The sequence below is a fragment of the Pezoporus flaviventris genome, unplaced genomic scaffold (assembly GCF_033815535.1).
Source record: "Pezoporus flaviventris isolate CSIRO_AGI_PZ_B2104156 unplaced genomic scaffold, CSIRO_AGI_Pfla_v1 ptg000029l, whole genome shotgun sequence".
NCBI lineage: Eukaryota > Metazoa > Chordata > Aves > Psittaciformes > Psittacidae > Pezoporus > Pezoporus flaviventris.
Window position 1 is genome coordinate 14310330 of NW_026892577.1, and position 72089 is coordinate 14382418.

Here is a 72089-nt window from a genome sequence, read left to right on the forward strand (position 1 = left end):
CAGTCATGAAGGAAAGTGTGTGTGCAAATATAGGTACCAGGATAACATGGCAAAGAAGACTCAGGAGAATAAAATTACTCTATGGAGAGGCTGGGCAGGCTTTCATTCTGTTTAATTTTCTTTCCTTAACTCCTGAACAGGAATAACTTGTATGAGATTGAAAGTAAAAGGTCCAAAAAATAAAACAACAAAACATTCATTAAAACACATAGTAGTATTTCCCACAAACCTGATATATTTAAGATAACCTGCTATAAAAGTGATCTCAAACATACTAGGCAAGTCCATTTCACATTGCATAAATGATAGAAAGAATGTGAAAAATGGACAAGGATCTCAGTGTATAATATATAGCAATTACAGGTGGTCAGAACCTAATCTGAAAGCAACTTCAAGGTTTGGTGGCCTACTAAGATAAGGCACATGATATGCCTTATGCTCACTGGAGCTGTAGAGGGTTATAAAAGTCACAATGCAGCTCTTTATGATGCCTCATAGCACCCATAGCCTTGAATTAGATGCCAAGATTTCTCCTATAGCCCATAGGAAGTCCTCATGGAAGGGATTTACATAATCCAACGTACCAATCAAGGAGCCATTCACAGTTTACAGTCAGCTAAGCACTGCCCTTCAGAGTCAGTTATGTATGTAACTCCAGGACAGGAGGAGATACCAGCTTTCACTTGAGATTCTTGGTTGTGAACCTTCTCCGACGGTTTGTTGTCTAAGCTATTACATTTCCTTCATGTGACCCTTTCTCCCCTGCTTTTCTTCACACCCCCCAAGCAATCAACTGGGGAGAGCTAGGGAGAGCTCGAAGCATGAAATGCTGCTGGAATTGGGAGTTCCATCTAAAAAAGCATCTCCCGCACCCATATTGGAGAAAGGACTCTGCCTTCCACCTCTTCTCAAGCAATCATTCGCTGTCTAAGCAGAAGTCTCTCCTTTTTAGGACTCATTGCACAGAAAGACAAATGAGTCATTACCAGCCTCTCTCTCCCCTGTTGAGTCCCACTGAATATCCTGGAATGGTCTGGGTTGGAAGGGACCTTTAAAGGTCATCTAGTCCAACCCCCTGCCATGAGCAGGAACAAATTTGGCTAGATCAGGCTGTTCAGAGTCATATCCAACCTGGCCTTGAACACTGCCAGGGATGGGGCATCAGCAACTCCTCTGGGCAACCTGTTTCAGTGTCTCACCACCCTCATTGTAAAAAATTTCTTCCTTATATCTAGTGTAAATCTATCTCTTTTAATTTAAAGCCATTACCCTTTGTCCTATCACAACAGGCCCTGACAAAAAGTCTGCTTCCATCTTTCTTATAAGGCCCCTTTAGGTACTGGAAGGCTGCAGTAAGGTTTCCCTGGAGCCTTCTCTTCTCCAGGCTGAAGAAGCCCAAGTTTTATACCTTTGATCATTTCTGTGGCCCTCCTCTAGACTCGCTCCAACAGACCCATGTCTTTCCTGTACTGAGGACTCGAGAGCTGAATGCAGTACAGCATGTCATGCCCAGTGTATAAACTGGAGGGAGGTGGCTGGGAGCTGCCAATTGCTGCTTAGGGACAGGCTGGGTATAGGTCAGCAGGTGATGAGCAATAGTACTGTGCATCACTGTAGTTTTGGGGTTGTTTTTTTTTCTGTTTGTTTGTTCTGTTTTTTTTTTAGTTTTATTCCACTTTGTTATTTCCCTTTTCACTATTGTTATTATCACCAGTACTATTATATTGCACTTTATTTCAGTTATTAAACTGTTCTTATCTCAACCCTCGGGTTTTAGCTTGTTTCAGGTTCTCCTCCCCATCCCACCGGGGGGAAGTGAGGAGTGGCTGCCCGGTAGTTTCCGGCTGGGGTTAACCACGACAGAAGCCTGGAGCAGATCCCACTGTCCCTCCCGGTCACTTCGTTAACAGACACATGCATCCCGGAGGGCACGTTTCAGCTCTGCTCTGCCCTGCCCGCAGCTCCCTGCCGACACCGCGTGTCCCCCGCGCCACTGGAGGGCGCTGTCCGCTGCGTTACAGCTGTGCTCCCGCAGGGTGCGAGCGGGCAGGGGAGCTGCGGTACCTGTTCGCACCGCTCGGTGCTGTAGGCACCCGCACCACAGCGGGGTGCGAGCGGGCAGGAGAGTGGCGGTACCTGTGCGCACCGCACAGTGCTGTAGGCACCCGCACCACAGCAGGGTGTGCGCGGGCAGGGGAGCTGCGGTACCTGTTCGCACCGCTCGGTGCTGTAGGCACCCGCACCACAGCGGGGTGCGAGCGGGCAGGAGAGTGGCGGTACCTGTGCGCACCGCACAGTGCTGTAGGCACCCGCACCACAGCAGGGTGTGCGCGGGCAGGGGAGCTGCGGTACCTGTAAGCACCGCTCAGTGCTGTGGGCACCCGCACCACAGCAGGGTGCGAGCGGGCAGAGGAGCTGCGGTACCTGTGTGCACGCTCGGTGCTGTACGGTCACTTGCGCTACAGCAGCCGCTGCTCAGGGCTGCGCGGGCGCGGAGCGGCTGTGCTAGGTGCTCCAACGCGGCTGCTAGCTGAGGGAGCGGGGGAGCGATAGAAACGCAGGGCTTGTCCTTGGGGTTAGAGAGAGGGCCAGAGCGGGCAGTAGTTTGAACTGATGTGCGAAGCAATCAGCACCCACGAAACTGAAGAGAATGCGGATTTTGAGAGCTCAATTCCCACTGGAACTGGTGTCTGATCTCCCACCCCCGAGGGTGCGGGAACGCAAAGATCACGTCTGCATTCTCCTGAAATTCCTGGCTTTTTTTTTTTTCCTTTCCCTATATAGACGCCTGTCTCCACCTTAACACAAAATAACCGTCCTAGAATAATCCGCACCAGCATCCTACTACCGAAAAGAAAAATCCTTTTCGTGATGTGATCTAACTCCAATTGCAAAAATAAAACAAATAAATGTATTCTCGTTCACCAGAACTTCCTTCGCAAGGCGGGAGGGTCACGCACAGTCGCCGCTGCCTGACTCAGTACCCACACCCCTCCCAAAGGCTCCACAGTCCCGGGATGGTTTTGCGGTACTGGCGTAGGGTTTCCTCGGACAAGAAGAGGATGTCCGTGTTCGAGGAACTTCCCGCGAGCCGGTGCCGTCGGGACACAGAGCCCGGGCCGGGGAGGGGCGTCGCCGGGGGCAGCCCCCCGTCATTGATAACCCCCGTGCCCGGCCCCTCCACCGCAGCCGGAGAGAGCCGACCGCCGCGCAGGGGTGTCCGCGGGCACCTGCACCCACACCGCAGCGCACTGTGAGCGCCCCAGGGACAGAGCGGAGAACACCGGGTGCGTTGGGGGGAAACACGGCTCAGGTGGGACACTGCGGGGCGTTAGGAGACCGGTCTGCTTGGAGCCGGGTCCGGCTGCCGAGCGGGCGCCTCTGGCTGCTTTGATGCCGCAGCCGGAGGGTGCGGGCTTTCGGCTCACGCTGTCCCGGGATTACGGCTTCCGGCTGGGGTGGTCCCGGGGACCCGTCGCCACCGGTGGCCCGTCAGCGGACCTGGGGGGAACAGGTGTGGAACAAGCTAAATGCCCTGGGATAACGACCCTGGAGGGACAAGCCCGTTCTGCGCTCCTCTGCCGAAACAACCTCCCTCGGGGGCTGCGCTCCGACGGGGCGCGAAGAGGGTTGGGAGCAGCAGGGACGCCGCCCGCCAGCGTCCGTCTCTCCGCAGGGTGCGGAACATGCGGAGGGCCGGCTGGCTCCGCGCAGGAGCGCTCCGTCCCTGAGGCACCGGAGGCGGCTCCCGCGGCCCCGAAGAGATGAGGCTGCCCCTGGCCCTGCTGGCCCTGGTCGCCCTCGGGGCCGCCGCCGGCGGGGCGGGCCGGGAGGTGGAGGAGGTGGTGCAGGCGGGGCGGTTCTCCACGCCGGAGCAGCACCGGTGCAGTTGGGAGCTGCTGTCCGCGGAGGGGGCCAGCGAGCTGCGCCTGAGCTGCCGGCCCGCGGGCGGCGGGGCCGCGCGGAGCTGCGCCTACCGCGGGGAGCCGAGGCGCTGCCCCGCATACGGCGCCCGCAGCCGGCAGTACTGGCGGCAGATCCTGGGCAGGCTGCGGCGGCGGCGGCACCCCTGCGCCCGGGGCAGCCCGCTCAGCGCCCGCCTCTGCGGACCGGGCCGGGCGCCGCCCGAGGCGCAGCTCCGCCTCATGCCGGGCCACGGCCACAGCCCCGCCACTACCCCGCCGGCCGTCACCGCAGAGCCCAGCCAGGACCCGGCGGAGACCTACTGCGCCGAGCGGTGGCACTCTCTGTGCAGCTTCTTCGTCGGCTTCTGGGAGGGCTGAGCCGCGCCCGAGCCCAGCGGTGGCATCCCCGCCCTGCCTGCCCTCCCCGTACCTCCACTTTGTCACCATTCCGCTTTCCCTCTCCAATAAAGTGGTAACTACTTTCTGCCAAGAAGCTCACGTACTTTTTTCTCTTCAAAGCCCTGCAGCCCCGTGACACTGCTGAACAGCACTTATGACATCTGTCAGCTGAGATGAGAGCATCTAGGGACAGTTCATGTAACTTGAGCATATTAGAGTTTTTCAAAGGGACAAACACTGGGAGACAGCTATTCCCCCCCCCCCCCCCCCCCCCAATCAATTTCTGTAAGCCTAAAGGTTTCACAGAAATTGCTCAGCTAGAAAGCCAGACATTTATACCGAAATAAAAAACAGAGAGTTCACTAAGCTCTAAATCCTAGAAGAAACTCTCTTGCTTACAAAGACTTCACAGATGTCTTCACAGCCATTCCAGTCCTGCTTCCACAGGGCAGAGGATCACTGACTGTCTTCAAACAGGAACACAAAGTTGGGTGAGAAACTAGCTATGAAAAGACTGAGAAACTCTGAAGCACTCAGTACCCACTTGCTGGGTTTGGGAGATTAATGGTGCTTCAGCTAGCTAACGAGCTAAGGCCAATACCAGTCACATTTAGAAGGACGGTGTTGAAGTAGGCAACTTGTTTTACCAAGGAGGAAGGTTTTCAGAGGTTTAACACTACCCACTCACTGAATCGCAGCTCTGTGGTACATTTTGGTAAGGGGAGCACAGGGTCTGTCTTGATTTCTAAGCGGAGCACAGGTTCTCAGCCTTGATTTCTCTCCTTTAGACATATCCCACTCAGCTTCTCAAAAAAGGACTGATTTCTACAGCCTGTGCTTGACTGCATGTCAGCAGCTTCTCTGCCCCCTGCCCAGCACAGCTATCATTTCACTGCCTAACCAGGTCTCTGCCTTGGGAAAATACACCTGTCAAAGCTCTAGCATTATAGGTGAGTGTTTAGCTGTGTCGTATATTCTTATGGCAGCATTATTTACCTTGCTGGATTACAGAATTTCGCCTTTTCATACAAGGAAAATGGGAACAATGTGTTATAAAAGTTTGAATTTCACAGCTAAACTGTTGACAGGCTTAGGACAAGGACTAAGCCTCACAGGTCCACACAGCAGCCCACAGACATGATGTGACTGAGCTAATCCAGAATTTTAACTATTTGAAAATGATCTTAACCTGGACAAGAGAGAAATAATTGCTGACTAATTTCTGAGCCTGAATGCTCAAAATCTGCTAGGACAACAAGTAGTGCTCACTTCCCTTAATGTAAGTTCATTACCCAATTGTTCAATTAGAGCTGTTTGAGACTGATGAAGTACTGCCCAGGGACGAATTCAGTGCCAGTTCTGAAATTGTTTTATAAACCTTGAACTACAGGGTATTTAGAAAGGTTATGTAATGAGAGCTGCTTATTGCTAGTCCTTATGCGGCCCCTTCAGAAATCCTCTAAATGCACCTAACCTACAACATAATGTGCTTGAAAAAAGCCACATGAAAATGGGAATGGTCAAAAGCAGAGCCAGAATTGTTGCTTATGTAGCCCTGTAAATGTGTGTGTAGCTTTGCAACTGCCCTTGCTGTTACAATTAACACCATTAATCCCCACATTTAATAGAGAAGGAGTACAGGATGTGAGCACCTAACTACCAGTCCCTGGACCTGGTTCATATATCAAGCTCCACAGACAGACCTGGGTATGGTCCCAATGCAGGGCAGGGATGGTGGAAGGGAAACCACAAGCATGCCCCACTCCACAAACCAGCTCCTCCCTGCTGCCCTATGCATGTTCAGGTGCCTGCCCATGACTGGGAGCACTTGCAGGTTCTATATGGTTTTAAGGATGGCTGTGAGGAGGCTATCAAGAAGCAGCAAGGATCTACCCAGTGGCTCTCAAGAGGATCTGGACTGTTGCATACAGCTGTTAGTGCTAAGGCATTTTCCTTTACCACAAGTAGTGTGGATAATCCTCAGCAGCACTATACAGATCTTGATAGTCAATGTATGTGACTTGCACAGTAGGTTTCTTTTATTGACAGCTCATTTTTCCTTCACCTGTGTGTCACAGCAGTAGCCATACAGCAGGCTGCTGACTATAGCATTGCACAGTATCTTGCAATAATACACAGCTTTGTTTCAATTCCATGGCACTGGCACAGCAGCTTTGTGCAGTGCCATTACAGCTTGCATTTCGCACCATCCAATGCAAAGGTGGAACACCATGGCAACTGAGCTGCTTACCCACATTGCCTGCATTTGAAAACCCAAACAGGGATTCTGAACAAATTCATTGTTTTACCCAAGAGGGAGAAGAAAGAAGAGGATCCCTGGCTCTGTTTTTCACCACATTATTCCCGACTCTCCAAAAGAGCTCAGCCTTTCTCATAGCACCACCAAGTAAGAAAACACAACAACCTGAGATATTGCATTTATTGCATTTACAGTGGTTGATAACATCATTGCCTGGTGGTGCACAGCATATTCAGGTTTTTCACTGGGTATTGTAGATCACAAACGCTGGAAAACCACAGTCAGATCCTTGAGTTCAGTTTTAAGGGGAAAAAACACAGCTTTTTGTTTCCTAACTCAACATCTTCATCCCCTCTCATGATTAGGTGGCAGCTTACACCACCAGCTAAGCCAAACAAATACAGGAAAGCTTTGTAGCCATGATCATCACCTCCAACAAAATCTGTTCCCTCCCAGCTCCACCATAACACAGACTTGTATGTCCCATCTCACCCCCTCCATTTAGTTCAGCCACTCAAATCTACCCACACACCCCTATGCAGCCAGCCTTACCTCTGCTTTCCCACTGCAGCTGTGGTGGTCCTTCACCTTTACTCTGATTCCTGGCTTGTCTGGCTCCTATCATTCCATCCTTTCCCCCTCAGCTCCTCATAGTCACCCAACATCCTCAGAAAGAAGAGCCAGCATAGACAGCTGCTAGAAGCAAAACCTACCTGACTACCCATCCCAGGCAGAAGCAGGTGGTCCCGGGCATAATTAACTTGCCCCACAGGCAGGTGTAGATTGGGTTATCATCATAAGGATGTTGCCAGCTGAATGTATCAAGATGCTAGGGCTGCCTTTCAAGGGAAAGCATAAGCTACCTTGAAAAGAAGAAGAAAAAAAATCAACTGGATTTTTAGCCTCTTAGATTGTGATTTCTGGGAGCAATAACTCTCTGGAAGTTTTCAGGGGTAAAAATAAAATCAGCTTTACACCATATTGCACACACAGCATTGTTTTCTGTCATTTGGCTGCTGAGTGGAGACAGTAGCCAGTTTGAATTCACAGTTCATCGTGTATTCATGAGACCATACAAACAGATATCTGTGTCTCGAAGTTCCAACAGAATCTCAAGAGCTGGCAATACCATGCTTTTATTTTTCTTTGGAGAGAAATCAGTGATGCTGAATCTGGGTATGTTGTTAGTGCAGCTGGCTTTAATTACTCTTTTTGTACATAGAAAACCCTTTATCTTATTAAATAGCAAACTAATAATTTTTCACCACTTACTGAATTTGAAGGCACAATTACAGGATGTTCCTCTAATTAGGGAGGTTAAAGCAGGCAGTAAACTGTCTTGCTGTTTGCAGCAATCTCTTCCTATGAAGTGACATCACACAATTAATAAACATAAACCTTCACTATCTCAGCAGAGCTGAACTAAGAACAGGAATCTCCAAAGGTTCAGCAGAAGGGTGGTACTCACAGTGATGGCAGCTTTAGGCAGATATGGCTGTGTCTGACTTGAAAGCATTTCCATTTCTGTTAAGTCATCTTGATACCTGTGAGTTACGCTGAACTGAGGCGGGATAAAAGCTCGTATCTGCACAAGGCCACTCCTCTCAGCCCTGTCTGGACACAGGGACTTGCTCCTATCCTCTGAAGGACCATCCATCCATTTATTCTTGGTCTGTATTATTACAGATACTTGCGGCAAATCGTTTTTTTGGAAAAGGGGATGTGGCTACTGTTTTGGGCTACCAGGATTATGCTTAGCCTGAGTCCCCATCCTCCCTGAGGCTGTATGTCCCACAGGCTGAATGAGAAAAGTTCAATGTCCCATGAAATAACAGGAGCTAAAGAGAGTCCAGCACACACTGGGCTTAATTGTCAGGTGTTTGACACAAGCTGGGATCTAACCCACTTTCCTGCACTGCAGTAAGAACAGGAGAGCTCTATGTCCATCTCATTCATGCCTTCACAATTCCTCTGAACACGATTTCAACAGCAGAACTGAACAACAAGAAGGAAAACCTGGTCAGGCAGCCAGCCTCAGTACAACTCTCAGCTCTATCAACTCTACACACCTATGTTTGCATATTTAATATTTCCACATCTGATTGTTTGAAACTCAGTTTTCTACCTGAGTTTATGACTAACCTATTCCTAGGGGAGCCTACAAAGGGATGCTATTGTTTTGGAGAGTTGTGGTGCAACTTAAAAGCCACAAGGCTACTAACAAATAAGAATAAGGTGAAGGCACAACAAACCCCCCACCAAAACAACCATTCAGGTGGGAGCTGGTTGGGTAATGGGACCCAGAATCTTTGGGAATTTCTCTTTAAATGCCCCTGACATATGGTAGGCTCTCCCTTGTGCTGTAAGCCCTGTCTGAGACTCACTGTAAAGCCAAGCAACACAAGAGGTGACTGAATGGCAGGCTTTGTCATTTTGCCAAACACCAAACTCCTTCCTTTGTAACGATTTGGATTTTTAAGAATTCCAAGCTCAGTTCATGAACGCAGTTATATGAAAGAGGCCTTTAACACACAGTATTATAGAGTTTAGATTAACTCTCCCAGCCCTCACACTCCTTCCTTACATGGAAGGGATCTGTTAAGCCCAAGCAGATATAAAATACATACGGCTTAAGAAATAACTCAGCATTTTAGGGCTTAACCTTGTTTAGTACATGCCGTGCTCTGTGCAGCGTGTATGGTCTGTGCTGGTCTGTCAGAAGGGAAATATTTTGCCAAGTTTGTTTCAAGCTTTCAGAAGGTTAATGATGCGTCTTTCTCAGAGGGGCTGTGAGGTACAGCCTGAGCTGAGCTCATATTCCCACTGAACAGTGGCATGGCCTCATCACCGGGCTCTGGTTTTACTGTTGGCTTCAGCCTTCCCATGGGAGAGCCCTGAGCTGCCCCGGCCTCCCCTGGGCTCCCACATTGCCCTGGCTGGCAAGGACAAAGGCTGAGGGTCACCTGTGGGGCCTCAGCGCACCAGGGAAAAACATGGATGCTACAAATTGTACATGCTATAAATACATTGTATTATATATATATATATATATATATATATATATATATATATATGTCAGAGCTCTGTCCTTGCTGGTGGCCTTTGCAGCCTGGATGGGTATATGTGTTTAATAGCAGCTCACTGCTGGTGTGCGCTCTGGGCTCTGGCTACCTGCTTGGGTGGTTCCTGGGATGCACATCCTTGCCATGCTAGCACCTCACTCACCCATTTTACACCCAATGTGGATCAGCTGGAAAAGTTTTATGTTCATCCCCCAGAGGAAATCTGGAAATAATTGCTCCTTATAAAATAAGGCCTTTTAGGATTAAGTTTCAGACTAATTTCAGACTCTGACATGATTTGCTGTTTAAACTGTCATAAACTGAGAAAATATTTGATGAAAGTGTTACGGTGAACACAGAATTAAATCATTTCTGATTACCCATTCACAAAGTACTGAAGTTAAAATATCTGCTTAAAAAAGGAAACACAGAGAACAAAATCTGACCCTGTAAAAAAGATTGAAATCCTAAAATGCAAAATTGTGTGCATTACTTACTTTAGAACACGTTTTTAATTTAATAAAAGGGATCTTAAAGCATTTATTTCTGCTAATTATATCCAGAGCCCCTATTTAGTCAGGCTGCTGGATTCAGCAGATTTTCTTGCATGAATTGAAGGCCTTAGGTCCCAAAATGTCTGAAGGGTTTGAATTTTCATTTGAAAAAGAGCAAAAATCCTACAGCAATTCCTTTTTTTTTCCTTTTCCAGACTGCACCTGTAACCAGAAAATACCCGAGATCGATCATCCTCAGGGTTAGTTCAGTGAAAAGCAGAAGAAAACCCAGCGGCTTGACTTTTTTAAAGCTGTGCTTCTTTTCAATTAAGATACTGCTGTGTGCTTCCCAAAGTCAGCATCCTTAGCAGCAGCATGATTTTGCACTAGGAGGAATAAAGATAGCTTCAGCCCCATGTGTTTGCTGCTTCTTTTTTAATTTTAAGAGTAAACCCTTTCAAAATTATGAATAAATTTATCACCAGTATTCTTTTGATGGGGAAAGAGTAACAAGACAGCCACACAAGAGAGTATTATTTCCAGTTAGTCGAGACAAGATGTTGAGGATTTAGGGCTGATCTTTTGTCTCTGCTCAAAGACAAATGGTATAAAATTTATATGCATGCTTCTGTCCTGACAGCAGAGGGCTTCGGCAGGGCTCTCGCTGAGAGCTAATGGCTCTCGGGGATGCTGCTCTCTGAAGTCCCTCGGCATGAAATGGTCTCTTGCAATTCATCTCCCGCTAACGGCAGCTCCAAGACGACAGTCTCTCTCCTTTTGTTTTTGAGGTTTTTTCAGTTCTTTTATCCCAGGCTGAAGCTGCCTGTGTTCTCATTGGAGCCGAGAGGGCGCACTGTGAAGGTTTTCTCCCCTCAGCTCTATTCTCTTTCAGCCCTCAGCAGACTTCGGGGCAAGCTGGAGGCCCTATGGAAAGCGGGGCCTGATGTCATCCCACCCAGCGCGGGGCCAATGAACGCCCTCCAGCACCCGGCTCCGCCACACACGTACACATCAATGGCATCTTAATAGCTTCTGGGGCTTTTTAAAGCTTTATTAGTCCACAGTAAATAGCAGTGGTAACGTGACTGTTTGTTTCAAAGGGTGTCTCTGAGCCAGGAACTTCATGGTGCCAGAGTCATGTAGGAAAACAGGACCAGGAAACAAAAAATAGTTTGGTTTAAGAAGTTATTATAGCTCTAAGGGAGATAAAGGCTCCTGTTTTCATTTCTGGGAGTCAAGGCAGCCTTGGGGCGAGGGCCAGCCATGTGCAGGGGGCCCTCTGAGGACAACACTGGGCCACCAAGAGTCTTTGGACAAGTGACCTGTTCTGCCAGTAGCAGGATGATGGGAAGAGCCCAAATTGCCTGGTGCCAGCTGCTTTTTTCCTTTCAATGTGCCAACATGGCAAACGTGGTTTAAGAACAAAACATCACAGATTTAGGAATACACACCCAGTGCCATCAGCATAGGGTCTGTCACAGTTCGCTCTGCCTTTTATGTGACTCCTCACCTGCCATGGCCGTGCAGACGTTTCATTGCCTTCCTCATGCTCTTTACTGCCCCAGGAAATTAGACTCAGATAGTCATGTACATTTCTGCCTCTGTAGTTCCTCTGCCCACAATTTGATGGCTTGGTGGGATTCTCAGAGATGCTAAATCCTGTTAATCAGAAAATAAGGCTGGAAAAATCATAATTTCCTGTAGAATAGTTTTGGTTGGGTTTTTTTCCTTACATAGTCTAGGTAAGGACTAAGTACTTATAAGTACTCTTTGTAAATCTGAAATAGTGATTTATTGGGCACCTTCTCTTTTCTATGCATCTTGGAATTCCTCTTCACCGCATGCTTTTGCAGTTAACCCAGTTAGCTGGCACAGCACCCCAAGGCTGTGGAACACTGCTTACGCCATCAACTTCAGTCAGCAGAAGGTGGCTTTGCAGCTGGAAGAAGTGACCTTGTCCTTCCTTTTTTTGCTGTTGCCCATGTTTTCATGTCAGTGCAAGTGTTTATGCAGCCACATCGCAAATGAGATCAGGGAACCAGGCTGACATTCTGAGGCAGGAGAAGTTTTGGCTGGATCAGATTCCCCAGGTGGTTGTATCAGCAGCAGGGAAGGAACAGCACAGGAGCTGAAGAGGGTGCCCAAAGTCAGGGGAGCCTGCCTCTTTCAGTGACAGGACTGCTGAAATCTCACTGGAAATGGCTGTAAATCAACAGCATAGGCTTTTTATTTCTTGAATGCAATTAGGGGTCCACAAAGATCTGTTTATTTATGATTTACTATATCTGCTCTGAAGAAAGGGTGATTTCAAACTAACTACTGGCAGTGTTTCTCTTAACATCATGTACAGTAAATTACACAGTGGAGCTGGCCCAGTATAACTACCAAACTCCCCACATGCATTTGCTACAGCATCTACAGGGAGCCAGGCTGGCCCAGCAGCAGCAAGGAAAGGCTGTGAATCTTTGGCGCTAAAGATCACCAAAACCTTGAGATCTGTGTGGTTTCACAGAACTAACAGCAGTTCTGTTTGCCCTCAATCTGTAACTGCTCTGAGTTGTATATTCTGGGCTTGGGTCGGCTGCTTGCTGTTGTTTCCAAGCCTGGCAGGCAGTGAGCACCTGCGCAGCTGAACCTACCCCTCCAGCGCCCTGCCACAGCATGTCTCACCTAGACAGCTTATTTCTATCTGGAAAACAAAGCTGGAGGGCAAAAAAAAGGCTGTTTAAAGGAGTAGATCACCCAGAGAAGCTCAACCGGGAAGAGAATGTGATAGTTTTTGCTGTGATGACAAAAATCATGGCCTTACTGACATGAGCTAAAAGCTTTCCTGTTACTGTCTTGATCAGAAGCTGTATTAAACACAGTCCTTGGCATTGCATTTAATGGGGCTATAATGCTGCACTTTACAGCCTCCATTGTCACTCCTACTCACACCTGAAGGCTGACAGCCACACTAGGGCTTGAAGGGATGATGATCACCCTTGGTGGCCTGTGCTCTTGTACAAGTTCTGTGGACTCTTACAGAAGTGCATTAGTCATTCAAGTTCATGTGTGTGTGAGCTGATCCCTAGTGAAGAGCATCCTTCCCCAAGTGAAGGAGCTTATTACAAGTGCTGCTGCTATTGGTTTGCATCAAGATTGCAACTGGAAGAAGTCAGAGAAAGAAGTATGATTTCTTCTGGCTCTGTTAAACCAACGCAGCTGTGAAAAAATGGTAGGATGTAAAGGGAGACCCCCCCCCCCCAGTCTATTAGAATGAGCCATGAGCACAATACCAATGTGGTAAGTCAGGGCAATATGCAAATGGCTGCATGTCCCAGAAACCCTAATCCTATCAAGAATGCAGAAAATGTTAATTTGACCATCTTTCACAGCTCATAAATCTATCTGTAGCAAAGCCAAGCTGCCAGATGTCATCGAGTAGCACTTCTTTGAGGCTGGCAGCCTCAGCATAGATGCCTGATCATGCCTCAGTAAAGACCAATAAAGAGCATTGTTTGTGTGGCCTGAGAGCAGCTTCTCACATTTTGCTACAATAGAGGAAAACAGTGGGAAATGTGCATGACTGATTGGCAGAACTGGTGGTCCCACTTGTCCTGCTTTCCACATACAGAGCTATATATTTCACATGCATTTTACATTGCTAGTATGCAGATTAATCTATGTTGTTCTTAACAATTAGTGGTGTATGTTCCTCAACTTAATTTCTTGAATCCTAAACTACAAATATAAGCTAGACATAGTTCCTTTTGCCTCAGGCAGATACTCCTTATTTACTTAAAACTTCTTAAAATGGCAAACAGTTTTTATTATGCTGCAATCATACAATTTAAGATTGAGAATAGAAAAATGCTATTTCAAAGCAAGCAAAGTTTTCTAAATCAAAGACCTCTAGAAATACGTACTCAATTTTATCCTTCTTAAAGACAAGGTTTAAAATTACCAGTTGCAATTTAGGTTCTCTATTATCAACCAGAATTAACCTAAATTTTACAATAGGGGTGATGAAACCCTGGCACAGGTTGCCCAGGGAAGTTGTGGATGCCCCATCCCTGGAAGTGTTCAAGGCCAGGTTGGATGGGGCTCTGAACAACCTGATCTAGTTGAAGTTCCCCCTGCTCACCGAAAGGGGGGTGGACTAGATGACCTTAAAGGTCCCTTCCAACCCAAACCATTCTATGATAAATTGCTTTTACAGTGTGTATATTAAAGCACCACAGCAGATATTATTGTGTGAAGTTACCTGTGAACAAGCTGGATAAACCTCATTTTTATCTAAACTGAAAAGCCTTTCAGCTTCTAAGCGACTATCACAAACTCTGGGTTGAGTCATCTTAATACAGAGTTGGGCTGAAAAAAGAAATTGGGCAAAATTATAGCAAATGCTGTAGAGAAACATCTGTACAGAAACAGGATTTTCCAGCAATAAAAATGATACAGGCTGTCTGCTATCTATAGGTAGAGAGATCCCCATGGAAACTGCTCTTCATTTAGGATGTGTATTCCTGTCACATGGCATCCACATCAATTGAATATTTTAGATCATTAAGTTCCAGCCACACAGAACAGACTTCTAGTGCTTCTTCAGATCAGATGCAGTCTATAGCAAGGCAGATTCTGAACCAAGAAGCTGAAGTCCTCAATGCCAGCAAGTCCCTGCTGTCTGTTAGGGTAGAGGGTGCACAGGCCACAGATGAGAGCCTGAGTCTTTCAGGTGAATGCAGGCTGTGATGCTATTTGTTCAGTGTCATCTCTGACAGTGGGGTTTCTGGAGTCACCTACAGCAGCGGTGGTGGAGAACGCAACAGGGACTCTCGGTATCACTCAGGGAAGAGGGTCAGATCGTCTGGCCACTCCAACCTTCCTGAACTACCCGTGAGCCCCTCCTGATGTGAACAAGCAGAAGTTTACTTCAGGGAGTAAATTTTAGAGACAAAACTATGTGTACAGCCTCTTCCCATTAGTATTACAAGCCAAAGCCCATTGCGACTGCAGTGTAAGGCAGAACTAGTGATCGTGAAGTGAGGCTTTTTTTAGGTAGCTGCAGTTGGAATTCCATTTGGTTGAACAGACAAAATGTTGTGAAAAAGAAGAAACCAGAATAAAGAAAGTTTAAAACTAAAGGACATATTTAATGAATTTGCTTAGGAATTTGGTTATGTTTTACCTCCAGAATCAGATACAACAGGGGAGAATGAATTGTGTCTGAGTTTGAGAAGCCAGCTCTTCTGGTTAATAATCTTAAAATACCTGTATTGCTAAATTAGGGTATGTATAAATATAGTTCTGATTAATTTTTCTGAGAACAACAGAATCCTGAGGCAAATACATGAGATTTCATCATTGCTTACAGATACGAGAAAATTCATTATGCTGTAACTACTAGGCGAGCAAATCCAAACCCACTATTATAACAGTATTTCAAGTAGGTTAAAGATGCTGAACCATAGGCTCCCCAAAATCTGTACTGCAAAATCGGTCCATTAAAGGAGACATATTAAGCACTATTTTTAAAAGCTGGTTGTTTGTTTTTTTTAAAGGAAAATATGTTATTTATTGATATTGCAACAAAACATCTGCAATACCCAACAATGCACCCTATTACACAATAATATTTAAGCCACTAATTGTACATTACATCATTACTTTCTTTTCAAAAAAATAAACAGAACCAAAACTTGATATATGAAATATTTAACTCATACATTTTGTTAAACTCCTTTACTGAAAAGCTGGCATTTTCTGGGAATGGGGAGGGAAGTCTCAGGAGTCAGGAAGGAGGCATACCTAAATCCATAACTATTTGTTTATGGACCATGTTGTATGAATCCTCGGCTATTAAAAGTTGCCACATGTACACAATTCTCATATCTCTTGCAAATTATTGTCATTTCAGTGTTTCTGCTGGACTGTTCCCCTACAGCAGACTTGTGGCACAAGTATATGTATAAATCAATACAAAGCTGGTTATACAGCAATTACAGTAAGCATGAAATATTCTTTCTAATTGGTCCAGGTCTGAAACGACTATTATTTCTTTCATGTATTTTACAAATCTCTGTCCTTTTATTAGGTGTTTCAAAAATTACAATTGATTAAGCTCACTTTTAATTGCAGGTGACATTTCAGAAGTGCCTTGGAATATGGTTTTAAACACAATTACATAAAAGGTTTCTATATTTTTTGTCCAACCCTATCCATAACTCTCATAACTAATAATGTCCATAATTCTAATGGGTTATTCCCATTAGAATTCCCTCCCTGTTACTAGTGTGCTCTGTGCTATTGAGGATTCCTTGAAACGCGCTAGCACCAGGTCGTTATTCTGTCACTCCATGTTATGTTGTCTCATTATACAAACGCTCGGAGGCTTTTAAATATATTTAAAGTGCTTATGTGACATACGTAAATAGCATGTTGGATAGAAAGTTTACTTTAAAAGTTTGCTGAACTTCTGAAATGAAATTATCTGACCTCTTCACAGTGAAGAGCAGCACTTTTCTCTATTTCTGGCTCCTTATCAGGACACTTAGTGCCTTTCATTCGAATTTTGTGTAGGTTATTGCAGACTTTCTTGTATACCACTGACCAGATTTTCTCTGTTAACGTCTCTGCCACTATTCTTGAGATGGTAAATTCTACCCAGCATTTTTTAACTCCATTTTTTTTCTTCAAGGTCTGTTCTACACTGTTAGAAATACATCTTACTAGTGATGTACTAACCTGTTCTCCATTCTTAAGAGCTTTAGTTCCAATAGCAGAACATTTCCTTAAAACCTATGTTTTTGCAGCTTCTGGTGCATTTTCACATTCCTAACATTTTAAATAAAGCTTTAGCATTAGTCCCGTATTCTGAAGTCAGTTTTATTTCTTTGTCTGATTACTGATTTCGGAATATTTGCATATAATAACCTTCTAAGCTATGTGCTTCAGGGACACTGTGCAACTACCCTTATTTATATAGTTTTTGGATTGTTCATAAATCTTAGGTTTTAGTAACCTAGTGCTAAGTTGGCCCTTTCCCTAAAGTAGTTCTTACCCTAAATCCTGAATTAAGAGTCTATGAATACAGGTGCTCTACTGAATATCTATTATTAAAAATGAAGCCCTTTAATACCAACCTAGACCTGATTTATTCTACTACATGTTTGTAATGCTTCAGTAGAATACTTCTATATAGGGAACCACGGTGTATCAGGTACTGGTCATCATCCACAGATCTATGTATATTTTGGACTAGTTGGTAGTTCATGCTATCATTAATTAAAACAATACTTAATGTAACCACTGTCAGCTTCCACTGACTATTTCAATAATTAAAGACTACTAGAACATCCTCCTAGGTTGTCATAAATCTTATATACACTGATTTTCCACTACTAATTTTTGCAACTATTTTTTTTTTCTGTACATGTAATTTCAGTTCTATTTACATGTCAATCCTATTAATTTATTTACCTGCTTAATTTATTTAACCACTTCTGCATCAGGCTTGGAACAAGTCCTACACCTATACATGTCTTCTGATCTATGATGCCCGCTGTCTCGCAAAACTGAATTTATTTCTTGTTGTGAAATACACTTCCAAATATACTGCTGGAACAGGTTACCTTTTTGAAGAGCAGCTGGACAACATGAAACCACACACCACTAGTCCCAAAATGATGCTTCTCAGGCTATTCCTATTATCTTCAACATTCAATATTAACCCTTTCCCACACATACCAGCCTAGAGCTGTAATAAACAGTGTATCAGCTGACATGACGCTGGTTTCCCAACTGTAAAAAGTCTCAATCATGTGTTCTTAGGCACTAGTGCATTTTATTTTGCTTATCAATCTACATGTAAAGTTTGCAAACATTACTATTATGATCTTTTTAAAACTCTTAATGGTCCCAACTGTAAAGCTTTGCAAGTAAGCATTCCCCTAGCTATATCCCTGAACCTGCGTTGTGCAAAGGCATTCTGTACGCTCCAACCATGTAAGAAACCACCCCAATCCCCTTTGTTGCTGCCCATTAAGATCCAAGTTGAAACACAGTTGAGTTGCAGCTGGATAAAATTAGCAGTTTTCTCAAGATTATGTAAGAAGAGATGGTTCTGACCTCCACTTCCTTCTTAGAAGTTTCTTGCTGCATCAAATTCTGCCTCCTCACCTGCCCTTCTCCCCACGACAGAATCCAGGTAGCTCATCTAATGCGACATACTTTAATTTACTGGTATGCTACCTACTGTGTTCTTTCAGCTTGTGTCTGATAATCAACGCTTCCAAAACAATGTTTTGAAGAACTATTGTTTAGGACATTTGCCTTTAGTTTTTAAAATCCTATTATGCTATTTATTTTTTTCCAGACATCATTTCCCAGGTTTGATGTTAATGTTTTGAATTGGCTACAACTTTCTTCACCTAAAGAAAATTCTTCTCAAGAGAAGCTATTCTGAAATCCCTGTAATGTCTGTACATTGCTTGTTTGATGTTTTAACTCAAATTGGGAAGTTGATGTACCACTATTATCTCAGCCATTCCTAACAAGTACATTAGTTATTCCTAACATAATTCTTTTTTGTGCTTGTAGAACTTGCCTGCCTTTCTTTACAGGGTTTTTTTTTTTTTAATCTGTCCCCTCCAGTCTGCCTTCTCTCAGTTACCAACCTTGCTCCCTTTTAAGGTAGAACATGTTAGCTTCAAACCAGTCATCTACATGCTTTTTCTTTTCATGTTGCATTCTATTCTGTCTGCCTGCAGCTGTTCCTTATCTAGTGAGCCACAAGCAGAGGGAAGAAACCCCTTGATAACTCTTAGAGTACCACTGCTTATACTTGCTGGAGATGAGCAAAGGGAGGCACACACCTCCCTCTACACCTTCAACTATAGCACTTCTCTTGCTGACACCACCTCCTACTACAACCTCAGCGTGTGCAGGAAAAGCACAGCTCCAAGAATCAGAGAGGGGCAGATCTCAGTCAGTCTTTCAGTTCACTGAAGGTAAGAAAACAGTCTGCTGTATTGTTGCATTAGTTGTGTACAAATCAAGCCATTATCATTGTTCAACTGGAAGGCAGAAGGCAAGCCAACCATGGGATTCTGTTGTTTCCAGCAAAAGAGGAAAAATTGTTTTACTATATCAAGTTCAGGAGATGAGAAGAAAGAGAAATGGCTCCTGGGCTGCAGCTCCCTCACTGACAATGGTGGGCTGCTGGAAAAGTCACTCTCTCAACTCAACTTTTCTCTGCTTCTTGATGAATGGAGTGAGAGAGTAAACAAGTGTGTGCTTGTCTACTCATATATACACACACGTATAGACACACAGCATGGCGTTCAATGAGCAAGTTCAGGGTAGAAAAGACACACCATTCTTTCCATTCTATATTAGTGCCAACAACCTCTCATGTGCATTGTACGGATATTAAATTTTTTAGTGTGACAGAAGAGTTTAGCTTAATCATTTTTTAATTTCTAAGAACTGAGGTCTAAGTTCGGAGTAAAGTTTTTAAGAAAAACCCCCTAACATTTTCAATTTACTTAGCGGCAGCACTTGATTTCATACACATTGCTTAGTTTTTTAAAAAAAAACTAATGCAGAACAGAAAGCTAATTTTAATTTTTTACAACCTTGATAGGTGGAATTTTCAGAAGCAATTTTATCAGAACTTGTATTCCCAAGATACTGTAAAAATTTTAATTACCCTTGATCTTACTAAACTTTTGCTCTCCTGCCCTCTAGTGCTCACATTTATTTAAATCATCTACGAAAGTCTGGTTTGGAAACTACCATGTAAGTGGTCCTACCAAAACAAAGTACTCACTGCACTATATGTGATCTAAGCAGTACTTTTGTTGTTGCTCACGTATGTATCATACTGCTACCTGTGTAGTTATCTGTAAGGCTACTTTTCATTTTACAAAACCAACGTAAGGCAGCTTTCTTTTTAAGTTTTGGACCATATAATGGAGTTTTAAATGCATAAAATTAAAGCTTATTTCTGGATTATTAAAACGCTTTCACTGATAATTCACTGTAAGTTTTTCATCCACATTTAAAGCTTTTTTAGTCAATGCAATTAATTTTGCATCTAATGATGTAGCTTGTTATAGTATTGTGCATGCTTCCATTTAAAACAATGGGTTGACATACTACATCCTTAATTACTCCCATACTACCAGAAAACCAGTGAATTAAATTTATTTAGTGTTAAATGGATATGGAATGTCATACAGTACATGTAAAGACACTTCAATATGAGTAAAGCAGAACTAATTGCACAAGAGATTAAAGGTTCACCTCAATAGTCAGTATTATCAAATCATTACAGCTTCCATCTTCAGAGTGCAAGGTATGTCATGCAAAAAAACAGCTCAAAAAATCCCCAGACAAAACCAACATTGTGGTATCACTTAAAATGCTATCATACCACAATATTTTACAAGACATTAAGCGATCATTCATAGAGACTGAAGCATTTTAGCAATAACAAAAAAGTTTTAAACATACTTAACAGATTTTGCATGAACACCAATTCCAGCATTACTATACCTAAGGAACAGGCAACATGCTGGGAGAAAGTACCTAAAAATCAAAGCCTTTTTTATTCATAGCCAATATTACTTTCTGCAAGTTATTATTCAGATTCCCCACATAACCGGGTAAGGTTCAATACATTTTTACATAGAGCATAATCACATAACCACCACATCAGCAAGACGATTTCATTATCTTGACCAGTTACTACATTTAAAACCATGGTATGGTAACATGCCCTGCAAAAAAATTGCCTTCTGGGATAGTGTCTTGTATGTAAATATGAAACAACTAAAATATACTCTTAACCACTTTAACCCCAAATGTACTATAATTTGTATTTACATATTTTTGAAATATGTAGGTAAAAACTGCAGATGGAAGAGAAGCAGAACACACAAGAGAACTATGACAGGGCTGACCAAACTAATCGGCGCATTCAGTAACCCCGAATGAGTCTTGAGAAGGGGGCTGTATCTTTTGCACTCTTCCTCCATCCAAGCAGTCTTACCAGGGCTACCAAAGGCCCTGGTAACCAACCAAACACTGCTGCAAGAGCTGCTCATCCCACTTACACACTCCTTGTCCAGCCGGCCGAGCACATGGAGCAGAACCTTGCACCCCGACCAGTTCCACTCAGCCAAAAGCACTGCAGATAAACACACTTCTACACACCTGCTTCAACTACAGCTTGAATGTTAACATGGAAGAAACACAGGAGATGACAAGATGGTTTTTAACATTTCCACCTCACAATACTCATATCCTTAGGGCACCAACAGGTAGATTAATTTACTAAAATAAGCATACAAAAAAGGCCAAGTTGTATGCCCTCATATTAGGAATAAACTATTTAACTTCCTGGCTTAAATGTAAGCAAGAGGAACTCAAGAAAGACCTCCTTGAGGTTAATTTTCCAACTACATTCAAAGAAAATAATTTACTAAAACTGTAACTTGCAAGGTCTACTAGCCTTGAAGTGAGGATACAGGTTAACTATACCTATAGTTAAATAAAAAACTTCAGAAGACATTTTATAGAAATAAAATATGCAACTCTAGGAAGTGGCTGGAAAAACACTTTTGTATTCAGCTGGAACATTCTGTTTTCATAGACCATCATTCTCAGGAATATGTTTTTCATAAATTAAAATACAGCACAAAAATTTGTGTATTCAATCTAAAGTTGCATATTTCTAAACCTCTTCAGATAAAATTTGCTTTCTCCCTCAGAAATAAGTGATAAACCCTGAAAAAAATTGCTTTTCAAATTAATCGTGCATGAGGAAAAACAGATGAACAAAACAATATCTGGAAAAAACATTTTGTACAAGGTTGCAGTTCTAAAACACTTATATTACAAAGCAATGTAAATAGTACAAAAGCTCTTATTTACAGTTTTACAAATGAAAACGTTTTCAGTGTAAATGCAGTGTTTTAAAGAACACAATATTAGTAAAATGCATTCCTGTATAGAGCATTACAAGTTCTACTAAATTTCAATGCAGTTTTGTATAAAACCATTGTTTCAAGTTAACTTTTGTTTATAATTTAGTACAGCCAAACCCCAGTTTATGCCTGGAATGGTATCTGTTAAAGTGCTGAAAAAGAGGACATTTCTGAAATTTTAGAAAACATACTGTACATTATTAAAGCTTTATCAAGTCAAAAATGGCATATTTTGTTCACATTTGCTACCACACCACCTGTGGATGAAAGTTTTTCAACAACTTATAATTAACAGGATGGCAGCCATTGGTATCTTCATATCCAAAGTCTGATGGTTTTCCACAAGTAATTTGTCTTAAGCTTCAGTGGTGGTTTCAGGTTTCATAATCTGGTAAGTGATCAAGTATTCTGGATAAGCCTGAAAAAGCAACACAGACATTCTTTATTACAGTTTCATTTCATTTACTGGATAAATTCAGAGTGTTTGCTAGAGAGGGGAAAAAAAGGTATTTATGCCACGGAAAATAAGGCAAAATGTCAAAGGTAAAATGCCTGGAGCATTCAGGAAACTAACCCTTTTACCTGCAACCACAGCTAGAGTTTGAGACAAAAGCAAGTCCTAGCACCTCAAAAGAAAGAAAAACCCCAAACCTACCACCCCCCCCAAAACTAAACCCCAACACATTCCATGCTTTAAAAAACAATATTTGAAAAATCAAATGTTATTTACCTGCTCCCCTCTGTAAATGACATATTCTGCCAATGCCAATCCATTTACACTGGGTCTTCCAGTAACCGAGTGATGTCCTGGGGGAGAATGAGCCATTTTCATAGCACTGAACTGCAGGAAAGACTTGCCCAGTGTTACACGACAAAACAGCAATTGCCTGTGTTAAAAGGGAAAAAGGACCATGGACGTATATTGTTTGTGAAGCTCCAGAAAGACTATCTTTGGAATTTGAAACATTCACTTGAGGAGAAGAGTAGAACTTTAAAGCCACTTCAGTCACTCTTTGTGATTCACTAAGTTCTGTTCTGAAGGACAGAAGTTATGCTCCCTAGTTCTCCGAGGGTGTCCCCTTCCACACCCCCCCCCCTTAATTCACTTGTTGTTCTAACACTAGATTTGTATCCAACAGTTATCCAATGGTCAAATCAACATCAAGGCCAAGTACACCTGTGTTTTAGTGTGCGAAGCAGCAGTCAGTGAGGCTGACTGTTACAAAGTACACCCGCCTCATAGAAACACAGCACCTGAATATCACAGAATTTCTCCTTTCTATGTAACAGGCAATGGACTAAACCCTTGCTGCTGCACCTTTCACACAAGCATCTAGCAGATCCTCTTCACTCTCTGGCTACCCAAGTCTGATTTTAACAGCAAGTTATGGGCAAAAGTTAGGTTAAATGCATTGAAGATATTTAAGACTTAAATATCAAAGTTTTCGGAAAGTATTAGGCCTGGCATATAGGGAGTGCTGAGAAGGTTTGGTTTCCAAGCAAATCCTTCTTCACAGAGACTTGCAGACTTGATGGACTATAGCACAATACACAAAAGCAAAATCAGATTATTTTTCAGGACTTACCTGTGGCAAACATAACAAGATCTATCTTTGTGAATTGGACATCCAGTGCCACCTCCAATGCCATACACATATTGATTGCTTTTGGAAGAATTTTCAGCAAAATAAATCCCAGCTCCAAACATGCCACCTATGTAGGCATGCCTCTCATCAAAGCCTTTGTGAATGATGGCATTCACAAATGGGGAGCCTAAGAGAAAGGAAGTAAAATACTGAAAATACAGTATACAGAGATTTGTATTTTTTTTGTACATTTTTTCTATACACACAAGGAAATCAATCTCCAGAAGTTCTGACCTCAGATTTACTCAGCCAATTTGCTAAATACAAAGGACAGTAGCTGAGAAGTGTACATTTTTAACAAAGATTTACATAGGATAATATCCAAGACAACTCTTGCTGCAAGAGAAGGCTCTATGAATCTGTACTCGCTTTGATAAGAGTTTCATTCTAACCAAGATTCATTGAATACACTGCTACACAAATCCCTCCTACACCAAGATTGCATCTAAAAAACAATAAATGTAAACCACTATTTATTTGTTTGCAGTGGTGATAAAATTTAGCCTTAACGAATAATCTGTTCTTCAAAATGGTAGTCTTTGCATCTCAGGACACCTGATAATCATTAATTTTCACAAAAAGTGCATTTTTTTAAAGTAAGTATTTTTATCACAGTATATATAAATATGCAACACTTTTAGAGAAAAGCTGTTCTAAAAGAGCATGGAATTTAAGAGTTATGTTGGGAATTACAGTGAAAATAATCCAAAACCTTACTGTCCACCCTAAAGATGATAAAACTGTATATGAAGCAGAAGAACCTTCCAGATAAGAGAAACTCATGACAACTGCTTTTTATCTTCTGCAAATGACATACGTGGTTAAAGACATGCGCTAATGCCTAAAAAAAAAACCACCAACAACCACACAAAAAACCCTAAAGTCTTAAAAAAGTAGAACACTCAAAAGACATTAACTGCTTTATTCCAGGGATAATATTGTTATCTGATTACAGACTTTCCTTTAAAAAACAGTTTATTCCATTAGCAGATGGTTTCCTTTCACAGGGGTACAGACCACAGTCAAGAGACAGGATTTAGATATCTATGAGTTTGGGCAAGTAGTTAGTTACTGTGTTACTGCCGCTTCCAATGCTAATGTATTACGATGGAATCTATGTGGCTTTCATTTGTAAGCATGTATTGTGAGCTTGCTATGTATTTGTGCACAGCTGAGCTTTCAGTTGGCTTTAATTTGCTAGTTAATTTGCTAATTACCTTTCTGGAATGATGAACAAGAACTTATCAAGTTATAAAAACAAGAAAACAAAAAAATCCTATCCCAAACCAAATCATAGCATAATAAACTTTCACCCTTAACCACTTTGTTCATTCTGATAAAGCAGAATCAGTAACTCAGCCAAGGAGGAGGCACACTCCTGATTCTCCGTTCATTAACCACTGTGTTTTCATTTAGATCTTTGAAGTCTCCTTTGGGAAGAGATAAGTAGATGCAAATTTCAGCAGAATGATGCATTTTATTTTCCCACTGGGACACACACACACTTGACCATATAAAACTCATGCAAAACTTAGAACCTATTTCAACTGAGAAAATTTGAGACAGGACAATCTCTCCAATGAAGTGTTGATGGTGAAATGAGTTCATAAGGTGCATTTCAGTGTCTCACCATGAAAGAGCATCCTTTCATTGGCATGGTTATGGTTCTCTTCAGAGACCTCTTTCCTTCTGTGAGTGTATCTTTCCCATAGCTTTTTGTTGCACACTTTCTGAATCTGAAACATCAAAAATGTAAGTTCCATCCTGAAACTGAAAACTTCCATTTCCATTTACTTTACTTGACAGATGTTTAGCCTATAGCAGCTATGCCACAGTAAACTTACACTGTCACTTAAACAAGAATATCTTCCTTAGAACTCAATGAAACAAATTCTCTAATTTATACTGCAAAAGCTGATTGTTGTGGCATAACTTAAGGAAATCCTAATTATATGCTTAATTAAGAATTAATTAAACCATCTGTTGAGCAATACTTCTTAATTTAGATTTAGCAGGCTTAGTCACAGTTGTACTTGAGTTTTGTTCCAAACATAGCCTGACGCCAAACCATTAGTAAAAAGATCATCTAGTAAATAAAGAAGTGTCTTCTTTGAAGACTTCTAGAATACTTCAAAAAGAAAGTAAATTCTGCAGCAGAGGTATGCTGGATACTGGCAAAGCCTTGTTTGTAGATGCAGCGTATCAGTTTTACCAGGAAAACTGTAACATCAGTTCAGATTAAAACTTTGTAGTACTTGCAAATCAAAATCTATCATTTTAATGAAAATTACCATTTATTTAGAGGAAAAAAGAATATAAACCAAAATTCCACTAAATTATTTAATGCAAGGTTGTCTACTACCTGGTGTTTTAAACTTCCCTGGTGCTAAATCAAGCCAAAATAGGTACCCTTACTTCCATACTTCAAGAGCTTTGCTTTCACTTCTTGCTGTTTTTTCCCCCGATACTCCCTCAACAGAAACCTTGTCTTTTTTTTTTTCCAAACATTCTGCAGTTTTCTGTGAGGTCCTTCTGTGTCAATTTCTGATAATATTTCTTAATGCCTATTAATTCATAAGCAGTTTTTCTATATACTCTTACTCTTTGAATTTGCCTGGAAGATACTTTTCCTGCGCTTGTCTCAGAACAGCACATCTTACTACATTATGGAACTCAACAAAAAAATTAAGAACATTTTATGGGCATTTTATTTTCAGCCAAAACTCCAAGGGTGTAACCACTGATCATAAAGATGTACCAGTTACCTTTAAGATGTTGTATCTGTTGAAGACCCCGCCAGCATGTCCTCCATCCCTATGCTCTCGGACAGTACTCTGCATCTGAAGATTGAGAATTTTAAGTAGGATCAATTTGCTTCAGAGCACATTCAAAACATACATCCTTCACCCAATCAAATAACCAACAGATTTTTTTCTTAAAAAAATAATCATACAAGACCGTTTTAGGCAATGCCTCTATATTAAGTAATGCCAGATTTCGTGGATGCACAGGAACAGGTTTAAGAAACATATCTTGAAGAGTCTACGGTCTAGTTTGCAAACTGAAAAAGATTGACACTATTCTATTTAGAATATTGTTTCTTCAGAATTTTGTCCTTTGCGATGATGACACTCTGGAAGGAAATGACTTAAAACTGTGTACAAGAAATAGGAGCACAGGTTATAAGCAGTGCAGTCAAAGCTGGAAATTTGAAGTATCCTTACGCAAATTTTTCTTAGTCTTAGCAATGTTCATTGCATTGCTAAGTTGTCTAGTGATACTCCTTTATCTACTTGAATAGAAATAACAACAATAGGGAAAGGCTACAAAGAAAGGCATACCTCCTCTTCTACTGATTGAAATTCCTTGTCTTCAGTGGAAAGATCTATAAGAATAGTTCCGCTACCAGAAGTATTTAGAGTCAGGTATGGGTTTAGTCCTGCGAATGTAACAAAACATTACAACAGTTTCAGAAACTGGTTGAAGCCTGCTGATTTTGAATGATACCAGTAAGAAATCTTTCTTTTTAAATGGACCATTTTCTCAAAACTCAGTTTACAAAATGAAGAGGTTAGCTGCTAAGGAAGGCAGAGATTATCAATGACTTTAATTGCTTTCCATCAGCTCTGTACATTTTTGTGACTGTCAAAAGGTGATCACCCAATTTCATTAGTTTCAAGCAAACTTTTTCAGCATCTCTGTTTATAACCATAATGATGCATACACTATAATGAGAAGCACAGCACAGCAGCTGGGTCTGGATGCAGATCAACTGCAATCATTTTCATTGATCTGTGGATACAGATCAATCATTGTTTCAGTAAGAAACACTAACCCATTTATCTATGCTTACCTCACTATATTAAGATACATGACAGGGAAACTGTATGTAAGCAGTTGCTTACTTAAGAGTTTATTTCAACTCTAGACAGTGAAATAGCGAGCAACCTGTCCTGTATCCATATCTACTGATGGCAGTTGTATCATGAACAAGAGAACTGACTTCAAGTGGTAATTCAGTAGGAATATTTTTTCCAATGTATTGTGCAGAAAAGAGCTGACAAAAGAACTAAGATAGTCTGTGAACATAAAAGGCCTAAGCCTGATATTAAATGCTTAAATGAAATTTCTCTGTCATTCCAAATATACCCAAACAAACAAAAAAGACATTTTATGTGGAATCCATTGTCAATTTGTGTACAGACTTCAATCAGAACTGGCAAGTAATGGAAATGTAATTTCTGCATATCAGAATACAAAGACAGTGTGCATCATGTCCTTTTGCCCATGGCCTTCCCAGACAACCAGCAGGTGACCAGAGTTAGATAATCTCTCTAGAAAGCAGTAATGTGTGGAAAAGGGAAATTACAGATTCATACAAAGTCAGAAGCCTCATGGTAGCAGCGTGGAACTGGAATAATGTGCTCAGGAATAAAAAACTGGCAAGAAGGAACCAAAAAAACCTACACTCTTTCAGAAAAGCCCTATTAACCTTGAAATAATAGCAGTAACTGTGCTCAGGAAGAGATGCCAAAATATTAATGAAAACATACCTGAGTGCAAGAGCCCAAGGGCAACATACAGAAAACTGACAGAACAACCTAACGGCAACAATCCTCCCCACCCCAGAAACACACCCTAGAAAATAAATCAAGGGCTGTTGAAATACTCAGTTTAAGTATTTATGCCTGCGGTTAAGTTACAAATGAAAATGCCAGGCCTCTTATAGCTAGACAGCAAGAGTCTAGAAAGAGTGGGGGTGGAAGTAGTGAAAAATTTAGAAGTTTGACGTTGTCTATATTCAAACATACTAAAATATGTACAAACATACACATGCTCAAAAATATATCATGTCTACTTGGAAGGCAAAACCAGCACGATTACCAGTTCAGTAAACTTAAGACAATGAAATGACACCTTGAGAGTAACTTCAATCCAAAATACCAATGCATCTGTCAAAAATCATTTGACAATTAAGACAAAATTACAAAGATTTGCTTAAATACTTCATTACTAGGAAAAGGATTATCTCAAGGCTTGGTTAATACTGTTTAAGGAGGAAAAATTTCGAGCTTGGGACAGTGACTCACTACGGTGTGCAGATTTTAGAACGAGAATTCACAAATGGTGTCTCAAGAGGGGAAAAATATCCTCTGAATTTCTATGCAACACAACAAAACAATAGTAAGTGATGTTTCAGTGAGACAAGGAAGAGAAAAAGGTTTGTCTTGTATGCAGCCAGACTGCTCTGATAAATGATCACAAAGCCGTGGTGGGTGGGTAAGAGGGAACTAAAAGGCAAGATTCACAGCACAAGTAAAAGTGCTCATGTTTCAAGTCAGGAGACATCATCTGAAGTTCCATTTAACCTACAGCATTTACAGAAATGGATTCTTTAAAGGCTTTAAGATGTTACACAGCAATTTGAAACAGCTACATACCTTGTTGTCCAGAAATGAGTCTTTCAACTCCTTTAATGATTTTATGCCTATGGCCATAAGCATTAATTCCAATTTCCTTCAATTCTTTGTGTCCCATTTCAACCAGTACATCCAGTGTTATCTATAATGAAAGCAACACGATTTTTTTGTGCAACACAATAAACAGACTAGAACAGCTGTGAATGACAGCAAAAATACTTCACTGTAGTTGAGACAAAAAGCAAGTGTGAAGAGAACAAAAACATTGGAAACTTGACTTTTACTCACTGTTTTCTCCAAACTTTTCTTTAACTAAATATTCTGCATGCTACATTTATGTAATTCATACTGTTTGCAAGGATCATGTTTCTGATTGAGAAATACAATTTTTAGATGTATTCAAGCCAACAGAAACAAACCCAGAAATGACTAAGCAACACTGACTACTTGTTTACTCTATTATTTATGCCATTGAAAGGAAACTTGCCTACACTCTAAAACTGATATAGAGATTATTGCTCCCAGTTTTTTTACATATACAGGTATTTTAATCTCTGTTTATACTGGATATCAATTTAAAAACTCCACTTGCACTCCTTTCCTTCATTCCACTCATTTTGACATTCATTTTAAAACTGTCTCATGATTTTATTTTAAACAGTCAGTATTTATTCCATTGCTTTCTAGCTATTTGGAAATAAACATAGCTACGTACCTGTTCTCTCTCAAATATGTCAATGAGATGTTCAAGGCCAAGGTTCCGCACAAACTGATTTATGCTGAAATCCACACCTGAAACTGCATAAGAAGAAAAACTCACAATGAACGTTCATACACCTATTGTAAAATAAATAACAAGCATCTCACTGTCTGTGGCAACGAGACATACAAAATCCGTGGTCTTTTGCAGATGGTACCTAACTAACCAGTGCCAACTACTACCTAATCTACCCCAACATTCTAAAATTTCTACCCCTGCTCCAACAGCAGTCTTTGTGCTTCCACAAAGTAAGCAACTAATGTGCAGAAACACACGTGCAAACAGCAAATATTTTCAGACATAAAACATTACAGAAGTAAGCTTTTTAAGATACCTGATCCAAGAACAGGCTCCTGGAAACTAGATAAAGTTTGTAGTAAAATACTGGTTGGTATGGAGCCAAGGTTCACTTGATGTCTTTTTTAAAAGATATTTTGGTTTTGTACAGCAAAAAAAAAAAAAAAAAGTTTTAAAGATTCTATAATGGGAAAGTACTGAAATTGTACACAGGACTTTCATTCATTGTTAATGAGACATCACAAGGAATCCGGATACTGTATGCATGTGTTGGAACTTGTGTATTCTTTTTACCACACAGTAGAAAACATTATTCATTCCTGAGAAAGCCTCACCTTCTTTCTTCTCCAGAACAGTACCTCCTTCTGTGCTGCTTGTAGCAACAACAGAAGGAAGTTCAGAAAAACTACCAGACAAGTTGTCGAGACTACTTGCAGCAGACAGACTGGATGGACTGGATGGAACAGAAGACAGGGAATCAGCTGCAGAACCTGTAGTCTGAGACACACTTATAACCTGAGGTTTGTAGCAAGTTGGTAAGGCAGAAGGAGGCATTGCCGCTGTCAATAATGCACTGACATCATCTGCCTAAATAACAGAAAGCAACTTATTAAAACAGAGGAACACTTTCAGATAGTGCTTTTTTTCTAGAATGCATTATCATTATTCCAGACTTCTTTACAAATGGCCTTTTGTGCCAACAGCATACATGAAACTGTAAAATGCTTGTAAGTAAAAACCGTAGTAAGATAGAAAGTAGAGCCTTCAATATTTCTAAAAACCTTAAGGGATATTTAAACAGAATTCATTTGCTAGGAAAACCAAGCAAAAGCTTCCAATGGCAACCAGAATTTACAAACCAGAACAGTTACTCTGAGTGCGGCTTGGAATTGTACTGTAACACTTAGGAAAAAAAATAATCCGAAAACTTAACAGCAGATAGCTTCTTAAAGTTATGTTGCTACAAAGTTTGCATACAATGTATCACCACAACTTTTGTTGTAGTCAAAATATAAACACATAATTAAAAGCATCAAATTACAAGCAAGCATGAATTCCTTTTGTGGGCGTGTGGGTTTTGTTTGTTTGTGCCATCCCTCTGCCCAATCTTGAAATACGAAGTCTAGCGCAAGAAAATATTTCAGGCAGGTTTATAAAGGCTCTACTGACTTTCCTTACCAGATACACATAACACACCAGAGAAACTGCAGTATTTAAGATTTTACAGAAGTTGATGTATTACATTTTTTTAGGACAGTTTTTGTATGAGCTGCCCCAAATGGCAGACAAGTACAGATTTCCCAAGAACCCCATCACTTACAGTGACCAGGTCCAATGGCGTTTGTCCTTCTTGATTTTTCAGAGTAGGATCAGCCCCATGTGCCAGTAACAAGGCACAAAGCTGTGTCCTTCCTTTTTGGGCTGCTTCATGCAGAGGTGTGAAAGCCCATTTGTCCGTAGCATTCACACATGCATTATACTTTATAAGTAAAGCTGCTACATCAACATGCTGGAAAATAAGAACATCTGTTAAATCCCAAGGTACCACAGTGTATTAAAGTAATGCAGAACTATTACTGATACTTCTCTGTAATCCTCATTCTGAATTTTCTTAAAATACATTTACTTTCTCATTATGATTAAAAAAATGTATTAAACAAGGTATTTTCTTCCTCACCAGAAACATACCAGTAAAAAGTTAAGATTTCTTCTCTTGTGAAAAAAGGACAGACTACAACAGAATCCCAAATCCAGGGGAATCTGAAGGAAAAAAGCACGAATTTGAACTTCTAGTTTGGAAAGTACTCCTAACTGTTTTGAATAAAAACTTATCTGAACACAAAGATCCAGGAAGTACAGAAAAACAGTTAAGTGTCTCAACACCAGCCAAGTAAGTGAAAATGAGATCTTGCTGATAAAATTTGACTACCACAGGTAAGAAAATGCATTTTATGGAACACCTTCCAGACTGCTGGCTTTCTAAGTGTTTATGTTCAGATAACTTAATTCCATAAACTCCAACCATAATTTTACAAATTCAGAAGAGTCTTCACCTTTACAATCAGCTGCCTATAATCAAATTTTTTTTTTATGTGTTTTACAAGTAGGATTACATTACAACTCAATGGCAAAAGCCTTCTAGAAAGCATTGGCTCACAATGCTGTCACTGAAATGTATCACCTCAGTTATTTATTTAAAAATTAATAAAGCCTCAGAAAGTTTGAAATATTTACCCCATAAGATGCAGCATTATGCAGAGGAATCAAACCTCCTTTATCCTGTGCATTCACATCTGCTCCATGCTGTAACAGGTATTCCGCAACCTCCAAATTGTTGTAACCAGCTGGAAGGTTGCAAAAGCCAGAATAAATAGAACATATTAAAAAAAAAACATCCTCAACAGGCTATAGAGAAGTATCAGCTCACTTAAATTACTTGAAAGTTAAGATGTCAACAGCAGTGAAGACAGTGTATTTATTACCTACTAGTAAGGACAGTTTCACCCTATTTTAACAGGATTTGGGTTTAAAACCTCTGCTAGTTAACAATAAAAGGTCCTCTTGGCTAGAGATAATAGGAAATTGAAGTCATTAAGTAGTTTAGAAGAGCAATATAAGATTAACTCTTAAAGAGAAAATAAAGAATCCTCTAGCTTGAGGCTAAACTCCAAACTTAGACACAGAAAGTTCAGACTTGATAAGTAACTCTGATCAAACCACTTAATTAAAACACTGACCTGCTAAATGTAGTGGTGTTGAATGCCGTCCTTGTGTGTCCCGACAGTTGACATTGTCAGGTGAACACAGCTTTTTCACTCGGGCCAAGCAACCTTTCTTGGCAGCATCTAGTAGAGCTGCATCTCCTCTAAGTAGGTCTTGAATATCAGTATCACCATCTTTAACAAGGTCTAGTGGAGTATTTCCATCTCTGTTTTTCTTTGTAGGGTCAGCTCCATGCTATGCACATCAAAAACAGGTGGTAAGTATATAAGTAGAATAAACATGTTGCATCTTAGGTATCCTATGCATCATTGACCAGATATTCTGACACATATTCAGGTCCTCCATAGAGCCTTCCATTTACTGTATGAAAAAGGACAATGTAGTTGCTTATAGTATCCCTTTTACTGAAAATACACATTTAGCTCAATTTAGAAACCATAAAATACAAGTCAATTTCTCAAGAAGTCCAATCACACTTCAGATTGAACAAGAAAGAGAAGAAAGTAACCTCTCTCCAACATATGTAATACCTGTAACAGGAGTTTGCAAATCTCGTATTTTCCTTTTGCTGCAGCTTCATGCAAGGGAGTGAATTTCCACAAATCAGCTACATTGACAACTGCACCATGTTTAACCAGCAGTTCTGCAACTTCATAGTGACCATATGAGCAAGCATTATGTAAAGGGACAAGTCCTCTGGAAGCAATTAAAAAAAGGCAGAAATTATCTTAAAATTGGGTCTTTTTTCACAAAGTGATACAAACTTAAAATACACCTTCAGCAATCAAACCATAACAATTTGTTTGGTTTTTTTATTTTTTTCACAATAGTCTAATACAGTAGGAGTATCTACTGCCAAAGTAGTAAGAAAGCAACCATCACTGGCACTGAAGAGATATAAAAACACAGGGCTAGAGAAATTCTTGACACTCTAGTCTCAAGTACTGACAAATGCTTTCATGGATACTCTGAACATCTAACAGAACTTTACATGAAAATAAAAAAAGTTGAAAGATGGGATGTTTACCAGCTAGCAACATTCAAGAGCCAAAAAGTTATCAGCAATTACAGTTGCAAGAAAATACACATTTGAGTATCTACCCCTTATCTTTCGCATGCACATCAGCTCCATGCTGAAGAAGATATTCGACAACGGATACTCTATTATACCCAGCTGCAAAATGAAGTGGTGTAGACTGACGTCCTTCAATATCTCTGCAGTTCACGCTTTGAACTGTACATAGTTTCTGTGAAATGACCAAAACAAAAGATACATCACTATATGTAGTGTTGTCACATCTTAATTTAGTCATGTTATACACATTTAATTTTTAAAAATTGTTTACATTAGGAAGTTTATTTCTTAATTTTTTTTTTGCATAAAATTATTACTAATCATAGATTGTGTGCAAAGAAAAAAAATTCCCTCCTCCCAAATTTACATGATTTTTGGACATAGCGAATATCACATTTTGTCATCTGTAGTATCTGTGCAATACAAAGATTTTAGAACAGGGATCACAATTCTAAAGCAGTCAATGAAGGGCTTGTGAAATTATAGTTTGGGATATAATTCCCTCTTGTTCTTAGGACAGGTTTAAGCTTACTTTTACAGTATCCACATCTCCAGCCTTTGCGGCCTCCAGCAACTGTCGATCTGCATCAGAATTTCCTAATGGGATACCTTCTGCAAAATAAATGAGATTCCAAGAAAGTGGAATACAGTTGAAGGAATTTGTTAAGACAGGAAATCATTTGAGTATTTCCCTTTTTAAAAAAAACGTTAACCAATTATAGACAGGTTTTGTCTTTTCTTACTATCTACAACTGCAGATATTATCTCTAACATGGCTTTGAAAGTTGCCTTTAGCAACATGCTTCCTATCCATTTTGAAGTCCTGTGGAACCAAACAAACCTTCTTATTTCAATTTCGGAATTAGACTGTATCAAGAAGCTTACCTATGCGTATAACATCCAAATGTTACTCTTGAAAATCCAGGTACCCCTCACATGCTCACAAATACAAAGCAGCTATTTTTTGCTTCTGAAATTAATTTTCTACATAAAAGATTCCCCCCTCCCTATGTCCAGATTTTTCTATAATTATTCCAGGTGGCTATGAAACCATGAAATCAGTCTGCGCACCTCTAACAATCTGTGGAACTGAATCCCAGAGAGTATATGATATTTCAACTACACATAGAGTAGGCAGTCTCCCTGTAAACCTGGTTATTGAATAAGAATTGCACAAACCAGTACTGTCTTTTGTAGAAAGCCTTTTTTTTTTCTTGACTTTTATTTACTATTATTTCTTGACAGCACTTGAAATGGCAAGTAAAACAAAGCACCACATTACTACAGAAGTAGATCTTGACTAAAACAGTTATACCTTGTAGTAGCTGTTGCACACTTTCAGTCCCCATTTGCAAGGCTGTAAAGCCCTGCAGAGACACAATGGAAGGATCACATCCAGAACTCAACAGCAACTTGCATGTCTGAAGATGACCACAATGTGCTGCTCTATGAAGAGAGGTCTGGCCAAGGTTATCTAATGCATTAACCTAAAAATAACAGACAAGAAATATCACCATTGAAACTTAAAGGTGTTTGCATTGCTGACTGGGAGCATTTCACAAGTATTCTTCTGACTTTAATCAAAATAACATATGAAGCACATTTCCAAAGGGCATGACATTTTAAGAAATAAAATCTAAAAAAAACCAGCAGTTCATAAATTTTAACTGCATTTACTGAGGAAGAATAAGCCTCCCTTTAGAGGCATGTGGATAATCCAGCAGAAACAATTACAGAATTTAACTGCATACAGAAGTTATGTATTTTACTGCCATTATTCTTCTCATGGCAGCACAAAACCTCAGTGCTAACACTGTAGAAGCTTTTACATGCATTGGCTTATTGTGTTTTTTTCAGACTGAGAACTTTCTGTGCATTTCAGTCACGGTGTACTTAACAGTTTAAAACTCTGCACCCAAAGGTTACTTGTATTCCCTACTGTTTCTCTGGTTTGATCTTGGAAACTTCACTGCAGTCAGGCTGTAATCAAATTCCTGTGACAGAATCAGTTCCAGTCCTGGAGGACTCAAGCATTAGATAGTGCCTCCTTTCCATTTTCTCTTTTTGTGGAAATTTGAACTAAACATTGTGTTATGATTTAATATTTGCCTTCATTGTAGTTTTTACTGCACACAACATCACATGAAGTCTACCTGTTACACAGGTTTGTCTAGCTTCTTGTTGTTCATATATATCCCCTACTTTTTTTTCCTTAAGCATTTCACTATTACTGAATCACTGAATAAACACTGAATCAGACACTCTATAAGCTTTCAGTTAACAGTGAGGACTACATCCACACTTCTTATAAGACCAAACCAACAAGATGCCTCAATGTATAGGGTTCCAATGTAAAGGGTACCATTCTCATGGTATGAAAACCTACATAGTATGCAAACCTCAAAAAAAAGAAGTATGAACGGTAACTCATACCTTAGCTTCATGTTTCACAACTACTTCGACAACATCATTATGAGCCTTTTCTGATGCCACATGCAAAGGAGTCAAGAAGCTTTTTCGAAAAAAAAAAAAAAAAAGAAAAGAATAACTCAACATGTATTTTGCAAAATCTTCTAAACAAGAAGTAATAATTTGGAACCACTCACTCTTTCGTTTTTTCATTGATGTTAGCTCCTTTCCTCAGTAGCAATTCACATACTTGTTTTCTCTTGGGATACGGAGACGCAGCAGCACAGTGCTGAGAACATTAAAAATTATAGCATTACAGCTAGCTAGCAATATACAGGTTTTACTGCTTGCTGATCAGCTGACAGTTAAGAGCTGGTTATATGCAGAGTCAACAGCAAAAAAAACCCCAATAAAACAAAACATGCAGAAGCTTATTAATTTGGGAGATTCCACACAGGCTTTTGTATTTACACTGGTATTTTCCAGAGCTCCCTCTCCAATAACTGCTAGAACCCTTCATGCTTTACAAAGCTCACATACGTAGCTTGCTGTTGCTTAAAACTAGACTACAGAAAACCAGTCATTTAGACAAATTAAACAGGCAATTTAGTCTTAACATTAACAGCAAAATATTAATATTGCTTAACTAGACACTAGATATTCGAGGTTGGTTTGAATTACACTGTCTGACACTGAAATTTTCAGTTCTGAACTATTACCGAGTAAGTTTAGGTCAGCCACAACATATGCAAAATAATTAATAAATCCTGAAATATTACCAATGCCGTCTCATGTGTTTGAGGATGTTTGAAGTTCACTGTCTCCAAAGAAAGATGTTTCTTTATACGAGCTACATCTGATTCTCTTGCAGCCTGTAGCAGTGAGTGACCTTTGAATTCATCTTTAAAAAGAAACAGATACATACCAGCAGGTTATACTCCTCAACTTGAGAAGCATGTTTCTTTCACTTAGATAAAAATATTCATTTTATTCAGCAGACCACAGTGCAGGCATTTCCAACTCAGACTTAACCTTTTATATCACTTGATAGAACTTTTTAGCTAAGTTGAAACACTAAATGAATATGCTTTGTTTCTACACTAAAGCCAGAGACATCCACGCTGGCTGAACAAGAACTATTTTACTTGCCACTGCCTTAGTTTCTACTCTTTACGTACATACCAATTCTATATATAAAACTCTACTCCTGACCTGCCCTTGACAAACCATTTCTAGATGCTAACATGAAGTCTAATGTAGTATTTACTGATAATTTTTGTACATACCCCAGAAGTTATTGTTTGGCCACTCAAGGACAGGATTTGAGGGCATTCTTTCCAACTCCTTAAGTATGCTGGACAACAGGCAATGTCTTTTATCAATTTCTCTGAACTTCCAGCAATTGTGGCACATTCAAACATATTGAGCATTCTAAAGAGTTATGCTTTTTCTTTTCTTCAAACAAAACAGTGGAATAAAAACGAATATTTCAAGTCTTGATGCAATGAAAGGACCAAGTATGGCAAATGAAAGTGTACTGGCAAGGTCGTTCAGGGAAGAAAAGTTACAAACCCCACCATAACTACATGACTATAAAACTGACCATAAAATTATTTTAAATGCCTACGTTCAAAAAAGTAGCAATCCTAAATGATAAACAATGTAATGTACTGTCCAACATTGCACAATTGCTTGGAAAGTGTAAGCATTTTCTATAATCTGATTTCTGGCAGGTCACTTGTCTAGGGAACCTAAGTACACATTACAGTCAATAACTGATCTCACTTTATACTCACATGCTAATCGTTCTTTTAATTGGGGTGTTGGAGCCAAATCAATGGTGCTTTTGTTGTGACAGTTCAACAGTGTTGGGTCAGCACCATAACTTAACAAAAGAGAGCATACTTCCACCCTGTTCTTAGAAGCTGCTTCATGCAGAGGGGTGAATTGCCACAGATCCATTGCATTCACACATGCTCCATGCTTGAAAGGGGTAAAAAAGGTGCAATATCAAAACCATATAATTAGAAAGACTTCTATCATTAATTTCAATGCAGTAGATTGTTATAACAAAAATCAATGCTTCTATGCAAACTGTATCCAAGACATTCTCCAGACACTAATTTCCAACATAACAAATTTCAGCACATTGCAGTTGCTAATCTTCTGGTGTCTCACATGTACATTCAAAGAATTCAAAGGTAGGGTAGTCTCTTCAGGCTTTCTCCAGAATTTCAAAGAGTAGCTCTGCTACAGGTCTGTTAATTGAAGAGCCTAATTCATATACTCTAAACCACCTTTCAAGAAGCTCCAGAAAAAGTCTAAGTTGCACTAAAATACATTCATGTTCTGTGAATACTCCCCAAGATAAGAATGCCAAGGTATCTAGAAGGTGATAGGTACTCAAAGTTGACTTCAACAGTCTGACAGAACATGCTCTTTCCCACTGCTCCAGTTAAAACCTTAGTGCTTTGCAAAAAGTAATTCAAGATTCACTGGAGCTAAAATCCAAGAGGGAATATAACTGTAACTTGGCAGTTAAGACACACAGCAGTGTTTAGGCAAAAGAGTTTCTTTGTCCAGTACTACAATTGTAAAGATTCACTTTACAATTGGCCTCTGAATTTAAAAAAAAAATATCATTAGTGGGTTTTTGTGTCAGTTTTTTTTTTTACATAGTTTTTCCTAAACCAATAGACACACAGAAGTAGTGGGGACTGAGACATACATAACAGGACAACAACAGCTATTCCCTGAGCATCCAAACTCCCAGAGTTATCTAACAGAACACCTCAGCTGTTATAATGATCATGATTTATTGTAGCAGCTGAGAATGGGCACAAGGTCCTTTGGTGAACACCACTCACAGACTTTGCAGGCCACATCTTTGAGTCAGTAGTTTAATGCACAACATACTTTATCTTCAAGATTAACATAACCCAGATAAGCCACTTCAGTTCCAAGGGTTCACTTACATTAGGAAAATTTACACATTTCTCCTTCTTTAGTGTGAATGCTACAATTTAGAGCCAGAATTAATTTTGTAAAGTTCATTCTCTTAAAAGGCTGATTACTCCTTAATTTTAAAACATTTACGATCTTTCCAGTATTTTCAAAAACCTCCGTCTTCTGAAATACTTTTCTATTGTCAACATTGCTTTGGTTTTGTTTTTTTTGTTTGTTTGTTTTATGGGGTTTACTTCTTTTTTTTTTTTTTTTTTTGAGTGAGTGAGGGTGGAAAGGTTGATATAAGAATTTTTTACTTGGTGGCACAAAAGCATTAAGCTTTGGAGCAGAGAGAGTTAAAAACAGAAAGCACATTTATAAGGATAAAAGCTTCCTTGCAAGCAGAAGATTCTGTAGCTACAGCTTAGCAAACACTAACATGTCAAGCAAAAGCAGCCTACCATTCTTTAAGTTTTGTAACTCTAAGTACAAAATATATGCAACTTGAAGTAGTCTATTATAAACTGTTCTTACTTAATAATGTGCAATTTTATCTCTTCAAAGACTAACCTTTACTAGAAGCTCTGTTACTTCATAATGACCATAGGAACAGGCATTGTGAAGTGGCACCAAATCTCTATATAGGAGAGAGAGGGGCAGGATGATTATCTCAGTATGTGTATTTCAATTTCAAATGCATCTGTAACATTGCAAATGGCACTGTGCTGCACCTTGATCACTTTATAAAAATATCAGAGATGTTCAAAGGAAGTTGAGGGGAAATACGAAGCTGGAGAAGAACCCAGAAAATAACTTCAGCATTTTTCATAACAATAAATGTTTAAAATAAACAGAAGATGAGCGATGTCTACTGCAAATGAAGTAATTCTGGTGAGACTCAGAATCCTAAGCAAGAAGAACTATCTACAGTGGATCTTCAGGAGTGCCAGTAATTATTTCCTTTTTCACAGGAACTTTGCTGTAAGATTATCTTCTCCCTTAGAAACTAGCCAAGTATTATTGGCTAATGTTTAAGGAACAATATTTACAACAACAGCAGAACCACAGAGGTTTAGAGCTAGCTTCATAAGCTCTCAAACCCCATCATCTTAGGAGCAAGTGAGAAATTGCTCGAAGTGAATTCTTTCACTGTGAGCTAGTACGGGAGAAATTACAGAATTGAATTACAACCCCAGGGGGACAATTAAAGCTGTATGATCAGGCAGCTATTTACGTAGCAGTGAAGTGATCCTAGCAAAAAAAAAGGAGTAAGAGTTTGTTTTCCATAAACTTTAATGTACATCAATACACATCTTAAAAGTAGGTTTTGCATTATATTTTATGTAACTAAACTTAGCATGCCTGGATTTCACTACATTTCTTGACATAGCAACCAAATGCTTGAAAATGTAGCCCAAATAAAAGCTCTGTGAAACAGACCTTCAATTTTTATCACATTCTTTTGCAAAAACAAGAAGTGCAGAAACTTAAAAGAAGAAAATTAAGATTGATTCAATCATCGAAATATTTGATGACTTCATTCACAGTGCTGTATGAATGCATTTTATTAAACAAGACATAAGAATTTGGCTAGTGATACCTAAAAGGCAGCATGTTCTATAGTTAGCTCAATTTAGATTCGATTGATGCACAAGTCTCAAGCCTGTACACTTTGCATTTTTGTCATAACAGAAAAGTTAAAAATGACATAATGGTCAAGTCAGAAATTCTTCATGGCTAAAACAGTATTACTCTTCTTTACTTCTTCTCAATTTTAAACAAATTCTGTTTATTCTGAACAAATGAAAAAAGGAACCTACCCTTTATCCTTAGCATGTACGTCAGCCCCATGTTGCAATAAGAGCTGTACTATTTTTACACGGTTATACCCAGCTGCTAAATGTAAAGGAGTAGACTGAAATGACAGAATGTAGAATTAATCAGTAATACAAAATCAAAGGGTTGATTTTATATTTATTTTTTTCAAAACTTAACAGTACTAGTTACTGAAATCCTTAAAATAATTGCAACATAAAAAAAAAACAAACCCAGAGTGCTTGAATCAGACATTTGATAACTATGTTCATTGTTTACTGACCACTCTAGCAGTCATCAGAAACACAAATCCTGAATTTACTCCAGCACTAATACATTCTGGCAATGAAGACCTTAAAGGATTTTTGAGTCCTGCAGTCTGCTTTTGTCTTTTAGCCTACAGACTTTGCTGGGACAAACTACAGCCCTTCTGAAAAGGGAAATAAGATGGCCATTAGAAATTATGACTGCTAAATTATAAAGAGGTCTCTCTGTCAATCAATAGATGAAGTGTAAAAATTACCAACAGAGATTGTAATCCACATCTGTGAGTGCAGTAACTTAACCTTCTCTTGTAAATTCTCACCCTCCACGCAGCACTTGGGTACTGCTCTATGATCTTTTGTGGCAAACCCACTCAAGCATTCCCATCAGCAGCACCAGAGGCAGTGCTACAAATTAGTTAAGAGAAATCTTATCCTCTTCATTTACAAACCCATCAACTGAACTGGGCTTGTATGGCTCCTAGAAGATGAGTCTCATGAGTAGATGAGAAAAATACAGATGCATAAGTGTTTTGGAGATCCCAAAATCTTACCACAAAGCCTTAAATAGGGAAACCTAATTCAAACAAAACTTAAGTGAATGAGTACACATACTTAGTAAGAACAATGAGGATGCCAAAAATTGATACTCAATAATCTGAATCTTCAGTAGGGCAGGGGCTGAACCCAGGGGATTATCAGGACTTTTTAGAATGCAGATTTTGAACATTTTTCATGTAGTTCCTTACCAATACTTGTAGCAATAAACAGCTTGTTCCTGAAACAGCAGCAACAACTTGCCTAGGCTGCATGGCAAAATAAGGAACCTGTGTGTATCTCTCTGTGATAGCAATAAGAATCCATGAAAAGGTCAAGCATAAGTTCCAATTGAAAAGGTGTTTGTTTACTGCTCCCAGATGGAAATACCTACACAGTCCTTTTAAGGTTAAAAAACAAACAAACAAAAAAATCAGCTACACTGCTAGAGAGGTACAATCTTATTTTCCCACATATATTAAAGGAAATGGATAGAATCTAAGTTTACCATTCTTAAAATCTGGTCAAATAGTAACTGTGAAACATATGAGAGTGAACTGATTTTAAATCAGGTTTTAAATAAAAATACCTTTCTGCCATCGCTTGCATGACAGTTAACATTTAATGGTGTAAGAAGAGACATCATCTTTTCCTCATTTCCACTCCTGAAAAACAAGATACAAAATGGGCAAAAATATTTGTATTTCAATTTTTAGTAGCTTCTAATGTTTTACATTTTTCCTTGCTACGTTTGCTAGATCTGTTTTAAACTAATACATTTGCTGATGTGCTGTCAGCATTAAAAGGAAACAAAAAATGCATTTATGCAACTATTTTCGTAGCTCTGTTCACAGATAACAGCCAAAGCTTAGCATCTCGATGGAATGCCAGCTCAAAAGCCAACATATGTATTCAGTACATGCAATTCTAAAAATATAACTAAATTACAGTTATCTTCCAAACGTGCATACCTGGCACTTTCTAAGAGTTCATCTTTCTTATATTCACCTGGAAGACAAAAGGGAGTTTCTTTAGTTGTTAAATATCTATGTGAAGTTCACTACTTATCCTCCTCTTCCAAAACTTTAGAGAACATAAGTGCTAAAAATCTGGCAATCCATTACTGAATTAGCACAATAAATTATGTATTCAGAACACATCCCATGACTGAGACGATGAAGGCCATATGGGAATTTCTATTTAAAATTATAAAAGAGAGAAGTTAAAGTAATATCGGAAAGACAAAACCCAAAATACTGTATTACATTCATTTGCCTGTTATTAGTCATAATGTTATCTAAAGATTATCCCTTACCAGTCAGCACTGCTTTTGCAGACGGGTCTGCTAAGTCCAAAGCTGTTCTTCCATCTGTGTTTCGGATGGTTGGTTCAGCACCATGCTGCAGCAGTACTAAAAAATGCCAAAGTTTTCCATGAGAAAACAATTCTACAAGACAAAGCCTGTAAGATGTTATCATTACTCTAAGCCACAAGCAACAAAAGAAACATCCAGTTATTAATCCTAATTTCCCCTCTCAAGTTTTTAGCATCAGAATTCCTTGATGTTAAACTGTTCACAAGTGACTAGTGAAAAATGCCTAGACACATTTTATGAGAAAAAAGCAAAGCAGAAATGGAACAATCACAGACTGGCAGGAGGCAATCTCAGCTGACTGTGACTGACAACCACAAAAAAAGAGTAGCTATTTCACATCAGCTCCAACTTGTTTCTTGCAAAACTGGCATTTGAGTTTAAGTTTATGATAGATTTTTAGTTTTAATCTTTATACCAGTCCTAGCTTCATAGAGTAAAAATGGTCTTAAAAGGTTGTCGACTTTTCACAGCGAAAATAAATGATTCAGTCACAGGAAGTGTGGGAGAAAATTACCAATGCAGACATCTGTCTTGCCCTTAATGGCAGCTTCATGAAGGGGAGTGTAATTCCAATTATCCCGAGCATTAGGATCTGCACCATGCCGCAAGAGAAGATTGACAACTTCAGCATGACCAAAAGAGCAAGCGTTGTGAAGAGGAATAAGGCCTCCATCATCTCGCGCGTGGACATTGGCACCACTCTGAAGTAAATATTCAACTACATCCTTTCGACCAAAACCTGGAAGAGATAAAGGGAGGAAAGGTATCAAGTGTAAGAGAAGTCCCTGTCCCACATACACAGATTAAAACAACAAACTTAAATAACAGTAACTGTTCCAAGTAATAATCACAACTGGCATTCTTTATTAAAAGTGCATATACACACTAAAGGTCTTCGAATCAACCCAAAATTAGATTAAAATAAATACAAAAAAACCTATATTCAAGATTACTGGAAAAATAAATATCTTCATAGGGCTCCAATGAGTCAATAGCTTCTTGAAAACATAACAAAAAGAACACAACAGTGACAAAAATACCCTCCTTTAATTATTTTATATTGCCATTAAACCAAACAATGTTTTGAATCATATTCTGCCAACCTACAGCCAGTTTTTGGATGGACCAATAGGTGAGCCCTGGAAGCAGTAAGGATAAGAATGGTTACAAGTCAATGCACGTACAATTCGTATTCTAAGCTTTTTAAAAAAGATCCCAAAACATGCAAAGTATTTTACAGAAACACATTGATAGTATTTTTTAAAAAGCAAGTAAGCAGCACTGCTCCCAGGTTCAAACTAGAAGCATGGCCATTTGCTTTCTGAGGAATAATTAACATAATGCACACAGTTTCCATCTTAGAAATGATCACTTAAGCAAACCCTTAGGGACACAGAAAGTTTATCTGAAACCATGCTCTATTCAAGAAATTTATTATGAGAGTATGCACAACTGTAATTTAAAGATATTCATAATGCCTGTTTTCAGCAATGCCTAAAATGATTATAAATATTTGATCATGACTGAAGCATGTCATTCAAGTTAAGGGACAGCAAAAAAATATTCCCACTTTTACACTTGGAGCTAGAAACATATCACAAGGTAACAATTTTACAGCTCTAAGTGTTTAATTTCAGCTGTGTCTTGTGCATTCATATAACAGCTGATAAATGAGGACATCAACCTGTATCGACATTTTCTTGAGCATCTTCATAAGAGGCCAGAGTGACCTTGGACTTCTGCTTGCAAAAATTAGGTCCATCTGGTTACATTCTAAAGGCCACTGCCTACAGAAATCCCTCAAAGGTTTCAAGAAGGTCACTTTGGGTCTTAGGGATTATTAGGGCACGTAAGAGCCATATTTGGGTATGTATCAACTTGTGCCAAGTACCTCCTGGGAAATAACCCACACGTGCTGGACCTGGCTGACATTCCTTGCTTCAAATATCTGAGTTGCTACCTGGAAGAACTGGGGGAAAATCAAGTCTTGAGCTTTTTACTCAGAGGAAATCATCACACTGTTGCCAAAACCAGGGATACTCAGATTGCAGCAAATTTAAACTTTGTTACAAATCATTCATGGAAGGTCAGAAGCTAGCTATAAATCCCTGCAACCACAAGCTAGAAATAGTTTATTCCAGTAGCTACACAGTATTTCAGTGACAAAGACACAGAAGCATGAAAGAAGCCTCAGAATTTTAGTTACAACTGAAGTTTTCAGTTAAGTTCCAGCTGAACTTTTTCATAGCATGTTCTTCACTAAACTCAGCTATTTCCAAACTGTCAGCAACCAAAATCCTGGAGCAAGAAGCACTTTCACCTTCACTATTCGACCTGCAAAAAACAAACACTGTCATTACAAGGCAATTTCTGGATCCTGCCTTCTGAGAGATCTTGCATGTAAGCCATACATGCCACAGGTAAAAAGGCCAGGAAAGGTATTCAGAAAAGCCTTTCTAAAATTCTGTCTTTCCTTCTTTTCCCTCAAAAGCCTGGCAAACAAACCACATTCTCCACAGATTTCTGATTAAAAATTTTCACATAAAATTATTTTTATAATAATCTCAGCATGAACTCCAAGGTGTTTTCAAGTAACAGTCACAAGACTACACTGGCAACGTGCTTCAAGTTTTCAAAGTACATTTCCAACAATACAAATCATAGCCTGCTAGTACCTTGACTACAGCAGAACCACGTACTATAGCAAATTCGCTTTTGAGTCTCAAGATTGCAGTTACCCATCTTTTAACCAACAGAAGGTACCTTACCTATCCTAACAAAAAACAGGAGCTCAGCATACTTCAGATGAAAACTGGATCAGATATATGGTCTGTGTAGAAACAATTTATCTGCCCAGGCACAGTAAGCCACATTCACTGCACATGCATGCATACTTCTGCTGCCAAAAAAAAAAAAAAAGTAATCAGTGCCTATACGACATATACCTATGCAGCCATACTGCCTAGACAGTAAATTACATGCAGTGTATTTCTCATTCTTAAATTTAGCCTTCATAACTAAGACATTTAAATATTGTTATTTTTTTTATAAATGTGCCCAGATTTCTTTTGTTTTCAAAAATTAAAAAAAAAAATCTGTTTCTACTTTGAATGTATACTCAAAATTGTCTATGTTATTTAAAGATCTACTTAGATGTGACTTTTTACAAGTGCCAGAGCCCTGCAAACACATCAAAGCTGTTGCTTGATGACAGACTGCTTGGTATCTTCTTTCAGTACCAAAAAATGTTTTCCAGAATTGCTTTAGCCATATTAGAAAAGCCTCTGATCAAATTCTCTGTCCAGATCTCTGCTAGATAAACCACTCATTCTTGTACAGAAGGCATTCCTGTCCCCAAAGCTTTGCTGCATAGCCATGCTTTTGAAAGTAAAATGTCCACCTTAGCAGGAATTAACACCGTAACTGAAAATCAGCTGTGGAAAGTTCATCTGAATGCCCTCTATTTAGTACATAGGTTCAAACAGGTACAGCTCATGAACAACACATAGCTTCTCTCTGCTCAAAGCCTGCATCCACTTGGAAAATACCCTAAGCACAGCAACATCCCTAAACTACCTGTAGTTACTTTAATGTTGAGACAGGATCATTTGCATCACACTAATCTTTGTAACTTCGTTTCAGCACTGAGTGCGCAGCAGGGATTCCTTACTTCCTTGTGGAAGCATCTGCCTAACAGGGCACCATATATGGGAAGAGAAGTATTTCCTCATTATTTTTTAAAGGGTGTATGTGCACAGAGGGGATGGCCAAACTCTGTATGATAGTCCCTCCTATCGTTTTCACTGAGAGTGGAAAGGGGACAGCCTTTCACACAGGAAAGTGAGCCACTGTCTAGTGCAAAAATTCTTCTTTGCCATTAGTTGGCTGCAAAAAAAAAAACACACCCCAAAACCCCAAACCAACCACTGTCACTTTTAAGGGGTGGAGGTTTTGTGGGATTTTGTTTGGCTCTTGAGTTTCTACCAAAAGACCAACTAAACGGTATCACAGCTCGCAAATGTGCAGGATAACTGAACATCATGAATGCTTTATTTCTTGCTGCAAAGCAGAAAGGCTATTCAGGGCCTCCAGCTGACATTCTTCTACCACAGCAGAGTAGCTCCCTGCACTTGTCAGCTAAAGTTTGTAACTTTTTGGAGAACAGATCCTGAATATTAATCACAGTAGAAACTTGTAGCAGCATATGAATAATAATAAAAAAAAAATTACAGTCACTGTTGTCATGACTGATGTTCACTTAATTTTGACAGGATGAAAAGCTAACAGAAACAACTGAGCTCCAATTCTTCTCCCCTGCCTAAGGCACTCATATTTTCAATGAATTTTAGTTTGAGGGAAAAGCATTTTGGTTCCTGCCAAGTCCCTAAACCCTTGTGATACTTTACAGTTTGACATACACTGCATTGAAAAGGGTTGACTTCAGGAAGTATATGCAGCTTATAGTGAGAGAGGACTGTGCCTATTATGTTGTGAAGGGTGGTGGGCTCTGGACTTAGGTTTCAGTACAGCCTACCTACACACACAGTTCTGCACTACAAAATCCAAAGAGCAACCTCTACCAAGATGCCAGTATGTATTACGTCTAATAATGACACATATACAGTGAGAGCTTGCAATACTTTTTAAGTATATTTTTAATATATTTTAAAATCCATCTTCCCAGAATGACACATGGAAAAAGAGGAATTTTATTTCTTTAAATTGCTACACAAGATCTGGGAAAAGACTTAAAAACTGGAACCCAAGTTCAAACCCCACAATGCCACTAAAAAAAGACCAAAACGTCAACAGAAAAAAAAACCTCTGCATACTTCAGCTCCGCCTCTTCCATAAAGCAAGTCTTGAAGCTGAATGAAACTAGTCAGAGAAGTTTTGTAATGCACCTTCTGAGAACAACTAGCCACCTAGGCTAAACAAAGCAAGAATACAACACACTTTTGCTTTTACTTCCTGGAATGAAATTCCTTTAGAGCCAGAAGACAAAAGAAGCTACTATTATTCCAACTATGAATAATGGGGGAAAAGCAAAACAAAGCAAAACCAATAAGACCAAAATCCAAGAGTTACAAATGTCCATTTTTCACATTGAGTCTATTGCAGGTAGGCTGACAACAGCAAAGTTTTATGTGAGGCACAGGAAAAGCATTAAATTGAGAAATTACACAAGTATTTTATGCCACATGTGAACCAGGAACTTTTGACATCACGTACAGTCACCTGAGAAGAGCAATTAATTTCTTTGTATCAAGTCTGAAGCAGACACAAGCATGGCAATTGCTTCTAACACACCAATCTGTTACACAACACTGGAAGTCTAAAAACTACATTAACTTATTGCTGTGCCCTTTTTAAAGAAAAGGCTCTCTATAGACCAGAGCCCTTTAAAGTCAAGACAGATCAACTCCTGTCCAGAGAGAGAAACTAGATCACTATATTGCATGAGGAACTCCTTAAACATAGCCTGCTGTAAAATGTACTCATTTGTCTAGAAGTCCAGCATTTACTAGTGCAGGACTGCTGGATATAAAAAGATAGCTGCAGATTTTTTTCCCTATGACAGGATATTTTGTCTCCTGGGCCCTCTTGTTGACCAAGTTTCTTAGATCTGTGAACGCAGCTGTCCCAAAGAGGCTTTCAAGAACTTAGACCTGTTGCATCTACTGGAAAGGACACCTGAAGTAGAAACCCTTTTCTAAAACCACTCGGTAAAGAAACAAAGTTCATTATTATTATTCATACTGTTTAGCTCAAAGAAGCCGCTCTCTTCTGCAGCCTACCAGCCTTAGGGTTTGACATCTAATGGTGTAATCAAATCAAAACAAACATGAAAACAACAGTCACAGTCAGGTCTTTGTCTGAAAAGGTGGGATACAATCCTCTGGCCTGCTGCCAGCAGAAGCAGTTGTTCTGTGATGTCAGTTGTTTGCGCATCTAAGGCCCGAATTAACAAAGTCCATTTGTTAAAGATACAAATGCAGGCACTCTTCCAGGGTGAAATTTTAAAGATTAGCAGGCCTGCTAAAATCAATGGAAAAAGCACCTGGGGCATATGTTACCTGTCAGAGCTCACATGCCACAACACGAACAGTCTAAATCCCAGTCCAGATGTCCCCAGCACCAGCTAAGGTTCATTTAAATAAACAAATAATGAAACAGAAGGGCAGAAACAAGACGCCACCCCGACCACTCTGCAACCACTACCGCGCGGGTGACACCGAACCAGCCACGCGGTTGTCGGGCGGGCATCGCACCTACAGGCACCCACAGGCCGTACACTGCGGCTGGCCAAGCCTCCCCACGGCGGGGCGCGCGAGGAACAGCGCACCCTGGGCCCGTCCGCGGGCCAGGCCCCACGCCGACAGGAAGACGGAAGTGCGCGACCCGGTAGCACGCCTGGCCCCAGCGGGGCTGCCCCCGCGTTCCCCTTTTCCCCACAGAAGCGGTAACGGCCGCCTAGGGCTGGTACCTGCAGCGAAGTGCAGCGGACTGGACTTCCTTCCCGCCGTGTCCCGGCTGTTCACATTCTCGGGCCGTACCAGCCGCTTAACCCGCTCCACGTCCCCGTTCCTGCAGGCCTCGAAAAGCTCCCGAGCCGGTTCCGCCGCAGAGCCGCAGCCCGGCGACTCAGACAAGGCGGCCACTCCGCCCGCGCACCGCCGCCCCGCCATGCCAGGCCCGCCAGAGGCGGCCGAGCAGACGCCGCCACCCCGCTCCCAGGCCAGGACCTTGCGCGGCAGCAGCCCTGCACACGCTCCGCTGGGCGGGGCGCTAGGGCCAGTGCACCGCGGCGGAGGGATCCGGGCCGACTTTCCACGGCAGCACTGCCGGCCTCGCCGCGCAGGCGCCCTGGGTGGCTGGGCACGGGAGGCAGATCGTAGCGGGCATGCGCAGCGCGGAAGCGGCGTGCGGGCGGTTCGGAGCGGGGTTTGGGGTGTCATAGGCTTTACCTCGGTTGGCCGTGGGTCTGTTGTGCTCTGGGACGTGCTGCCGCGGCGGGAGCTCCTCGCCCGGGGCCGGGCTGCAGGAGTGGAGGTTGAACCGAAGTGGTAGCCGTCTGCCGGCCTTTCCCGCATCACGGAACTCGTCTCAACAAGTCCTGTCCGTGTCGTCCCCGTCTGCTCTTCGGTCGCCCGCTTACTGCTGCAGAAACAATCTGAAACTGGATTCCTGTTAATGCAAAACAGTTTTGCAGTAAACTTTTCAAAGGACGGGAAGGAAACAAGATAAAAGACACCACTCCTCACAGTGTGTGTTGTTAACCTTCTGCCTGCTCCTTTTTAAGGGAAGAACTGTAGCACAGAAAGTCAAATACAGCACTAGGAGTTTGTCCCAGAAGAACAGAAATGTTCCTTTGCTGCTTACAGCAATTAAATGCAGATTACAAGTTAACTATTAGGGGATTTTTTACTTTTTTTTTTTTCTGTGGAATGTGTAAGACTGGTGCTAATAACTTCACATGTTGCTCAAAAGGAAATTAAGTGCTTGCATAGTGGCTATGAAATCATATAAAACAGAAGTTACATACTGTTAGTTGACTTTGCCAGTTCAAGGTTTTGGAAGAGAGCAGAAAGCATCTCTTTCCCTCATGTAAGCCATGGAGCCGTGATGGGGAAGCTTGAGCCTAGATGGGACTAACTAGGAGAGGGTTCACTTGGTAATTTTGAAATGTATGTTTTCCACTCATGCCATAATAAAACACATTTGAAAAGGTGGTTGAATAGGGTCAGTAGCGTGCTGTTCCAAAGGCAGGAAAGATAAGTGCTTCCAAACTCAATTGAACTTGCAGACTATTGTTACACTAGTAAATTATATGGCTTAAGAACCAGGAAAGTGATCCAGCTACTAATTTGTACAGTTTAGTCACTTCCATTCTGATAAACATCCTTGTCTCTGAAAAAAAGGCAGCTACATCTAAGTTGACTGTCCCTGGTCAATGCTAATGCCTAAACTGTACCCAGGAATTTTTCTGGGGAGACTACTAGCTGTACCAGGCCAAACCCATGCTACAGGAACAAGTTGAGGTCCAGTGCCTGTATCTATTACCTGGCTCTGCTCAGTTTGCTAATTTACACATAGCCACAGTTGAAGTGTGACAGAAGAATGCAGCCAGCACAGGGACAAAACCTGTGTGCTTTGACAAACACACGATGCCTTGGTCATGTATTTTCTGTAATCCCACTGGTTTTTCTGTCAATGACCTCTTAGATGACAAGCTGTGCTTGGCAGGCAGGAAAGAGTCAGGCTATGACCAGAAACCCTCTATCAGCTCTGTCATACATACATAATTCATCTGCTGCTTTGCATATAGCCATAATGTTCCAGCATAAACTGTCATCAAATGCAGCTCACAGGCCTGCAGTCATCTCCAACGTTCCCAACTTCTCCAAACTATGTATGTTGAAAACTGCCCTTTCTACATGCAGGCTCCACAGACTGAAAGCAAGACCTGCATTTATATCTTTTATTAGCCCCGTTAGCATAGCTGGAAAAAATATACGAGCTTTTGAGTTCATAAACCCTTCTTCAGGCATTCAGCCCAAGTAGCAAATGCATTAAGTTGGTGGCTTCCATTTCAAAACTGAAGAAGGGACCATGTATCTGATAGTCTGTGGAAGTGTAAAGACAAACACATACTGCTCCCCAGGTTTTCTAAAGAAGTTTAGAGCAGTATTTCACAAGTTCACTATAAAAATCAATGTTTATTTTCTTGGCAAAAGCATACATCAAGTGCTAATGGAAAAAAAAATCTGGGTTAGGAAAAGGGCAGGATTATAAAAAACATGATCTAAAATAAACAAACTACCATTCTTTCCAGATCATTTTACCCAAAAGATACTATTATTCTATATTGCCTATTGCTTGACTTCCTTTTCCAGTATGGTTTCCTGATAGCTTGAGTATAAAACTTTGGCAGGTGTCTGTGAATGGAAAACAATTTTAGAAAAATATTATACTGTAGGAGCAGGATTCAATTAGCCTTCAGTTCAGTGAATCAAAGACTCTTGGCATATTTTAGGATTGGTGTACTAACAGACTTCACACTAACTTTTCAGATTCACATAACAAAATAAATCTACTTTTATTTATATGTTGGGTTGTTGTTTTTCTTTTTGAGAAAATAACCCTGTATAATCCAGTCCTTTCCTTCAGCCTTCTGTACAACAATATGGTTAGACCACCACAACTGAAATACAGTGCCAAATCCCACCCAATATATGTGGTAGGAATTTGTCTAGAGGAAGCAGGGGCGTCTTAACCCACCTGTTATTACCACCGCCGGAGACGTTCAGCCATTACTCTACCTTTGTGGCTCACCTATGACAGTGGTGTGACCTGGCCTAGTAGATACATGAAAGTGGTTTTGAAGTGTGCTTAACTAGTTTAGTTAGAAACACGCTTAATCGGTCGCTAGAGGGCAGAAAAGAAGGAGGAGGAGAAGAGGGACTGTTTTAGTCACAAAGTTAGCCTTAAAAATAAACCCTTTTTCTTTCTGTTTAGGAGATTAAAGTTTGCTTATAGGCAGAGACATTGGCCATGTCAGTCTGCAAGACAGTCCAGCAGATTTAGAATTTTTAGCTGTCAGCCCTTCATTTTATGAGCATTTCTCAGCTCTTTCTAATTGACTCCTGCAATGGTTGGCTTTGCTCTTGGAAGCAAAGTGAAATGCTAGAATTAATATAACATAACATTTAAAGTGTTCAAAATTTTAGCTTATTCCAAAAGGAGAATGATTTAAAATTTATTCAATTTGAAGCATTTTCAGATGAGACTTGGGGAAAAAACCCCAGCCGATAATAATTAATGCTGTACATACATGCCTACAAAGAAAAAGAGTTCATTATGGAGAGAAGCAGAAGGCTCTGTTGTTTAGTTACTCAATTTTTAAAATGATAAATAGAAACTTTCTCAGTGCAAGCTACTTTTTCTGAATGAGAAGAGAGACTGATCAATTTAAGAAAGCTCACTGCAAAAGCAAAGCAGTACAGGCTGTACAACTAGATCTATAAAGGAAATTGCTTTCTCGCTTTCCCATTCCTTTCCCTTTCCCATCCCATCTATAAAGTACTTTGGTGACTCATCTTAAACAAGCAGGAGCCAGTTCTTTTTCTCTGCCAGTCACTCATCTGTAGTTAGTCGTATATTACATGTGCCAGCTTTGTTTTACCAGCAGATGGGGGTAAAGTGGAATAAATAGAAAATGTTTTGGAATTATAAGGGATTAAAAAAAAAAAAAAGGTAAATGAAGGAAGACTTGGAGAGAGTGAAACACTGAGAGACTGAGCATTACAGAGAGGAGCAAACACAGAGCCGAGTGGTCCCTCTAGGAGAAGGGGATAACCTGTGAGTTGTTGAAAAGCTGTAATGGTAAGTGATGTAGTTATCAAAAGTCTGTATCCTTGTATGCAGCAACCCAGATACCTGTTCAGCAGCTTGGTGAGCAGCTGTGGAGACAGCAGTTCACATGATACATTAGAGAAGGTTCTTTTCAGTGGTAGGCAGAAGCTTGTGATCCTGACACCAGGAGCACAGATAAGTGTATGAGATTACACAGAAAAAAAAGCCTTTAAAAAGGCTTTAGTCTAGGACCCTTGTGATTTCTTTACAATTATTCCAGTTTTGCTGTAAAAGACTGATAGACAGAAACATGTCTAGAGGGCTTAAAGAGAACTTTCTGTTTTTCTGAAGTGCCTGGAACATGTCAGAGGACAGAGAGCTGTTTTAAAAGCACAGACTTCACATATGCAAAATGAAATGATGTGGGCTGCCAGCGTGGGAACATGGCAGAGACCTGAGAAATTGTTATTTGTTATTAAGAAGAAAGCCACAAGCAGCAAAGGCACAGTAGGGCCAAAGACTAGGCCACTGACTAAAGATGCCAGCAAAACAGATTAATTTGCATCTCAAATAGGTACAATTACATGAAAAAGCAAATAAAGGTAAACTAGAATGTCTGTCCAACCGTGACATATTCAGCTTTTCTGAAGCTGATCAAAAGAAAAAATAGTGGGCTATTTAGGTTATAATCTATCTATAACTGACTGAGATGGGAAATCATAATTTTCTTGGAAAAATCAGAGGGAGAAAATTTTGGGGGAACAAGAAATTATGAGGGCTTTTGAACGCATTTAAATTGCATTCCAGTGACATTATTTTAACAAATTTCAGTATTAGTTTCCCATCCTAATTGAAAAAAAAAGAACCGAGGCTTTGGGGAGATTCAGGCTTCTTCACCATCTGTCCTTGGCATTTATCATAAGAATCCTGATCCTCCAAGTAATTAACAAAGCAGGCAGGTTTCTCATTGATGTACTCTTAATTGCCCTCTGAAGCACTATATCTCTCCATTGATGGTATAGGAAGCCTATACTTTTAATCTGGATACCTAAATTGCTGCCTATAGTATGTTATGTAAATACCATACAGAGTATGCAGTGTGGAGGAAGTCAAAGAAACAAGTAAATGTAATGATTTTTATTTTTAAGTGGTAGTGTACTACTTCAACTACTTGTGCATTGATTGGCAAGACGTTTTTGAGAGGCAGTTTCTCAACAATTCCAATGATGGCTTCTTGGAACAGCTAGTTCCATAGTCTGGGAAAAAAAAATGAAAGAGGCTGAACTTGACTTAAGCCTGAGCAATGCAGTTACTTGGTTCAAGAAGTAATTATAGTTTTGCCATGAAGTAGTAATGATCAACTCCAATGACTTTCAGTATTTCTAATGGAAGGCTCCTACTGAAAAGTAATCTGTGGCACTGATTCAGAAGAGGAATTGTGATGAAAAGAAGGAATGTTATTACAGCAGTATTAAAATCAGATATGAAAACATTAAAATCCTAAGATTTACCATGAATTCTTATGTAGATTTTTAACTAATAAGTGACAGAAAATAGGAAATGGGTTCAAAAGGCTATTGGAATCATACTCTAATGGTCACAGATTGTTGGTAAAAACTGATAAAAATAAATAGTTGGGATTTTTAAAAGAGGATTGTAAGAAGTGAACACAGTTATGTCTTGCTAACATAAGTTATCACAGAGATAAACCAACAAATGACAACTAGAAACTTCTCCTTTGGGGTGATTTTTCCAACATCTCATAATTCACTGTAACAAGTAGTACTGTCTCAAGAGGGTTTTAGTACATTTTGCAAGAGATATTATTGGAGAAAAAACATTTTGTGATTCATTAAAACGTTCTTACATTCCTGCAAGCGATGTTTGAAATAGCCATCCAAAGACATTTTTGCCTGTAGCAGATAAATCTTAAAAGACTCAGACATTTACCAGGTAAACATATTTGGATTCCTACCTGAATGCAGAGTGGACAGCCACACTGCATTTAAGCGGCTAATCCATGAGTAAATTGAAAACAGAAGCTATTTATCAGACCTCTCAGATCAAAGTGAAGCACCACAACCTTAATATAGAATTAGGCCTAACAAAACAGAAAACCCTGGGTAGCCAAAGTTTTCTAAAATAATTTTATGATTGAACTGTCTTAAGACAAAAAATTGCAAAACTAAATTAAAAGTCATTAACTAGGCTTAATTTTGAGACTCTGCCATGAAGGTCTCTATTTTTGTATGTAGTATTTGGTTAAGTATGTGCAAGATAAAAATCTTAACCAGTTTCACAGATGCTGTACAAAGGATGTACTGCATTTTACACTACAGTGTATCACTGCAAAGGTTCAGTGAGCATTTAGAGCAAGGATGGACACCGAAATATGATAGCAGACTAAATCCTTATCTACAGCAGGTTTTGTTTTTTTTTTGTAGTTTGTCTACATAGGCTGCAAGAAAAGAATAATCTTTATTTTGCATTCATTCACTGACAGATTATTAATATTATGTTCAAAGAGACCTTACCAGCTACAAATGCTGATACATTACCAAAGTGCGAACTGTTTAACTGTTGTGATTTTTGTATTTTCACTCAGATTACCTTTTACTTACAGGTTCACAGAATTATCAGATAGACAAATGAATCCCTTCCCTTTCAACTGATTACTAAAAATAGTGATTAAAACATTTTAAAAGTAAAATCTCATGGTCATCAGTGCCACACATAAAAAATATGTGTAAAGCAATTTTTAAATTGACTTCCTAATTGAAAGAAGAGTTAGTATATTGGTAGACTTTGTTTATTGCTAATATTACATATGGATGAGAAAATATTAGAAAATTGAGTATGGTTTCTTTTATCACAGTTGAGTGATGTAAAAAAAATGGACCATGTACCTCTCATTTGCATACATACAAAAACTTTTTCTGGATTTTGTATTTTCTAGTAATAAGCACTTTATTCAAGCAGTTTATTCTAGGGTTACTTCTGTGATCCACTTCTTTCTGCAATTCTTTATAAGTAACTGAGATGTTTTTTCTCCATAGGTTATAGAAAACCTGACATTAACTTACGTCTTTCTTGATCCATGGAAAATTATTTTTCCATTAGTTCCAGAAAATTACTGTTTTTCTTCTTGTATCTAACATACCTTGATTGTCGAAATGTTGCCTTATGGTCAGTCTCAAGATCATGGTTACAGAGTGATATAATGCAGCTGCTTAAAAATAGTACATAGTAATGCTTTTATTTCACGTGGAACTGTGATTATTTTGCATAGCATGTACCCGCTGTGTACTTGGCCAGTACAGCCAGTGCCTAACAGCTGATAAATTTCAATTTGGATGGCAACATTTCTGAGTCTACAGGGCAATCCTGTGTCACTGGGGGCTTTTAGCTACCCAGCAAATGTATTTAAAAGTTATCCTTTTTGTATTTTAGTGGTGACCGAATACATTTCTGTGAAATTAAAAAATAAGCACTTTTTAATTTTCAGAGTGCTGTAAGTGCTAATTATTGCTGTTAAGATTAACTTACACAGGATGTCATTTCAACAGCAAGGTTATTTGGAGTTAAAACTAAATATATCTCAGGTTATATCACTCTGGAACCCCTCCAGGAGAGCAAGTGGTTTTCCTTCACCCTTTCCTTTTCACTTCTCCGCATCATGTAGCCAGGCCCTTTGGTCTTCAAGATGGGATCTCAGAGTACTTAGCTGGAGGAGTCTCCTACCTTACTTCACCAGGCATAGTCTATTTTACTTTCCAGATCTACCTCATAACTAGAACAATTTCAAACCTGGAAACAGAACAGCTGAATGGAAGATCAGGTGGGTGTGGAGGTAGCGGGCATGATTAAGACCGTAAGGCCTCAAGGACATTTGAAATGCTATCACAGCACACGATACATGTGCACACAAATACCTTATAGGCAAGTAACAGGGAAATAGCTTTCTCACAGAAGGTTACAAACTGTTTTTCTTCAGAAATCATTTCTCTGTTCATAGAATCATAGAATAGTTAGGGTTGGAAAGGACCTTAAGGTCATCTGGTTCCAACCTCACACTAAACCATGTCACCCAAGGCTCTGTCCAACCTGGCCTTGAACACCACCAGGGATGGAGCATTCACAACTTCCCTGAGCAAAGGATCCTGTTGATCCTTTTTTTTTTTTCTGTTATCTGGACAGCTCATGCAGCACAGCTACTAATGTCTTTCTTGATAATTTCCATGTATGGAAACTTCAGTGTGGACCAGAATAGCCCTTGCATTGTAGATGAGAACGTAGCACCCAGCCATTTTTTGTGGTCCTCTTAGCTTGTAAACAAAAATCCTTTGCAACAGGCAAGCACTGCGCAGAAGTTGGCCTTATTTGTATTTGTTCCAAGATAAATGATATTGCTCAAAAAAAATATATGGAATGCATGACAGTGAGTAGGGATCTACTGTAGGCAAACAAATGATTTTTATCATTTTAGTTAGTTTGATGCAGCCAACAAAGTTTCTAGTACCAGCCATATATTCAGAGGGGTGCAGAGCACTGTAGATCTTAGGACAGCATACACAGGGGAGTACACAAATGGCTCAGGGACTTTCTTCTCAATTCAGGCACTTTAGACTATAACAGTGTCTAATAATTTTGCTAGAAATATCAGTTTTCCATTTTATAGCTAGATCAAGTGACCTGAAAGCAGTCTCTTTGCTGTGGCAAAGATCTGAGTGACCTCAGACCCAAAAGTGCAGACCAAAACTGCAGGCTTTTCCTATCAGAACAACTGATATGTACCTGCCCTCGTGCTACTAGCATTTTATCTGAGACAGAACAATCACAGTAGGGAAGCATCAGGAGGTCTTAGGAATCTTCCATTTTAGCCAAAATAGCTTTTAGCAAAATGAACTTGGAACTAAATAAAATATATATTTCTTTTCTGAGCTATTCTGATTTGGCATCTGCTCAGGTAACACAAAGGGCAGCTCTGCAAAGTTGGATTCACCTTATAGACAGTATGAACTAGAAACTGCCCTTTGCATCTAAGAGTGCAGCAACACCAGCTTCTGGGGAATAATTGCTTTGGTTTTAGTAGAAAACTCCTGCAGGTGTAGCCCACCTTGCCTAAGAGCTGAAATCAGTTATTTTTTCCCCAGGTGGCCTAGCTATGCCTAGCAAAGTATTATAATATTTTGAGTAGTCATGCTGACTTACATAGAGAGACCTGCATATGGGAAGTTCAATAACATATCTAAATGCTTTGCTGAATAAGCCAACCAGCTGCCAATTCCTTTGGGATAGGAAAGAAAACCAAAGGCTTTGCTTCTGGGCCAGGCAATTCTGCTGAGGGAGCCTTGAAACTCTGCACTGGCAGAAAGGATAGAGAAAGAAATAAATCTTACTGTAGACTCCCTTGGCTAACATTCCTCAGTACTGTTTTATTTTTCCATGGACAGATTTATAATGTACTTTGATGCTGAGCTCATAAAATTCTTAAAAGGAATGTTTAATAAGGCACTGAAGAGAAGAACCCGTTCTCATATGAAATTGGAGACATTATGCTTCAGCACAGTAAGAAATTAAACAAGTATTCATGCTACTTACATTGCTGGAAAAAAGCTATGGGAAACTGTATTGGCTAAACCTAAATTATTAATGGCTGCCCTGAGACCACTCTCTAAAGCAACAATCTCATCAGTCAAATGTCAGCTTGGAAGCAACAGGCTAAGAGAAAGTGTGAGCTCATCCCCCACGATGCTGAAGTGCCAGCACCTGAGGCCACCACGGCTGCAGGCTGCAAGCTACTTGTGAGGCAACAGGATGGATGGAAGATGGACAGGAAGTATGGCATTGCTGTATGGACTCTTTCAAGCAGGATATATACAGCTATTGTGTCTTTTTTATGGAGACATCTCACCTGCAGAGATGGTCGAAGAGTTCACTGTAGTAGATGTGGTAAAAGTGTTATCTCAAGAATGAAAGAAGAGTTAAGTAAAAGGAGATGTGCTGCAAAGTGATATTGGAACCATCCAAATACTTATATTGGCAGGATGGTGTAGTCCTAACCTTGCTATTATTATTGGTCTGGGCATCAGAAACATGTGAACTCCAAGCTGTGCTCCCACACAGGCCAAGCTCATAGCATTACTCAAGCTAGAGAGCTGTATGTATGGACAGAAGTCAGCTTGGGACAACACTGAAACTCATCTTTTAGGAAGGAGCCTCAGGAACCAGATGTGACCTTTAGTTACTACACTACTTCAGAAATACATTTCTTCATTACGGAGAAACAAATCCAAGATTATCTATGTTTGTATTTTGAAATTGCCCAGTTACTAATTCTTTTAATTTTCTAAGTTACACTTTGTCCAAATACTTCAGACAGAAGATTTATTGGCAGTTATATTTTTTCCTTAGGCAACCTGCCAGTGTCCTCTTTCAAACCTCTGCTTCTGTTCCAGCTGATCCCAGCACAAATGTGAAGGCTTAGGTTACTTCATACTCCCCAGACAGAGCTTCCAAACTTATATTCTATAAAAGCTTGATATAGCACCACTGTATCTATATTGGGAGGAGTTGTGTAAAGCAGCTGGATTATGTGGTTATTGTGAGTACTGACAAATGCTGCTGCTTTTTTTCATCTGGTGCCAAACATTCTGATATTGTCTTGGAACACATTTGGTGCCACTCGAAAACCCTGACTTCTCCTCACTGTTCAGGAAAAAAGAAGCAAAGTGAGGAGAAACCACTGTAAACATGATGTGCATTATGTGTCAACAAGTTTCAAATCAGAAATTTTAAATCAGTGAAAAGACCTTGATTTTTCATGTGCTCTTGTTTTGGTAACAACTGCCTTAGAAATATGGCTAACAAATTACCTTGATCTTTTGCAAAACACTGAGGCATGTAAAATTAATGGATGGAAACATTAGCATAAATTTTAACCAAGAATCCCAAACAACAAAAAATGGTGAATGTATAGTGAGTCTTGGATTATTTTTTTGGGGAGGTAGTGGTTGTGATATTTTCACCCGTGCGTGACAATTGTTTGCATTTTGTGGCTGCTTAATTTTTTCCAGGAGCTGATCACAGAGAAGAGAAAGAGCTTCCATAATTTCTTGGAATTTTTACTGGTGTTCATTTCACTTTCTGCCTTTCAACTCGGGGATCTCTAGAAAGCTTACTAGCACTTTTCCCATCAGCTATCAGAAGGCTTTAAATCATCAAGAGATTAACAAAGAAAATTATGACAGAAATAGATGAACGGGGTTTTACAGTTGCAGCTTAGCTTGGGCAGGTTGTGTTTTTCTGTCTTCAAACAAAAAGTTGACATGGCATTGATATTCCAGGTTAAGTTCAGAAGGAATTTAAAGCAAGGCCACAGTGACCTGCAGGGACTTCTATGTTCTTTCCCTTTGCTGTGTGCATTTGCCAACTTGTATCTCTCCCCAACATTTATCTATATGAAACTGACAGACTCCTATTTTTAAATTCTTTCTGAATTTGATGTAGACCCTATCCTTTAGAAGACACGTTGTGCATTTGAGCTGCTGAATTGGAACTTGTTCGCAGTAGACCCACTCATAAGCAAACATTGCTTTTGCATCTGACATATTAGCTTATGTGTCTAATAGCACAGCTACAGTGAGGCACCACTTTGGAGCTGACAGGCTGCTAACTTTTTAAGCTGTCTCTCAGCTGTGACTGAGAACCTGACTGCTCTTAGTCAACTTTCAGGGCAAAGAAGTTTATCTGAAGTCCTACTGTGGCTTCAGTAAACCTCTTTGACATGACCCACAATAAGTAGAAAGACTCAATGAATCAATTCTTCTGTGTTCTGTTAGCTACAGGTGAAAACAGGCAAGGTCAGATCTGATTCCTTACCCTCATCACCTCAGAACAAGAATGAAAGGTTGAGTTCCCTGTTACATTCTCTCCAGCAACCTGCCTTGCCTCAATTCAATGATGAGTTTTCTACTGTGGAACATTTGTTGGGTGGATGTGTGAGCCCAGCCCCGAGGCTGGCACACACAGCAGCTAGACATGCTTAGGACTGGCACAGTTCCTCTGACTGCAGGGACAGAAAAAGAGCAGGAGGAGGAGGAATGGGATAGCAGGAAAATGTGCCTCTTCAAATGTCACACACCATTTTAGCTCTCACCTTTTCACAACGTTTGTGTTACATCACTTGAGGCACAGGGTGAAAGGAACACAGCAAAGGAAGGGCAGTGGCCAACATCACCTCAGAATTAGAGCCCCTGTGCTTCACACCGCTCAAGGACACATTGCCCCAGCGAGGAATTTCCGCCAGAGTATAATGTTTGGATAAAATCAAATGTGCCTACAAAACACTTACTTGCAGTGAAAATAGAGAACTTACGAAGGTTTAAAATTTCCCTTCATATTTAGACAATGTATGTAAATAAAAAGATTTTTGCTTAATTCTTTCTTGGCACATGTTACCTTTAAATTATGACATGTGACAGGATAAAATTAACAATGTGAACTGGCAGTGCTGTCTTCTAGTTCCCCTTCGAGGAAACTGTAGAACACTGTAGCAAAGTGCCGTGTCAGTACCCATTCTGGGACGCTGCTCAGAGACACCACAAAGCCTCTGAGATGCAGAGCCTCTAGCTCAACTTAATTCCTAGCCTGGCATCCATTTTTTCCATAACCATTTTCTCCTGCTTTCTGCCTCCTACTCCAAGTTAGACCAACTTTAATAGCTAATTCCAGATGTTCTTATTCAAAAGTGTTCCCTGGCAGGAAATCAGTACCCTGTTTTTCAGATGGAGAAAAAAGAAACCAAACTAAACATTTTCTCAGAAGGAATGCTCGCATCTCTCTTACCCACTCTAAATCCATGCATACATCAGTCATCCCACCACCTGCCTTCTGAGCCAGGCTACCAAAGACAAATTTAAGATGGATGAGTAGTCAATTATCTGCAAGAATGAAGTCTCAGTGGGTAATTGAACTCACCTACTCATAAGACTTAAAAAGGAAGAAAACTGGTTTTAGATATGATGCTGTGTGTCAGCAATAGAGTCATAACACGTTTCGGTAGTCTTACCCTGCTAACAGTATGCTGACTCAACAGTTAAGGTATTGTACTGCATAACAGCGGCTCAAAGAATTCTGTAGTAGCTTGGCTATATGTTCTTGGAATGTACATGGTATGGTGTATCTGTGAGTCTCCTTCCCCTCCTGCTGGAAAGTTTTGCTCTAGTTCCTTGTTTCAGATCTTTGATCATATGTCTCTCTTGATAAGGCATGAGAACATCATTCAGCTGTGAAACTTTCACCAATATTAATCTGCAGGGGATAGCAGATTTGCTCAGCTGTTCTGATGAACCACTTCAGCAGATGAAATAAATATTAGGCATCACTTCTTGAATCTATCCTAGGGTTTTTTATGGTGTTTCTTTTCAGCACTGCAACAGATGGGTGTTGGTTATCACCATTCAAGCTGATTAAATTCTACTGGCACAGAAGTACAGAAACCCACGTATCCAAAGGGATCTTGTGCTCCATTAAGTAGTTGCAAACTAGTGTGGCTGAGGAGATGATGCACAGTGGAAGTAGAATTGTCTCAAAGCTCAGAACACATCCCACTAAATGGCTTTCTAAGCATCTCCTTGCTCCATCCAAAAAAGACTGGTAGTAGGAGTTTCAAGTGGGAGTTTCCACCCTTGTTATTACTTGCATTGTAGGGGTTACACACTGAGTGTGGTAACATTGTTCAGGGAAAGATCTTCAGGAGTATAATTATTCTTTCAAATCCATATGGGTAAAGAAAGGAAATGATTCTAAGAACAGAGGACCTCAAAGACCTACAATGCAGGAGGAATATCTCTGTTGACTTAGCTGAGAACCTATCATTAGAAACGTCAGCCAGAGAATCATGGCAGGGACTTTCTTTATTGATATGGTAACAAGTTATTAATCACTTCTCACTAGTTAGATGTGCTTACTCTGGAGTAGGTCTCTTCTTTTCTATTTTTTTTTTCCAGAAAATCTGCAGGTTCATTAGGCACAGTTGTCTTTAATCAACACTGCATCCAACTCTAATAAGTTCATAGAGTTTAAACACCATAGAGATGAATGCCTTTTGATAAAAATGATAGAAAGAAGGTTTTGCTAATGCTGCCTTGGACAGAATGACCTTGACCTGCAACAGGGAGTGATTTGACTTCATTTTTGTATATGGTTTTAGTGAAAAAAACAGGTCACAAACATGAATTTGGAATGCAATTTACAAAAGCTGTAGTGTGCTATAGGCTATATTATATATTTTTGAAGTTCTATATGCCATTGAAAAACACAGAGGACAAAACTAATGCTATATTACCTGTAAAGCTTACAGAAAGGTATGCTAAAAGTAGGTCATACTAGAAGAGACATTACATACCAGTAAGTCTAAAGCTGATCAAGACCTTCTGATTTAGAACAAGAGCAATGACAGAAAACATGATCATGCTCCTATGCACAGCATCTTTTTATAGAGATTAGTCAAGAATACGTTTAGACTTGTGAAGCTTTCGGATGTAGCATATGAATCAGCGATCTTGGGTTTTGGATGAACAGATAATGAATCATCAGTTCTCTTCCTCTATCTGTACCTACATTGTGTTACATAAAGGGGCCAGGTACACTATTTGATTTTCTGGTATTATACCTGCAGGGCATTCATAATTTGATTTTGGAGCCAGTAGCCCTGATAATAAAGTGTCATTTCTGAAACAGAGACATTCCATTGACCAACACCTTATCCCGCTTTCAACATTGCTATGCTGTGACTAGCAGAGAAGTTGCTTCTTAAATACCTTCTTTTTGGGATATTAAATACAGACTGCATGAATTATGAATATGGTTATTATCTGAAGAAGCCAAATGTGTAATGCGTGATGGCAGTAATAAAATGCGTGCATCATTTCTATGCTACCATTTTTATACAGAGCTAGAATTAAGTTTTCCTCATGCTCTATGTCCTTATGACTACCCTGAAAAAAAAGCTACAAATTGAGAAACTTTCTTTCCCTTGAGGGATGGAGAGTTTAAAAAAGTTCGCATTCTCGTTTGGATGGAAACAGATTTATTAAGCTTTATTTTGTAAAGTATTTACTTCCTTCCATTCCTTCTCATGTTCCCGAAGGACAGAATTGCAACTTCCTCTCCCAGAGCCATTTGATATGGCTAGGCACTCACTGGCTCAGGAGATAGCTTGCTCCTGCCCTGTCAGAGGCTGCAAACTACCTTTGCTGGAATCCACCTCTCTCAGCCTTCCCTGTTAAGAGCTATACAGCTTTGCATACATAGATAAGCTGCAGAAAAACATGCAGGCTCAGGAACTTAAGGATGGGTTTTCCCTAACCCATCAGAAGGGCATGAATGCCATGTCACCCATGCTATATGTTATTTTGCGTCCCATCTCATTCTCTGGGAAAGGATCCCTGGTAGAACTTCTAGCCTGGTAGAAGTTTGGGGTTGTTTATTTTTGGTTGGTTGGATGTTTGTTTGTTTTTTAAACCCTTATGTTTTCGAGAAGCACTATGATGAATATTTATTCCTCTGATTCCTCTGAACTTTCCAATTTTGTAACAAAAATTTCTAACTACACGTTGTTAAGAGAAGCTTTTTTCTTTTTATTAGTTCGGGAAGAAGAGCAGATTTCCTTTTCCTCTCCAGCACACTCTCCTTCAAAGAAAAGTCCTCAAATAACTACTCCTACCTTTAAATAGTGCATTTTCACTAGTAAATATGTCACTGATGTGAGATCTATGCCTTTGCAGTAGAGTGCATGTGAGATGAAGTTAGTGCATGAGCTGTGTTTTACTCAATGAACAAAGTCCATCCAGTTGCCTGATTAACACAAGGTGGCCAAAAAGAACTGGCCAGGAAGAATATGTGTGGGTTAGATTAGCATATGAGCAACCTTAGGTGGTTTGAAGCAAAGTTTTGTTGGTGTGGTGTAGAAACAGTGTGGTGAAAGAGCAGCTGTGATTTTTTTGCATTAGCCGACCTTTTAATGGGCTTCAGAAAGAAAACCAGAAAAGCTGCCAGCCTGAATGCTTAAGCGACATGAGGTTAAAGTCGTTGTGAAAATCTTAGTGGCTTTTGCTGAGCTAACAGGGCAATAAGCCTTTGGTAATAGTTTGGGAGAACTGTGATGAGCCAGTTTAGTAGACTTGGAGCCAGAAAGGATGAGAATGTGAAGTGGAAATTGACAGCATGAGAAGTCACACAACCAAAATTGATTAGAATAAATGATAGGAAGATGGAAGCAGCAACATGTGTGGAAACAGAGATGTGGAAGATATTAAGATGTGGTGTCAGAGCAGAAGTCTCCAAAGAGGTGTGAAGTTCGCCTATCCATGACAGCAAGCAAAGCAATTGGTTTGTATATCAGCATTCTGAGGAAAACTTTTTTTCAGTTTTACATGTAAGTGTGAGCAGCTGTCATTTGGAAATGGAGACAGATGTTAAATCAAAAGTTCTGAAGGCCTGAGGGAAAGATTGCAATAGTCTGTTTACAGAAGTCCAATATCCACTCCATAGATGACTGAAATCATGTATGAGAGAATGATTTCCAAACCTGCCAGATTTGGAACAATGAATGATAAGAAGAGAATCCCCAATCTACAAATAAAGTGTAATTTATTGTATGCCAAAATAGCAGTGTCCAGTTTTGGGTCTCTCAATAAGAAAGCTTCATGGACTAACTGGGGTGAAAGCAGTGGTAAGTCATCAAGATGGTTAGGGGACTGGAACATCCTCAAGGTGAGAGGCTGAGGGAGCTGAGCTTGCTTAACTTGCAGAAGAAAATGCTAAGTAACAGTGGGTCAGAGTGCAGTCTCCCACTGCTGAAAGGGGGAGCAAAGAGACAGGTTTTCCCCAAAAATGTACAGCAAAAGAGGCAGTGGTCACAAGCTGCAGCAAAGGAATTCCAGATAGATAAACGGAAAAAATTACAAGAGTCATTTAGCACTGGCACAGGTTGCCTAGAGAAGCTGTGGACTCTCTGTCCTTGGAGGTATTAAAAGCTCAGCTGGATAAGCAACCTGAGCAGCCAGATCTAACTTTGAAGTTAGTCCTGTTTTGAGGAGGAGACTGGATCAGATGACCTCAAAAGGCCCCTTGCAACCTCTGTTATTCTATGAGTAATTCACCAGAGAACCATGCAAGATTTTTTCTCACTGATTAAACCCATTTTAAAGATTGCAGACTTACTGTGAGCATTATTGCATATATGAAGCAAGCACATTTTGACAGTAAATTCTCTGTGTTCTGGGAAGCAGCATCCAAGAATAACCCAAGGAAACCAATTTATTGCAAATATGTTATTTAGGCCACAGATCTTTCTACACTGAGGGCCCAAACTACTTTGCCTCTCATTATAGCGTGAAACAAGACTGAGGCTGTTACAGTACTTGCATTTAACAGCTTTATTCCTTCCAGCAAATCTAAAAATGAAACTAATCTGTGCATGAAATCTGATCCCTGTGAAACTGGGGAATATATACACACAGACACACATATATGATGTGCACCCAGAAAGGATAACTAGGCCAGATCCTAGGAAACTGATTTTATGACTGAAGTGATTAGAAATTAGGCTAAATATGAACAAGAAAAGGTTCATTCATTTCTTAGACCTATGTCATAGGAGAGCTTATTCCCTCCACACAGCAAATCCAAGAAAAACTTGGAACAGAATGTCACTGTACTGATATCCAAGCCCTGTCTTCCCTTGACATACACAAGACAAAAAGAACCGTGTAAGAAAACCTAAAATACAGGAATGGATCATGTCTCTTGGGTGATAGAACAAGAAAAGGAGCATTATCCAGACCCTTTAAAAGCTTCTAAACATGCTGGATGAGCATATTTTGCAGATGTTAGCTGGGCTGCTGTCAGACAGAGCAATACTCATTCAGGACGAAGGTTTTCATTCAGCATAAGTGTGATAGGAATGATGATCATATTGAAAAATCATGTGGCTCTTGCAAGGCTGTAGAGAATTATTCACATATGGATAAAGAAATCACTTTTTTGCTTGAAAGATTGCAAAGAAAGAGAATACTACCCACGTAGCTGATGGAAGAGCCTTCAACCAACATTTGCTTTGTCACATAGGGCTAAACATGAACCCAAATGCACAGAGCATCATTTCACTTACTGTTTTCTTTGGAAAAGACTCAGAAGAGGTAATTCCTCCACCTGCAGCTAGGAAAAAGAATAGAGAATAAACACTGATTATCTATACACAGAAACATGGTTTATATTTATGAAATGTTTGGCCACAGAATCTCAAAGTTTAGTCTTCTTGGGTGAGTGGTTGAAAAAAAAAATACAAAAAAGAAACCAACCTAAAAAAAAGATAAAAAGAAATGTATTTTCAGAGAAATTTTGCATCTCTTTAAAACATTTAAGAGGGTCTTTGCACTCTCAAAAACTGGCCTATACTCATAAGCCAGATTTATACTCATGTATAGAATATATACTCATATAAAATACATGTATGCATTCTGGAGTCTCTTATTAATCCTTCATTGGAAGTTCAGATTATTCCAAGAATGAATATTTACATTCATGTTCTTCCTTCATTCAGTTTTTCCTTCCCTTTTTACTCTAAGTAACATGGCATTGTCTTTATTTCATCTGTTGCTTACTATGTACAACCAAAGTAACTATACTTTTAAAAGGCTTCATTTTGCATAAAAGCTGTTTAAGAGAATCTTGCTCAAAATATAATGAATTTAATATAATCACATTACACAAAACATTTGAGCAGCCTGAGATACATTTTCTTGCTTTTTCTATGTCAGTTGTTTCAGAAAGCAATGCACTTCTCTTGCGCTATACATTTTCAAAGTGATGACTCACCTACCATTTGCTAATCTATCATTAATCAGTCTTAATAAGATTAGACATTTTACATCAATTTCTAGCTTCTAATTCAGTCAAAAAGTTTCAGTTTACAGGAATTTAAATGTCTTAAATTTAAATGCCTTTGAATTTAACCTTCCAAAGTTCTGAGACTCAGTGACTAGCAAGAACTTTTGATATTGACTTAAAAAGAACCAGACTTCTAGCTCCTGCCAGTGCTTGAAGAGTTAGGCCTACACTGTATCTTGGTGAGACTGATTATCCTTGTAACTGCTGTAAGAGAGCATAAACTGCATCCATCTCTGCATAATTTCTCAGTGAGTTTGGCTGCAGGCCCCTTGCCCATTCTCTAGGGTGTGGGTGCATTCTGGTGGGCAGATCTGCGTGATTTCTGCAAGCAGGAAATGAATTTACTGTCCTGTCCTGTCCAAGTCTGAGTTTTCTAATATTGTCTAATAATGCAGTATCTAGAAAAGTTAAACATTTCTGAAAAACTACTATTCCCATTCCCAACTTTATGTAATTTTGTCTTTGTTTTTTAAATCTTTCTTTTTTTTTTTTTTTAACCTTCTTTCTTTCAGAATTTAAAGTTTATTCCAAAGGCAGCATATACCAAACAAGCATGATTTAGCAGCAATTTTATCCTAAATGATACCCACAAAAAATTTTCTTGGAGTCTCCCAAAGTATAACAGTATCATCAGATAAAAAGGAGTTTTGTGGGCATTGGAATATTCTTTTCCAGACTTTCTCTGATTTGTCTGTTAAGAAGTATTCACAAGTTACTGATGTCCTCTTGGTGAGGATATCCTAAAGGCAGGAGCATGTTAAGCCTGGTTGAACCATGAGGAATGGGGTAATAAAAATTCTGAAAATATAAAAAAATTATTTGTTCCTCACATGGACTGTGCCAATACCAAAGAAATCCCTAAAACAACAACGGAGTTTCCTATGACAAGTTTCCTCAGTTTATATTTGTAACCATTAGGAATTTGCAAAGTTCACCAATGCTCTGAGAATCACATAAAGAAAATAACCTTCTATGAAGACTATGTAAGACTTCTTACTGTATTTCATCAGATAAATCACCAACTTTAAATTTTCAAAGGCTCACAGGCTCAGCTCAGTTTGTACTTTACTAGCCTTGCTATGTACCTGAATAATTACTATTTACATCACAGTCACACTGATAGAAGCCTGCTGCTCAGCTTCAGAGGTAATACATGTTTACAAAGATTAGTCTTAGTAGCAGAGAGCAAATACTGAACAGAAGAGCTCAATTCAAGAAGAGGAAAAAAAAGGCTGTTGTAAATCTTGTGTGAGAGCACTGTCCCCTGACTAATGGACCATGACTATTATCACAGATATTCTTTCATTAACGCTGTGCTTCACTCACAGGTGTTGAGTGATGCTGCAGGAGCCAAATATGTGCAACCCAAAAGAAGGTGGATGTTCTCTGTTTTCTGGTTACCCCAGTATTTTGCCTTTGGCACAGCAATTGATTTTAGTCTCAAGCCCAAAACAAAGTCAAAACCTTCCTTGTTAAATTGCATACTATAACTGCCTTGAGCTAGCATTGCTCTCCTACCCTGCAAACAGCAATGATTTTTCAAGGGATGCGTTACTATGCAAGTGAAACAGAGAATTTTTTTTCTCTCTGGACTTTTTTTCCTATGAATATGGTCATGATTTAACTTTGCTCTGAGGAAATGCTTATCTTTGCTTCAGAAAGATTCAGTTAAATGCCAAAGGCTGTTCAACTCTGTCTCAATCCTCAACTGCAATATACCTCTTTTCTTTCCTTTCCTCCTGGAGCTGTGCGGGAGGACAGCAAAGAAGCACAACAGCCTGAAGGTAATAAATTCAGAGTAAACCACAAAAACCTTAACAATTACTCAATTTCAAAACATGGAGTGAAAAGAGTAGCTCTTTCATTCTACTCTGCCATAAAATGACCAGAGCCAACAAACAAATGACCAAAGCAGCCGAATGCTACCCGATAGCTGACAGAAATACACAGTCACCCATTATCTGCTCTCAGAGATGCTGATTGAAAAGCATTGGTTAATTCAAACAGGTGAAGAACAGTGAGACCTGGAGGGCTGGCTGCATATAAAAGCATTCACTGTGGAGCTAATTCCATATGTCTTTGAACAGAACAATGCAATCTCAATTGCTTGCTTGTCACCAAGCAGGCTCTGTGAACTCCTTGCAAAGTGAGCCTGTGCCTCACATCACCTCCAGATCATCTAGGCTGCAACTATTTTTGGAAACATACATTTAAAGTTTACTGACACTGTGGTGACTATGCTGAAACTGTATTTACTATAACTAACTTGTTGCAATTAGCTTCTTACTATTAAAGTACAATGTTTTCAGGAAAAAAACAAAGAACTAGTCTAGGTACTGAATTTGCTTTTCCTTGTTACAGAAGCAGCTAGAGGTACAACCCCCTTTATGGGGCTTGATTTTATAATCAACCCTGCCTCTTCAGGGAATATATTTCTGCCATTGCTTCTATGTGCACCTACAAATGTCAGGAAAGCTGATATGCCACAAAGTGCTGTCACATGCACAGTAAGACAATGATTTATTTTTTTTTTAACTCCAGTGCTCCCATTTTAGCAGCCCTATTTGAAAGGTAAGACAGACAGATCTACCTTTTAAGCTGCCAATGACACGAGAGCTGCTGAACCAAAGTAACTGGAAACCTGAGTCCTCTATAAAAAGCGCAACTAGGGAACCATCACTTACCGAGCAAACTGGGGTGCTACCTCAGATAACCCTGTCAGTTTGCCTCAACGTGGAGACATCTCCTTGGATGAGGAAAGAGCTATCCTGGCTCACCACAATGCTCTCTGCTTGTATTGGCAACCGGAAGCTGGGACACCAGTCCATGGCCATGAACGTGCTCCAGGTTTAACAAGCAGGCACGAAGCTGCTGTATCCAGTCCATATTTACTGAGTTGGGCAATGATCTGCCCATGAAAGGCTCTGTATCTTACTACTGGTTTGTTGGGTTTTTTTCTAGGCATATTACCTTAAATAATCTTTCATGATGTTTTCCAAGTCAGGCAAAACAGATATTTTAACACAATAGGAACAAAATGTTTCATAGCGGTAAACAGTGCCATGAACTACTACATGGTAGCAGAAATACGCATAGCAAAGCCTTGAGGTGACTCCTTTTGTGCAGGTTTCAAGCATAGAATAAAATAATTTCCCAGGTCTTATTTAATGCCTGCACATAGGTAGTGTGATACAGCAGCCCCAGCTGCTGCATGTGCTCCCCAATAATGCAGCAGCCGAGCTAAGTGACAATGAGAGGGAAGCAGAATGAACACAGATTCAAGTATCAAAGGCTCATAAAACATTTCCAGAGTTATTCACTCATCTTTTATAATGGGTAAATAGAGGAGATTTGTTATGTGCCAGCCATGTGCCCAATCCTCCCTTATGCCCATGGGGAATGTTGGGCCCTGCTTACTG

At 39.8% G+C, this 72089-nt stretch overlaps 2 protein-coding genes across 5 annotated transcripts; one reads left to right on the forward strand and one right to left on the reverse strand.

Moving 5' to 3' along the window:
- Positions 1–3121: 3121 nt before the first annotated feature.
- On the forward strand, positions 3122–4357 carry FGFBP3 (fibroblast growth factor binding protein 3). Its single transcript, XM_061459591.1, has 2 exons — positions 3122–3287; positions 3677–4357. The coding sequence occupies exon 2, from the start codon at positions 3765–3767 to the stop codon at positions 4281–4283; it is 519 nt and encodes a 172-aa protein (XP_061315575.1). The 5' UTR covers positions 3122–3287; positions 3677–3764; the 3' UTR covers positions 4284–4357.
- A 15937-nt stretch (positions 4358–20294) lies between these two features.
- On the reverse strand, positions 20295–50137 carry TNKS2 (tankyrase 2). 4 transcript variants are annotated; one of them, XM_061459172.1, is made up of 28 exons: positions 49847–50137; positions 43874–44098; positions 43300–43395; positions 42956–42992; positions 42574–42649; positions 41190–41284; positions 39940–40006; positions 38220–38406; positions 37203–37324; positions 36621–36712; positions 36448–36526; positions 35330–35501; positions 34547–34626; positions 34041–34186; positions 33470–33635; positions 32954–33173; positions 32451–32560; positions 31905–31976; positions 31537–31725; positions 30551–30803; positions 29874–29956; positions 29180–29300; positions 27080–27177; positions 26504–26578; positions 25369–25474; positions 23679–23865; positions 22823–22979; positions 20295–22510 (listed from the first exon to the last, which is right to left on the reverse strand). In XM_061459172.1, exons 1-28 carry the CDS (start codon positions 50046–50048, stop codon positions 22448–22450), a joined length of 3576 nt encoding a protein of 1191 aa, XP_061315156.1. In that variant the 5' UTR covers positions 50049–50137; the 3' UTR covers positions 20295–22447. The 4 variants fall into 4 exon arrangements, with proteins under 4 accessions (XP_061315156.1, XP_061315157.1, XP_061315158.1 ...); XM_061459173.1 differs by lacking the exon at positions 31905–31976; XM_061459174.1 differs by lacking the exons at positions 39940–40006; positions 41190–41284.
- Between the last annotated feature and the right edge of the window lie 21952 nt (positions 50138–72089).

What these genes read in the sequence shown, in the direction of transcription:
- TNKS2 (XM_061459172.1), bottom strand. Translation starts at nt 50,048, where the DNA reads ATGGCGGGGCGGCGGTGCGCGGGCGGAGTGGCCGCCTTGTCTGAGTCG. An exon ending in AACACCACTACATTTAGCAG is followed by an intron (nt 32,561 to 32,953) that starts GTCAGTGTTTTA and finishes GCAACCTTCCAG; the next exon opens with CTGGTTACAACAATTTGGAG. An exon ending in ACTCATTTCTGGACAACAAG is followed by an intron (nt 27,178 to 29,179) that starts GTATGTAGCTGT and finishes TTACATTCGCAG; the next exon opens with GACTAAACCCATACCTGACT.
- FGFBP3 (XM_061459591.1), top strand. Translation starts at nt 3,765, where the DNA reads ATGAGGCTGCCCCTGGCCCTGCTGGCCCTGGTCGCCCTCGGGGCCGCC.